The sequence below is a fragment of the Amphiura filiformis genome, chromosome 1 (assembly GCF_039555335.1).
Source record: "Amphiura filiformis chromosome 1, Afil_fr2py, whole genome shotgun sequence".
NCBI classification, from domain to species: domain Eukaryota; kingdom Metazoa; phylum Echinodermata; class Ophiuroidea; order Amphilepidida; family Amphiuridae; genus Amphiura; species Amphiura filiformis.
The window spans coordinates 4,139,063-4,211,151 of record NC_092628.1 but is presented as its reverse complement, the minus strand read 5'-3'; the positions used below and the strand labels follow the sequence as shown (position 1 = coordinate 4,211,151).

At 37.2% G+C, this 72,089-nt stretch overlaps 4 protein-coding genes across 4 annotated transcripts in view; 2 read left to right on the top strand and 2 right to left on the bottom strand.

The window, feature by feature from the left end:
- The window catches only part of LOC140135403 (beta-1,4-glucuronyltransferase 1-like), a 233,411-nt gene extending 229,481 nt beyond the window's left edge, over positions 1-3,930 (bottom strand). Inside the window, exon 1 of the mRNA XM_072169692.1 lies at positions 2,688-3,930. Coding sequence (XP_072025793.1) covers positions 2,688-3,914 — 1,227 coding nt within the window. The 5' untranslated portion in view covers positions 3,915-3,930. The remainder of the gene's footprint in view (positions 1-2,687) is intronic.
- Positions 3,931-7,173: 3,243 nt separating this feature from the next.
- Positions 7,174-10,734, top strand: LOC140165390 (N-alpha-acetyltransferase 80-like). Its single transcript, XM_072188707.1, has 4 exons — positions 7,174-7,360; positions 7,980-8,131; positions 9,616-9,800; positions 10,364-10,734. The coding sequence occupies exons 1-4, from the start codon at positions 7,245-7,247 to the stop codon at positions 10,622-10,624; spliced, it is 714 nt and encodes a 237-aa protein (XP_072044808.1). The 5' UTR covers positions 7,174-7,244; the 3' UTR covers positions 10,625-10,734.
- A 2,009-nt stretch (positions 10,735-12,743) lies between these two features.
- On the top strand, positions 12,744-17,957 carry LOC140169687 (uncharacterized). The gene is made up of 2 exons (XM_072192987.1): positions 12,744-12,982; positions 14,510-17,957. The coding sequence occupies exons 1-2, from the start codon at positions 12,975-12,977 to the stop codon at positions 15,150-15,152; spliced, it is 651 nt and encodes a 216-aa protein (XP_072049088.1). The 5' UTR covers positions 12,744-12,974; the 3' UTR covers positions 15,153-17,957.
- Positions 17,958-20,214: 2,257 nt separating this feature from the next.
- On the bottom strand, positions 20,215-66,232 carry LOC140169678 (RNA polymerase II-associated factor 1 homolog). The gene is made up of 14 exons (XM_072192975.1): positions 66,046-66,232; positions 45,135-45,158; positions 44,504-44,718; positions 34,985-35,051; positions 33,675-33,776; positions 32,559-32,607; positions 30,124-30,180; positions 28,817-28,885; positions 28,118-28,221; positions 25,661-25,777; positions 24,602-24,730; positions 23,356-23,461; positions 22,545-22,793; positions 20,215-21,983 (listed from the first exon to the last, which is right to left on the bottom strand). The coding sequence occupies exons 1-14, from the start codon at positions 66,096-66,098 to the stop codon at positions 21,345-21,347; spliced, it is 1,980 nt and encodes a 659-aa protein (XP_072049076.1). The 5' UTR covers positions 66,099-66,232; the 3' UTR covers positions 20,215-21,344.
- Positions 66,233-72,089: the final 5,857 nt, after the last annotated feature.

Genomic DNA, 72,089 nt, shown 5'->3' with positions numbered 1-72,089 from the left:
TGATGCCAATACAATATAATGGCAACTTTCATATAATTTTCAAAAGTTTTTTTATGTGTTACAGAAACATCATAAGAGCACAAATTTATCTTTAGGATTCACCAATCCTCTCACCCCCACCCCCCAAATGTTACCAACTTGAGTGTCATACCCTGGGGTCAAGCCATGGTCAAACTGATTTGGGATTACCTCCTTTAATACAATGTAGCTCTGTGCTGCACATAAGATGATCTTTTAGACTTTTATTATCAATAATGCAATCACAAGAACCAATATAATTGGTATGTGGGTTATGCCTCTAATCTGGCTTGAATAAACTTGTGCAATATTATTGGCTCTTGTATTTTGGGTTTTTTATCCAGGACAGTTGCAACAACCCATTGCAACAACTCTTGGAAATAATCCTGTAAGTTCTACAACATATTCAAAAAGGCGAATTTATTAAATGTTTTTATCTGTCGACATAAATGTGTCTGCAATTGATGAACATTGTGTAATAATTTCTAAGTGAAATCAAATGCACATTGCACACCATCCACATTTATGAGGTCGGTGTCATGTATCATGTCAAGCTGTAGGCCCCTATTGGCCGTATAAAATTAATGTTTTGGTTCTGACAGGTCCTCGTCCACAGGATTTTCATGAATTGATGGGGGAGGTTTTTTGTTTGTTTTTTTTTCTTCAATGTAAAATAGTTTTTACAGTCAAATTAAGTATTTCTTGGCCAAACTGGAACATGCGTGTTGCATCCATAGCATACTACATGTAAGCGTGTACCGTACGCAATGTATTAGGCGAGTGTATGCTTTCTTTTGTACCGCGCTATGTGCGTGTGTGTTTATCACAGAGCCACTACATGTACATGTAGCGTTTATAGTGTTCCAGTTTGGCCAAGAAATACTTCATTTACCTGTACGGAGTAGTTTTCTGTGTTTTCCAACAGTGCTCGAGGCACAGAGGAGAGAGAAAACAGAGCCCGTACCACCAGTCACAAGTCTCCGCATCATCCGATAATGAGGGCCGATTGTGCGACAGGCGAGACTGCTACGCAATTACCGCGTATTTTCATGGTCTATCGCGTAATCACGCAACGCTCGACGCGAAGGCACGCAGCGCTGGCGTGATTGTTTGACACAGCACGATCGAACAATCGGCCCTCATGAATATGCGAGAACTCACCGTATACATGTACAATACACGAGGACTTTGACTGGTGGTACGCTCTCTGTTTTCTCTCTCCTCTGTGGCTCGAGGAAAAGAGGAGGCCCTTTTTCTTTTCTTTTTTCGAATGTGAGATTCTGAGGGATAAACCACCTACATAACATACACGCATGTACAATTTACCACAAAAAGACTTGGAAGTGATTCTTGTTCTCTATACATTGTATACGAAGATTTCCTATTGAAACATTCCAAATTTAAAAAAAATTCAATTAAAAAAAATCCTAGAAATTGAGGAGGGAGGGGATGAGAACCAAAATATTTTTTTTTTTGGCCTATAGAATATGTTACATTTCACAATCAATTGGCAGTACACAGTAATGAACAGACAAAACATGTACAGAGATGCTAAAAAATTACCCACAGCTAAATCACAGGTTTTAAAGAGGTACATTGTATAGAGTACAGACCGTACCTCTACCATACAGATAATCTTCAATAATAGAAAAATGTAGGTGAACTACACACACTAGTTACAATATTTCAGAAAATAACTTTTGCCCGATAAAATCGCTTTGTAGACTGAGCTTGGTACCGATACATGTACCCTGAGTAAAGATAGTCAGTCACTTGTGCTGAGCATCAAATTGGTCACTTATCGCTCACTGTTCCAAATGTGACATCTACACCAATTACAGTCCCGAAACTGTCTACTTTTTAGCCGACCTCAATTCCGAAACATTTAGTGATAGTTAAAAATGCGATCCCCAACCCTTTGGTTACCTTTTTGGACGAATTTGTCGAAATCTCCGCGGAGTCTCCGTGTCTGAAATTCCCGGTACAAACATCGAAAATGTCGCAATTCTCAGTTCCGTGATGATACTATATCCGCATCGCTGTTTTCATACATGAATATGCATATCTCTGACCCCTGTAAGGTCAAAAACATGGCGTTGATTTCAACCAATCCGAGCCACCGTTTAATAAGCAGCTTGATACTGACGTCATATCTGAGGTGACCAGGAGGCAGGAGCTACCATTTTGGTAAACTGAACTCGACTCGCATGCGTTCTTTTGGTTGACATAAATCGAACAAAATTTTCAATAACGGGTAATAGTATGATTTCAATTTTTATTAATGAAGTTACTTGTAGTTTTGAGGAATGACAAAGTTGTTTTTGGAAACTTAGATGTTTGTTTCAACTGATGATGTAGGATCGCAAGGTGAGTGAATTCGTGAAGAGATTTGCTTGTACATGTATGGTACAGGTTGTAACTAATATGTTTAATACACAATTGTATACACATGCACACTTGCACAGTAGCAGACAGTGTTCGATTTACCTGGTCCCCATTTTGGACAACCTGCTACACAAATTTCAGCTTGCAGTGTAGCAATTTTTAACAATGTAAACATAAGAACATGATCACCTAAATATTACCAGTAATGTTTTCGCTGAAAATTGCTACACAAGTTTTTCAGAGTAAATCGAACCCTGGTAGCAGACCTACAGTCAGTCACCTACCTGTATATTTTCCCACTTTTGATAGTCCGTATGATTCTGACAGTAAGAACACGCTTTCTTATAAAACTGCCGTGCATTCTCCTGTCTCACACTCTCCAAAAGATCCGCTTTATCTGCGGGCATTGGTATCCCATCTCTTAACTCATACGCAGGCACAACAAATGATGTTTTACGAGAATATTCAGTCTCCTCTTGTAAAATTATACTACTGTGAGCAAGATGTAAAAACCCTGTTCTCATGTTAGCACTTGGTAGCATGTCAATATCGATTACCAATAAGAATTTTGATGATGTTCCTGCTCTCGCTACATTGCGAAGCAAATTATTAGGGTATGGAATGCCTTCTTGAGCATAATTTTGTGTTAATAATTTCCTCTCCCATAAATCAGGAAGAATAGATTCACACGGAAGTTTAGTTAGAGTTGTTTCTTTCGCATCACTATTCCCATCAACTATTTCAGTTATAGGATGTACAAGATGAAATGACACATTTTGTTTTATACCAGGGTAACATTCACGTAAAGTTAACATTACAGTACTAATTGTATCTACTTCCGATGCTAGACCAAAAATCGCTACGGACAAAGGACCTCTCCATCGGTCAACTAAATCCACTATGTGTGCTAAATGGTGCAACGAGCATTGCGTTACTAAGGTTACATCCTTGTATTCTTTGTGCACATCACGAGTATCCATGGTGGCACTTTTCATGTAATAAGGATAAATTTTGTACGATCCACTGGTGTCTAGCTTCGCATCTGGTATCCGAAACTGAGCTGGATTCTTTAATGTTTTTCCCATTGATTCTGGTCGAAAGATCAAGCCTGCACCACCTGCCCCGGCATGACCAAGCGAAGCACCTCCTCCTCCATCTCTTCTTGGAAATATTGCAGAAGTTCTTCGCTTTGCAGTTCTGTTTTCTAGCCATGATATCATGGATAAATGTATTAACTGTAGAACAACTAACACAACAACAAGACTGCTGATTGTGAACCGTAGTACATTGCAGCGCATGGTGAGGAATTGTGCAGTCGTACCGCCCCGATACAGACGGGGCAAGCACTGAGCGAAAACTAGTCCAAATATATCGGTACTGAGCTTCGAATTCGATCCGCATGGCCGTCCAGTATCTGCTATAATATCCTGGGATTCCCTTCCATAGCTGTGTTGTCCCTGTATTTCTACAGAAACATCTGAAGCCGTCGTTTTGTTATCACTCGAATGCATGTGTCTGCCGATGCAATTCAACAACAACAACCAGACTGAAGAAACGTCAATTTATTTAGGTCAAAGGTCAATGACCTGAATTGTAAGGACAAATTTTGCGGCAGGTGGATTAGCGCCCTCGTTCACTTTGAGAAGTAAAATGAAATTTGAACAACTTTTTTAATAGGCAGGCCGCGATTGAAATTAATTAAATTTGTAAAATTAAAATTCAGTAGAGCAAAGCAATATGCTAAATTTATTTAATCAAGGAGAAAAGACATTAAAAAAAAGGGGCGACAAAGAAATGAAATATGAAAAACGGGGAACGTTTATTATCATAAATAAATTTTAATAAAACTTGGGAAGGAAGCAAAGGACGAAATGAACTTAGGAAGGAAGGAACTTGGGAAGGAAGGAACTTACGAAAGAAAGAACATGGGAAGGAAGGAAGGCAAGAACTTAGGAAGGATGGAAGGAAGGGAAGGAAGGAAAGAAGGAAGGAAAGAAGGAAGGAAGGAAGGAAGGAAGGAAGGAAGGTAGGAAGGAATGAACTTAGCAAGGAAGGAACTTAGCAAGGATAGGAACTTACCGTACATGTAGTTTTAGGAAGGAATGAACTTAGGAAGAAAGGAACTTAAGAAGGAGGAAACTTATGAAGGAAGGAACTATAGGAAGGAACTTACCTATAGGGAGGAGGAAACTTAGCAAGGATTGAACTTTATAGGAAGGATGGAACTTGAGAAGGAATGAACTTATAGGAAGGAACTTAGGAAGGAAGGAACTTAGATATAGGAAGGAACTTGAAGGATAGAACTTTAGCAAGGAACTTAGGACGGAATGAACTTAAGAAGGAAGGAACTTAGATAGGAAAGAACTTAGCAAGGAGGGAACTTAGGAAGGAAGGAAGGAAGGTAGGAGGGAGGGAAGGAAAGAATGGAGGAAGGAAGGAAGAAAGGAAGAAAGGAAGGAAGGAAGGAAGGGAGGGAGGGAGGGAGGGAGGAGGGAGGGAGGGAGGGAGGGAGGGAGGGAGGGAGGGAGGGAGGGAGGGAGGGAGGGAGGGAGGGAGGGAGGAGGGGAGAGAGGAGGAGGGGGAGGAGGAGATACAAAAAGGATGGAGGAAGAAAGCGGAAAAACAATTTAGAATGAGACCCAGGGAGGTAAATAACAGGGAACTTATTATTTTGCCCACCCAGTAAATTCATCTTGCCCATTGACCTTTAGAATTTGAAAAGTATAAATCACGTTAGGTCTAAAGCTGTGCTAACACTTTTCTTTGATAACTTTGACCACAATTATTTATTTTTTCAAATATCTAAAAAATTCAAGAATCTAAGCTAATTGAACAGACAGTAATTTACTGCTCCAAGAAAGTATCCTTACACTTGGAAAAATAATCACAATTTCAAAACTGAACCATATTGGGGTAACTTTTTTTTTAATAGATGCACTATCTAATCCGGCACATTTTGACACCCCACTGAATCCAATGTGACTTCAAGAAGCAAAGTTATATATACAAGCATTTGATTATAGACGAAGGTCCAGTTTTAAAAGTGACACACTGGCCTATTCAAAACTCGACGGACTAGACATCTGGTTTGAGAGTGATAAATGGGTAATATACCTTTATGCGCCTTTATTTTAAAACAAAAAGAACACAAGAAAACTGAAACAAAAGAGCTGACAAATAAAATGCAAGTTATGAAAAGTACAGAGAAGTAAAAACTTAAATAAATACTGCTTTAAATAAGGCTTCTTTGAAGAAACTGTGTAGTCTCGAATTTGTTGCGCTTGTTGGGATCTTTTTGCGCCTTGTATAGGCCAATTTGTCACTTTTAAAACGGAACCTTCGTCTATTCAATTGCTTGTAACTTTACTTCTTGAGATCACATTGGATTCAGCGGGGTGTCAAAATATGCAAGATTAGATAGTGCATCTATTACAAAAACAAATTTACCCCAATATGGTTCAGTTTTGAAATTGTGATTATTTTTCCAAGTGTAAGGATACTTTCTTGGCGCAGTATACATGGAGCGGTCACTGCATTTTTACGTTTATTCAATATAGACGAATCCAATTTCACGCAATCCTACACTGACCTCAGTGGCAGTCATATTCGGGTCCCCGTCGGCTCCATCTCACCTAAAATGTGAAATGATGCGGCCTTGAAGGGTATTTTAAGCTGCATTCTATCACCCACCCGTGTTACACGTAGACAAAAGAATGATGACAGTTTACAACACAAAAGAATCTAACATCGAATTTTAAGCGGCTTTAATCCAACCAATTGGCTGTCACAACACCAGTTTGGTGCTGCGGGGACCCAGTAATGGCCGACCAAATCCTGATCATGGCTCGTTGGATTCGTCTATAGGAGGTGTAATCAGTGGTGGCATTGATTTGTGGAGAAAATTGCAATGGGTTTTTTGGCGCTGAGTATTTAGAAGCGGGTTTTCATGATTGTGGAGAAAACTGGGGTGGGGGTGGGGGTGAGTTTGAGGGGGTGACTTCCAAAAATGAAAAACTGCATGCCTGCAAAACGTTAAAGTTTGGGAAAAACCACAAAATTTTGATAACAAAAGACCTCGAAAGTCCATTTAGGGGTAAAGTCTACATTTTACACCAAGTCAATTTCTTCGCAAAACTAGATCTACGTTTTGGAAAATCCATGCGTCTGGTTGCCATTAATTTACAGATGCCCACCCAGTAAATTATTGTCCCTGATTTGAGGGCAAAAAATAATTAAATTGCTCACCCAGTATATTATCCTTACCTACCTGACCAGATGACCTTTCTGCTATTTTCGGAAGATAGCCCGGCAAAGTTAAAATTACTTTTGTTACACCCTGTAAAGTAAGTTAGACTTTAAACCCCTGGACTTCAACCCTGATGTCATGACATACACGTGTCAATTTGCCAGTAATGTATGAAGTTTCTGCCCACAGCCATAAGCTATGAGCCTTTGTCAAACTTCTCTTTGGAAGTTTGCACGGAGACTTTCATATGCAAACAATGTCCACACAATGACACAGCAACGGGCAGTATTCGCTACTTGCACGGTTCCGCCATTATGCACTATGTGCGGGAGAGCCTCGAACTGGCAGCATACATGAATGGGAATTGAACTAGTCATAACGTTCTGTGTAAGGTTACATAATTCTTCCTTTCATGTATGCTGCCAGTTCGAGGCTCTCCCGCACATAGTGCATAATGGCGGAACCGTGCAAGTAGCGAATAGACCATTCGGAAGAAAACAAAAATATTACACAATCCACGCAGGTCAGCCAACGCAAACGTTCTGTATAATTCATAGAGCTATATACATTTGTATAACCCTTGATCAAGAAGAGCATGTTTCGTCTTACCAGGGACCGTGTATTACATGGTCTTACTGAACTAACACCAGCTTTGGTACCATCTTGTGCGAGAATACTACGGGAGGAATGGCCTAAGATCACACTGGAAAGGTACGGTTACAGAAAAGTCCAAATTCAATAATAAAAATAGGCCTAGATATGCGGTAAGAAAACCAGTTGTGGTCCTATCATAAGTTGTGGATGAATGTAAGCCACGAGGTCAAACTACTGTCTTTTGTGTTTCTGTTTAAGTTGTTGTTATAGGCTATTGAAGTTGGTTACCCGGTTGATTGATTTTTATTCGGAAAATATTTCAACATAAATTATAAAGTATATATATCAGATAAAATGACAATATTCGAACGGTGTTGGCTCCATCCTTTAGGAATCTTGCGGGGATGTTGTCAAGACCTTTGCTTTTTGCTTGCATTTAGACTAAAACCCCTTGTATTAAACCTGAGCAAGTACATGTACCAAACCAATCGGTTGAACACCCCTATAGTAGGCCTATACTCATAGTAGTTTGATTGAATCAACACTATCCATCAACACCCATCAACATCAAGAACTACTCAGCAGTTGATTCAGCACTATAACCAAGAGATTTCAATTATTGTTTCCACAATTTATGATCAATATGATGGTCAGACTATGGTGATATATCAACTTTCAGTTAATTTCCATGCTTTCAGTTAATTTCCATGCTTTTCATGTTGCTTATCTTTTCCAGGTTATATCAAGTAGTCGACAATGGTGACGATGGCTCTGGGTTTCCATGCTCGCTGGTGATGATTCAAGACCAACAACACTCTACTGAAGTTCTTGCTCATTGCAGAATTACAAAAGTTCTCAATTATGCAAACAGTACCTATATAGAATCAAGTAAGACAGAGCTTATCCTTGAATGTCAATTCCGGTATATTATTTAAATATCAAAAAACATTGTAACAATTTACTACGCAAGGCCTAAATAATGTACTCGTATAATGTATAGCATATGCTCTTTCTATGATAAGAGATTCACTAAAAATCTTATTTCCAAAGGTTCGGTTAATCGAGACGTTAAATTTACGAGTTATACGCATATTTGCATGAACAGAGTGTCCTTACATGTAGAAAATAAGGCGACAACTCTCTAGTCCCAAGGTTGTCTAGTCCGAAGGCTCCTTAGCCCGAAGGTTCGCTAGTCCGAACACGTAATTTACCATTCGCTAATCCGAATTCTGGAAAAGGTTCGCTAGTCCGAATATCGGGTTGTCTAGTCCGAGGGTTCGCTAGTCCGAATAATAAATGTGACCGTACAGCACGAATGAGCCGTAAATGTCCTCAATTGTATTCCGAGTTACAGTGTAAAATGGGCATGAAGGTCGTATTCATTGGTACCTCAATTTGGTGCTACGTGTACCTCATTTAATGAGATACACGTAGCACCAAATTGAAATACCTATGAATATGACCTTCATGCCCACTTTACACTGTAACTCGGAATACAATTGAGGACATTTACGGCTCATTCGTGCTGTACGGTCACAAATAAGGTTCTCTAGTCTGAATATAGAATAAGGCTCACCCTAAACCCTAACACTAACCCTTATTCTATACCGGTACTACTCGGACTAGAGAGCCTTCGGATTAGCGACCCTTCGGACTAGAGGGCCTTCGGACTAGCGACCCTTCGGACTAGAGAGAAGTCACGGAAAATGACACGCATTTGGCGATGTCATATTTTCCGATAAGTATTTAATCCTTCAGTATCTTATAGGCCTACTTATCTTAACTTTTGAGCACAAGACAACAATAGTGTCAAGAGTGCCAGGTGCACCTTTCCCCGGACACAATTTTCTTAATTTATTAGTTTTACTTGTCTCTTGTTTTTCTATGAATGAACTTACCATGTCTGCCATGCTATGACAGAGTCTACTGAAATGAAAATGGAGATATGTACACAAACATGATGTAGCACTAATTTATGATTCTGATGATGGTATATAAGAATCTTGTAACCATTTGGAGCAAGTTGGGGGGATGAGGCTATGGACCCAGACTGGGGATCACGAAGTGCCCCTTTAACAGAGTCGGGAATAGCACTAGCAGTCCGAAAGTACTTGCATTTAAGGGACGTACCATTAGACTTCAAGGGAGGGGGGTTAGGTAGTTGGGGTAGGGGGATTTTTTTTCGCCGCCGAATTTCATGCATTTATACACAGTTAGGTGGGGGAAGTTTTTTTTTTTTTAGTGTTGGTGGGGAATTTTTTATTTTTTTTGCCCATGTAGTGGGGGAAGTTTTTTTCAAAACTTCCTACCCCCCCCCCCTGAAGTCTAATGGTGCGTCCCTAAGTTAGTTCACTGTCTTTCTTTTCACATAGTTGTTGTGGACAAATCACATCGAGGACACGGATTGGGACGTCAAATTATAAATTTAGCTGAAGAGTATGTCAAATCACGTGGTATCACACACATGTTTTTATCCTGTCTGATGGAGAATGCCGCTATTTTTATTCACCATGGATACCGGTATTGTGAACCAAAAGTTGCCACGCTCGGGTCTGCTGTAAGATTTATGAATCATCTTTAAAAATTGTATATAACCCTTTGTTCGTTTGTGGTAAATTATAAATTCGACATAAGGTTTTAAATTGGTAGGTCTACCATTATTATATTCATATAAAGTCTCCGATAGAAGATTCGAGAGGTCATTGGTACGTACCTGTATGGGACACACAGCAGTGTTACACATGTTGGTCATTTTTTGAGAGTTATTAACAAGTAAAACAAAAAAAACCAAAACACCATGGCCGCAGAGCCGACAAGCCTGTGGCCGAAGACTCCCATGTAGTTGAGTTCATTAATAATGGAGCTCCAATATAGAAGGGCCCCGCAGGGCAAGAAAGCAAGAATAACCTTAATGTAACATTGACTAACAGTAACCTTAACGTAACTTTGACCAACGGTAACCTTAATGTAACATTGACCAACGGAGGGTTAGAAGGGGCCTTTGGCACCGATTGTGAGCAGCCATTTTTATAGTGCTTCAAATAATGTAAGACAACGGCCTGTTTTGTTTTGTTTTTGTTTTTTGATTCTGACCATTTTTTTGTTTGCTTAATTTTACAGATGCTTGGGTCATCTGGCCCGCCCCCATACGCCGTCGCTTTGCCAGGATGGGAACATATTTACGATGGTTTTCAGTCGGTATCGGACTTGATAAAGGAAGAGAACCGGGAAGGAAAAGGAGGTTCTCTGGAAGAAAATACTTCAAGCTTAGAAGATAATTCTGAAAGACTAAAGCTGAAAACAAGAACTATCAAATATTATGATTCTATGACTCCAGAATTGTCAGATTATGGATATGCATGGCTTGCAAAGGAATTGTAGAAATATTAACATATAAAACTGATGGTCGCTAGAGATCACACGAAGTCACACTATGATAGAGGGGTGAAATGCTCTAATTGACAGATATACCAAATCAAGTAGGCCTAATATTCATCTGATCACAATGATTTAAAAAAATGCATATTACCGCCTTATCGTCTATGGAGTTATTATACAAAAACCTATAATTTTCAGGTCAAATATCACGTTTACTTATTGGTTGTATGTTTGTCAAATATGCTCCTGGAGCATTCTAAATCAAACATGCTCGTGGAACATGTACTTAAATTGAAAATATTTATAAGAAATCAAATACGCTCCTGGAGCATGTACTTAAATTGAAAATATTTATATATATCAAACATGCTTCTGTACCATATGGTGCATGGACCATATTATCGCGTATCGGGCCAAAATCGCACAAAAGCGGGCGGAGAGGTTGAAAATTATCCTTGACTTTCATTGCACATAACAAGTAAAGTATAAACAGTTTAGAAATGTCATGAATGCTAGGCCCAATATACTTTTTCTTGATTCTCATGTCATAATGTTTGCTAAAATCAGAGACATTTGAAATGTTTCTTCGATTTTTGCAATAATAGATTCTTTTTGGTAAGAAGTTGAAATGGGATAGCGTGTGGCAGAAACATGCGAAATAAAGGAAGCAACATAATTGAGGCTTTAAGAAGCTATCTCTGATGATTTATGCCAACAATTTGTAACATAATAAACTGATGTTAGCCCAGATAAGTTGGTTGAAAATTAAGACTCAAGAACCTGTTCCAGAAAAAGCTGCAGATACTTGAAATTTGAAAAACAAAATGAGGCCCCCGGCTCCATGGGACCCATTCCTGAAATGAAAACAGTTTTAGCATACTTATAAACTCTTATTAGTCCCTTACTAATACACTACAGCATGTGAAATCACCATTTTATACACTAAAAAGGACAAGTTCATCACTGGTTGTACCAGTAGATATATCTGTGTGCAAGTCTACCGAACTTTCAGAGGCTATGTAGGGAGGGGGGTTAAAATATTTTTGTTTCAACCAATTTTTTTTTCATATAAGTGGTTCTCATATTTTGAGGGGGGTATCTTTTTTGAGTTGTACACCTACTTATAAGAAATGAATCAAGAAAACCAGTTGATATCAAAACGTAAGGACACTTTCCCCCACCTGAGATCATGCGAACGGGACTGATTTCATCAAGCCTTGGGATCGCCTTTATAGAACACATACCATTCCTCTCGTATATCAGCTTTATAGAACCATCGAATTTTAAAACTTCAAAGGAATCATACGATCACCTCAATTAAACGTGATCAATCCAGTCTGATGTTGTGCGGGTACCAGATCCAGATCCAGATCTAAGATACCAGATCCAAAGTTGCTAAAAGCACAGGACACAAATTCCAAATACACCAACGCGTAAAAATCCTTAGTATTTTTTTACCAAATACACGAAAGTATAAAAGTGTCACCCCTTTCTTTGCAAAATCTAATGCAGCTATTTGTGTAAAATTCTTTCTATCTTCCAGTAAATTCAAAAGCTTTAAGGATTTGAACCAATTCATTCTTACGTAAAAATATTCAAACTATAGTACATCGAACATGCGTTCAGAGGTACTTAGATCCCAGCAAAAACAAAAATGTTCTTAAAACATGTAAAATGTTTATTCAAAACGTTTTAATATATAATATTTAAATGTCGGGTTGTATAAGAGCATGAACAGTGATGAATACGTTTTAAACATTAAAATATTTTTGAGCAAACACTTGTTGCAAAATATTTATGTCAACAGTTAAATAACATTCTGTTAGAATGTTTTGCGTCACGTTTTCAAAAAAGTTTTATGAATGTTATTAAAACTTTTTATACCCTTTATATAACAAGATATTTATAAACCTTTTCTGTAAAACGTTGCGTGTTTGCTGGGCATGTTCTTAAAATTTGAGATAGTTAGTATAGGTGTCATTGTTAATTCAAGTGAAAGCATAGAAAGAGAGTAACCCGAAAATTGAACTATGAACTTGGACACCTGTAGTTATACAGGTCACTGAACACCTTCACCAAAAAATCAAATAGTTGTGTTATCCATACTTTATACTTTATAGCGATTCGATCCAGATCAATGGTTATATCAGAGCACAGATTTATACCTAAAACTTATGAGTCAGGTATCAAAAGTTATTATTGAAAATGAAACTATATTCTGGTATTAATATTGGTAATTATCAGTAACTGATGTGATACAGCATTTGTCATGTTTGTGGGATAAACCGATTTTAGCAACGTGTTGGTGTTTTTTTCCGTGAGTTCCGGGTTCGTGAAACGTTGAACGGCAACAATGACAAGGTAAGTTATGCATTAATTGTCTATTTATACCGTAATATTTGTAACACGATAATCAACTTGTACTAAATTTATAACCGGTAAGTTTAGTTGTACCACTTAGAAAACATAGCAAGTATTATTTTCAGGAGTATGACATTATCATCGAAAAAACACAATAGTTGGGGCCTATGACTGTATATCATCAATAGATACCAGTCAGCTTATATTCAGACTAGCTGGAAAAAGTTCGCAAGTAATAAGTTTATGTATATAGAATAATAATGCTATCATTTTGTATACAGTCTGTATCAGAACCTATATAATGTAATAATATTGTCATCAGTAATATATATCAATCTATTTAATTATATCACCGGTAGATGGCATCCCTACATGTATATAATAATAATGCTATCATCAGTAGATAAACCCCAACCCAAGTACAATAATAATTCTATCATCAGTAGATAGCAAACCAATCTAAATAATACTATCATCAGTAGATAGCACGTGCACCGCTCTATCTTAATACTATTTACAGAGTGTCCGTCCGTCCGTCCGCGCGCTATCGCGTTCGCGTCCGCGCGTTTCGCGTTCACGCGGTGCACTATCGCGTGCTCGCTGTGCGCTATCGCGGAGTATCAACGGGAGTGTGCGCGGAGTACAGTGCGCGCATCGGAAAAGCATTACAGTGTGACTAAAGGTCCGTTCATACTACCACCGCATTTGCGATGCGTTGCTTTGCGATGCCGATATATCGATTACTTTTTACCGCAACTCAACGCAACTCGTATATAATAATAATGCTATCATCAGTAGACAACACCCCAACTTACGTATAATACTATGTTATCAGGAGTAGAAAGTATAACAACAATATTATTAATAATAATGCTATCATCACTATATAGCATCCCAACCTATTTATAATAATAATGCTATCATCAGTAGAAGGTAGTAGATAACTCCCCAGCCAAAGTACAATAATAATCATCAGTAGATAGCACACTAATCTATATATAATTATAATGCTATCCTCATAAACTAGCATCCCAAACTATTTATAACAACAATGCTACATGCTATCATCAGTATATAGCATCCGACTTATAATTATAATAATAATGCTATCATCAGTAGATAGTTATCATTATGCTGTCACCAATAAATATCACCCGACCTATAATAATGCTATCATCAGTAGATAGCATATATACCAACTTATGTAAACTATAATGATGCTATCATCAGTAGATCATCATCAGTCGGCTGCGGAGCAAGCGACTATCAACCGTTCTCCAACTATTGCGATACCAACTAAACTAATAATGCTATCATCAGTAGATAGCAGTAGGTCTAAAGCCTTTGTTTAATGTTAATTTATATGATATCAGTACAGTAGCAGCACAACATAATTATGTAGGCCTACGGCAGTCATGCTATAGGTAGAAAGCAACACATCCAATGATCAACAATATTGCTATGTATGGTTACAGCATCTTTTTTTATTTTTGAAGTAGACCCTATTATTGTTTTTTGTTTTTTCAGGCACGTGGAACTTCAGTTTCTTCTTCTCCTGTGTGTGTCCATGCATGGGGCATATAGCGACAATACCACCACGACTGAAGAACCAAATGAACCGATCAATTCGCCTCAAAAACAAGGACAAACATCCCTCGCACCTTACGTCAATTTCACCTTCTCCGAAATCACAACCTCCTCAGCAGTCATTTCTTGGGAAATTGATGCAGAAATAGCGAAAAACATAACCCGTATGTCTGTCAATGTGACTCAGTTAGATACAACCATCGCCCCCAATAGAAACATTTCCAAGACTGATGTGTTACGAATTGACAATTTATACTATCTGACAAAATATAAAGTCTGCTTGGTCGCATTTAATGAGAATGATCGCCTCCTTTTTGATGAGCCCGCTTGTGAGAAATTCCTGACCCGGTATGAGCCGCTAAATATGAAAGCTATTGGTGCCATCGTGTGTGTCGTTGTAATCGCCTTTCTGTTTTTCTTCTTCATGGGACTAGACCTTGTATTAGACCCAGGTCAGGCTAGTAGCATGGCACTCAAGAAGCGTATGCTAGATGTGAAGGAAAAGGAACGTGCTGAACGCAAACTCATTGGAAGATCTACGGCAGGGGAGAGTTTGTATGAAAAGCAAAAAGATCCATCGTAATGTTTTGGAGACATTTCATATAGGCCATTAAAGGCACTATCAGAGATTAGTTATCTGTTAATGTGCTAACATACTCCGCAAGACCAAAAGTGACCTAATAAATGAACATATTGAGGTTTCAATCGATGTTGGAGGAGTCCTTGAACATATAAACGCTATTGAACGGAGCTTAACATTTTGTTCTTTTAAGGGCTCTGTAAACCAACTTTTACCCATAATGTTTTGTGGGACCTGCTGAGAGCACATCTGACACACCAAATTGCATTCTGTACACAAAGAATGTCTTGATGATATCGATATTTGTTTTTGAAATCCAAGATATGATATATATTTCATGCCAAATTATTAAAAATTTAATTTTTGCCATTTAACAGTCCTCTAAATAAACTTTATAAATCTAATACTTAAAGTGTATGCAGCTGGGAGGAAAAGTGGACAATCATATGACAAGTTTGACCTTTTCGTATATTCACTGGTATTGAAGATCTTCCTCGTATTCATAATGCAATATGTCCGATGTACTCTCAGGTCCCATAAACAATTCTGTGCGAAGGTGGGTGACCGAGCCCTACAGGAAATGTGCACAAATTAAATTCTTGTATATAGCAGGAGCTGCAGCAGAGAGAAAATACTGCTTTTCCAGCAGATCTCACATCACCAAATCAGACTCCCATAGAGATATGGGCTAAATTTGCCCTAAGAAAACGTCCTATTACTTCACAGGAGCGACTCAGTTTTAAGCGACAGCTATAATGGTTGAAATCAGCCTTTGCCTGATCTCTCTGGCTGGAAAAAATATAGATTGACGTCATTATTTTTTACGACTGGCCCTCGAAGTCTACGATGTCCGGGAATTGCCTAAAAGGCTGCTTAAAATTATTAAAAAATGATTCAATCTCTCCCATCTGTGGTACACTTGAGTATTTAACGTTACTAATCATGACCAATCCATTTTTTGCCAAAATTATGCAAATTTCTGCTCATTTTAATGCTTATTTTAGCTGTCTATGGGTTTTTCTGAGAATTAAATTAAGGGCACACAACCATATAATTCTATTTGGTGGTGTGAAATCAGCAATATGCTATTCCAGTTGAAATCCATACAGCCCCTATGAAGACATGGCCTAAATCTTGAAAACAGGGAGTGTGAATTCCAAGTTGGGGTTAACTGAAATCTACACCCGTTGTGTGGGAGATTAAGGTCACATCTTCCATAATTTATAGGTGTGTGGTCAAATTGAACAGCCCAATAATTACAAAGCTCAAAGGTGAAAAGTTTCAATATTCTCCATTCTCTTTCTATCTAGAATGAGTTTTGTTTCCAAGCTTTTTAATATTTTTGTACGACATTGTTGCTAGGTATTGTCATCTAGGTCTTTTTATTCGCTGTCGTAGTGCACGTTACAATATGACCGTTGCCAGGTCAACTGGATCACGCTTTCTTTGTTACGAACCACTGATTAAAATGATCACAACACAAAGCCTATGGCATATCAAAATTCGGAACAGGTGTATGAGACCAGGCTTGGAGCAGTAACCAATGGTTACTAACGTGCACTACGACAGCGAATTATCATCCTCTAATCCAGTGGAGGAGGAGGGGTGGGGGTGGCTGGGCTTTGAATGAGTTTCATGCTGTCTGTTAAAATGTGGTAAATAACAAAATAAAGTATATACACTCTGAAGAAATGACAATTAGGTATCAAAGTCAGTTTTATTAGACAATTCTTGCCTTCTTGTAATATATACAACACTGTCCAGTTATACATCACAATACATGTATAGAGATGCTTACTCAATACATTCCTATCCTTTCAGACATTACCATTCCCAGCAAATACAAGATAAACACATCACATGAAGTAATTACACCCCTCTTCATTATGTGATAATAACTCATAATCTATGGATAAAATTTCAAAACTGAGATAGCAAAACAAAAAAACCAAAACCCAAACCACCCATTTTGTTCTGCAAAAGAGTCAACATGGCTACAAATTTTGATCTATTCAGACAAATGAGGTACTACAATTTGCCAAACTAAAATAAGTTCCTTTTTGCTACTTAAATTTTATAATTTGATGCAAAGATTTTGAGTTGTTTTGAAATAAAGGGGTAATTACTTTTTGTGATGTGTGTATCTAAAATGTTTTTAAAACATTTTTCAAACGTTTCAATTACTAAATGGTCAGGGTAACTAAAGATTAGGAAAACATTTAAAAACATTCTATATCAAAAGGATGTTTTTAAAATGTCAAAATATTTTCTTTGCAAATATGAAAAATATTGTCAACACTTGAATAATATGTTACAATGTTGTGTGTCTACTTTAAAAGCAGTTTGAAATGTTTTATAACCTTTATATAACCAAAGTTTTTAATGCTAAGAAAACGTTTTGTGTTTGTTGGGTTTTATGTGGTCATAGCATTTTGTGTATCTGAAAAGGCTTTTAGGATGAGAATTCTTGTTACATGTTAGCCTCTTCCAATTGAAATTCATAGACCCCTATGGAAAACATGAGCTTAATCTGCCACACAGGGACTGCAGATTTTCAAATGGAGTCACCCATTCAGGTAACCCCATTTGAAATTCACACTCCCTATGTGGACTATTCAGGTAATGTATTCCATAGAGGGTGTATGGATTCCAACAGGATTAGCGCAATTTAACCACTTGTATGTGACACAACCAAGTAAATTGAACCTAATGGCTGAAATGGATTTTTTAAAATTTCTAATTTCAATGAGCTTATCAGCACAATGCTTTGCACAATAGGGTGCAGAATAAACTTGACATAACAATTCAGATCACTTGGTAAAATAATTGTCTTTGATTGTATGGCATCAATTAAATGTGAGATCTTGATACCACACCTTCATTGTACAATGTAATGACATTTTGAGTACAAAATAAAGAAGGTAGTTCTTTAGCGTACTTATAGCTCATTTGGCTTCCTCGACAGAGTGACATCAGTACCTGGTCGGAGTTACATTGGTGGTATTCAGATGTACCGCCTTTGATCCTGCATGTAAAAACTCCAGTTCTTAATAGTCACTGTGCATTATTTAATATTATATCCTTCATTCATAGATTCTTGTTCATTGATTGGTTAAAAGTGTGTCACGTGATCAAAAATAAACACACAATTCTGCGAGGAAGTGCAAAAAAGTACTATTTACGTCCGTAAATAGTACCTTCAAGCCGTAAATAGTATTTCTGGATATTTACTATTTACGGATAGCAGCATACCTACGCCGTGCAGTCCATAAAGCATAACAATAACATTGAACGTCGACATTGACTATGAGAGTATTTTGTCACTGCCGAGAAACGACAACACAAAAATGGCGAAATATAAATCAAGCTGGAGTGGGCTGCTACTGCTGAAGAAGATTCACGATTTCAGCTGTTTAATTTGAATTGTTACCAGTTCTAGCGCAGGAATGTGTTTTAGACCAACACAGTCAGATTCAGAGTAATACTGACATGGTAAGCTTAAAAACAAACACTGACAGTGCGAGTAGTCTTGGACCGCCGGCCGCCTAGCTGGCCTAGTGCCGTGCGTACGGAGGCCTATCCCGATGCATGATGGCCTTCGAGTTTAGGCCTACATGTAAATCTGTTTACATGTACATCTTTTCACTAATCTTTGCACAAATAATCTATGAATGACATGAATGAAGGCAAAGTGGAATGAAGATACAACTTGAACAAATATACACTGACAATGACTCAAATGAGTAAGCTTAAAAAACTATGAACACATGAACATGCATGACGACATTACAGTGGGAATCCTTGGACCGCCTAAACCGGCCTACCGTGCATAGGTCCTACTTAGGCCTTTCTCGCAACATGGTGGAGTTTTCATGTAATCTTTTAACCAATCAATGAACAAAAAATCTATGAATGAAGGATATAAAACAAATATCGTCGTCCGTATTCCATAGTGGCGTATAGTGGGGCGCCGGGAATAAACAACTTTTCGAGAAAATCGGGTTTGAAGAAATGCCAATTTAAAATCGAGTTGTGTAAATCAGACATTCATTATATTTTGTAAATGATGTGAAATTTCTGTAGTAAACTAAATAGATTTTATTGTTATATATTTTTCAAAAGAAATAAATACATACTATTGCTGGCAAACTGAAAATAAAACTATACGTCACTATGGAAAACGAACAAAACGCAATACCCTAACCTAACGTTAACGTGACGCCACCTCGGTCGCCGTGTAATTCCTATGGCGTTACTTTTTCGTCGTTCAGTATTCCATAGTGGCGCGATAGGTCCGATACGCAGACGTCACGCCACTATGACATACGATGTTTTTCATTTTTGCCGATATTTCATAATTATAAAATGTGTATAAAAAGTGGCGTATGGTCGATACGCCACTATGGAATACAAAAATGTCACTTTGTAGCTATCGCCACATTTAATTAATTAATTACTAATTAATTAGCTAATTATGACTGATGAGACTTAGAAAAATGAAAGAGAACATCATTAAAAACATATGTGCCAATTTTCAAAAAATGACCAAAAATCACTATACGCCACTATGGAATACAGCCGACGATATATACTGCCTTCATTCGAGGTACTGGTTAAAACTATGGTCCCTCGCTGAGATCAATAGTACTATTGATCTCACCTCGGGCCCATAGTTTTAACCAGAACCTCTCATGGCAGTATATATTTGTATACTATGCACACTGGAGCATGCACAGAGGTAACTCTCTTAGGAAGTCAATATATATCCTTGTGATTTCCACATAAATGAAAAATAGCACAATACTATCAACCCTTCGTCCGTATATAATTTGTGAAGCACTAAGCAATTTGCAGAGCGCGGGCAAAAACAATGGTAACAAGGATTTGCATTTAGCTTAATCTCCATAGTCATTCTAATACAAAAGGACTGGTCTCTAGTTATCTGGGATTTGTCAATATGCAGTAATCACAATGATGTCAACAAATATTCTATGGAGATAATGTCAAGAAAAACAGGTTTGTCCCGGCTAGCGGTACTCTGTACAAATTGCCTATACCGATTCCGAGCTTTGTACGCGTCGACCCAGGTCACGGTCTGTCTACGTGACAAACAGTGCAGGTCAGTCAGCTGCAATCTGTCTGCTGCCATCCACGTAATAGATCTGACAATCACCTTTTTGTGCCTTTCGCAGAGCGTGACGTCTGCATAACAACAGCCTAATATGGGCATAATGGCTCCGCCCAATGAACCACATACATCCAATAACACCGCCTTTTCTTAGTTACATCACATTATAGCTCATTCATATCATTACATATTCACAATCACCTTTCGGCATTTGCGGCATGTCGAACAGGCGCTTACACAGGTACCGAGCTCACACTGTCCTCACTTTTGCGATCAAATTAAAGTAGCGCCTCTCTTAATACTCTCAGGTTTGTCTCTCAAAATATTGGGCAAAAGCTATGTGCTATCTTTTTATTTTTTGGTAAAAAAAGTTATGCAAAATGCTGGATTTTTTGTTGTGTTTTTTAGCCTACTTTTTTATTTGTTGAAGTCTTGCTGCAATTTTTTCATTCCTTTTTTGTACAAATAAAAAAAAAGCCCAATATGGACTGGTCGCGTAGATCTATACAGCAAACCTGATTTCACATAGCTTTTCACACGCTTTGCGCACATTTATCACTGTAAGGAGCCATTTAGCAGGACGAATTGGAAATTGGTGCCTGGTATTTCGCTGATAAGTTTAGTTACAGCATTTGTGGATCACGCTATATTTTTTTATGAATTTTGGGAAGCCCTGGCCTAAATGCAAGATAACAAGCATCCAAACGTACAAATAAAATTAAATTTCTACAGATAATGTAGCAGTGAGGTGTGATGTATTTGTTCACCTTGGATTCTACCTCCACTACATCATTTTCAATCATGGCATATTCTCTATGTTACACAGACCAGTTCTAATTTATCACTCAACATCCACATGCATGGGTGAAGTTTGCAATTGCCTATGTTATTTCCACCATAACACAATCACTAGGATCCACAACATGAACACAATCACTAGGATCCACAACATGTTCATCTATCAGGGCACAGTTCTTTAACCCCAATACATTTGTATATTCATTGAATGACCTTAGACAAGTTGGGTTCAAAAACTCATACTCTGCAACTTGATGTCCAATTTTGCACTATGAGTGTTTAATTGAGGTTATTGAACTATGCCATTGGGATGAGGCCATTGCGGTCCATAGTGAATGGAAAATGTGTGATGGAAGGAATTGAGAACATACAGTCCACACATGTACTTTGCATGTGCCAGTTCCACCTGTGGAATAGTATGCAAAACATTTCCACTTTGTGGACAATTTCCATCTCAACTTCAAGATAAAATTCACTGTAAAAATAACATTATTGGATGATAGTAATCTAATCACTGTCATCTGCATCACTTCCAAAGATTTCTTCCTCTTCCCTCCTTTCTCTTTCTTCTGCTCCTTCTTCCTCCTCCTCTCCGCCTTCCTCATTCTCACTCCCTGCTTCTTCCTTCTCACTTCCACTTTCCGCTTGCTCATTCTGTTCCTCGTCTTCCTCCATTTCTTGTTCCTCCTCTTCGCCACCGGATTGTTCTTGTGTTTCTTCAGCACCACTCTCTTGACCACTTTCCTGACCGCTTTCTCGTCCGCTTTCCTGGCCGCTTTCTCGTCCGCTTTCCTGACCGCTTTCTCGTCCACTTTCCTGACCACTTTCTTGTCCACTTCCCTGCGCTTGTTCTTCCTCGCCTCCACTTTCTTGGCCACTTGCAGCTTTCTCACTTCCACTCTCACGATCTGAAAAAGAATATATGCATAAAATAATTTATCGATCTCCTTCCTTTTGCATGTTTTGTGGTAAAGATACGTACTTTAATTCTCAAAACAAACTTAGTTGTAACTTAAATGCTTAACAAATTTGGATTAAGGGCCAAAAATCATTTCTTTCCAAGATGGCAGACACTAAGGTCATCATAGTTTATACAGGGGTCACATTCAAAACTTGCTCATGTCTTGTTGAAAACCACACCAAACTAATACATCTGTACCAATTTCTGTGCTTTCCAGAAAATGCACAATAGGTTTGATATGCTGCAGCCAATAGCACTAATCCGACGGGGAGGGGGGAAATCGACCTGAATTGTCAAAAAGTGGCTGAAAAAAGGGCCATTTTGCCAAAAGGTGGGGGACACGGGATTGACGCCCATGGCTGCACCATTCTGCACCACTACTAAACATTATTCAAAAGTGATAACATTTTGCATGGGGTATTTCTTCAATAAAATATAAGGGTAACCTTTTTGTTAATATATCGCCCAAGAAAGCATATTGTAAACAAGAACTTAAAAATACACTTACCAGAACCTTGGGTTTCCTCCTGTTCATCTCCACTTCCTTCTTCCCTTTCTCCTTCCTCCTCCTGGTCACTCCCTCCTCTTTTCCACTGCCTTCTTCTTGTCCACTTCCTTCTCCCTTCTCTTCATCTGAGTCTCCTTCCTTCTCTTCACCTTCTCCTTCAGCTTTGGTCTCCTCCTCCTCTTCCTCTTCTTCTTCTTCCTCATCCTCTTCCTCTGGAGGTGCATTGTCAAGTTGTGATAATCTGGCTTCCTGTTACGAAAAATTGTCAAGTTTGCAAATTTGTTACAAATAGGCAAGAAAAGAATTAAAGAAAAGCGGACGAGAAAGCGGTAGAAAAAAAATGAAATAGTAATATACAAAAACTACGTTTCAAACAGTGTTAACTTGCAAAGTTACACTTACTCCAAGAGAGATAAATTGTAAAACATGGTGACAACAAATAACACCTTAGGTCAGCAATTAAAAGGATTAAGCATTTATTTATAAGAGAATGAGCATATTGCATATTTATGATCGCTGATAGCGATAATGACAATGAATGTTAGGCATAACAAACAGGAGGCTCACTATTTGAATCGCATCACACCATTTTTTTTAAAAATCACATGATAAATTGGGATTATTTCTGCATGGGGAATATCATATTCTGCTCAAACGAATAAAACCATAATTTTTAATACCCTTGTTAAAAACAAACACAAAAATACTAAACCTAAGTCAGCAATCCTTTTGTTTTAAACTCAACTATCATTGGCATCAAACTTAAAGATATATTTCTGAATATTGAGAAATGAATAACAACCAAACTTACCTGTAATGATAATTCTACTTCATTAAGTTGTCTATTCTTTACTACTAGCAATGAGTTACTGCTAACACCCTCTTTGTTCAAAGCCCTTCTCTTACTCAACCGTACTCTGCAAGAAAAGAAAACATAGATTTGAAAAAAATAACAATGAATGAAACTTTTAATCAATCTGTTACTTTATATTATTAATGGTACCTGGTGACATGTTTGTAACCTTCTGACACTCAGATTATCTTGGGCACCTTCTACTTCACTGTCCTTCACAATTTTATTGATATCATTTAGCACATGACACTTATCAAAAGATCAAGGGTTTAAATCCCGGCAGTGCCATTGTGTGGTGCACTTAGACCTGACACTTAACCTATATGTGCCCATCCACCACAAACTGGTCGTAAAGTCGGCATTTTCCATTTTGAGATACAATCAAAACCAGTATGTAAAATATATCAGGAATTTGACCTTTGATGAACCATAACTTTACTTCCAGATGTCCGATGAAGCTTGTTGAGGTGTCATTTTAAAGCTGAAAATGCATTCTTTCAAAATCTGCAATAAACAGAAAATGACCTAGAGCTGACTTTACTACCACTTTGTGGTGGATGGTCACATATGTGACACAATCAAGGGAAATGAGTCGGATGTCGCTAATATTGATTTTGAGATATTGGCAAAGAAAGTGTTTAAATTCTTTTGTTTTATATGTTTTCAGCGATTGATAAATTGACATAACTTCACAAAGAAAAGTCGTATCAACATGGGGTTTTCAGTTTCTGAAAGCTCTAAATGTCCTCTTTAGAAAAATGTGTAAAACTCATTTTCAACCAGGGCCGACATGTGACTCATTCCCCTTGATCATGTCACATATTGTCTTTCTCAACCCAGATGTATTAATGGGTACTCGTAGTGGTACATTTAGTACTGGAAAAGTAAAATAGACTTGTGGGGAGGTGTAGCAAACCCCCTAATCCCCCGGGTTTTGTTAATGCGCACATCAATAAACTTACAACTTACGCTCACATAAATTCACATAAGTGAGCACCAGTTAAGCATTACGAAACACACATTACGAAAGTGCTGCATCCAACTGCATGCAATCCATTCTAGATCAATACACGATGTTATGAGTCTCATGTTTTTGCCAATTCTAAGCCGTATAAACTATACGGACATGAACTGGACAGTATAAGGCAGAAAGTTATTTCTCAATAATTGAAATACTTTTATCGTTATCAAGTGATTGACTTACCTTGTTTCTAATTCGTTATAGAATACACCTTCTCCTTTCCTGAATACCATGAAGTAATTCTCCTCATAGCCTCTGCTGGCTTTGTTCTTAACATTCCAGTTATATTCTTTACATAATTTGTATTCATACCTACAAAACAAAAGGAGAACATTAATATTACAAATATTCATACAACACTGGATTTAAAAAAATGTTTTATAGAGGTTTGGTCCAATTTCTTATGTTCTGTTTTCTACAATGTATCTTGCATTGAGGCTTACCATTAAAGGATCTGGAATGAGCGTTTTGACAGTATTTTTTGTTGGACATGAGAACACATCAGACATATCGAATTGCATTCTAAATACAAAGAATGTCTTTCTGACATCAAATAATTTTCATTTTTGAAATTCACGATATAATACAAATTTTATGACAAATGATTAAAATTTGATATTTTTCACATTTTGGACATATAACAGTCCTCGAAGTAAATTTTATAAATGTAATGATATATTTTTAAAGTGTATGTGGCTGGGAGGAAAAGCCGACGATCAATTGAAAATTTTGACCTTTCATATTGAAGATATGGATTTTTTTCCCAAAAAGACCTAATTCTTTTTGGTGTTTTGGGAAAAAAATCCATATCTTCAATACGAAAGGTCAAAATTTTCAATTGATCATCGGCTTTTCATCCCACCTACATACACTTTAAGTATAAATCATCAGATTTATAAAGTTTACTTGAGTACTGTAAAATATCAAAATATCAATTTTTAATCATTTGCCATAAAATGTGTATTACATTGCTAATTTCAAAAATCAAAATTATTTGATATCAGAAGGACATTCTTCGTATTCAGAATGCAATTCGATATGTCTGATGTGCTCTAATGTCCCACAATAAATACTGTCTAAACGTTCATACCCATCCCTTAACTTTAAGACAAATTTTGAGTTGTTTCAGTTTACAGGAATCTCTGCGAGATTGGGCTCCCGGATTCTCATCAAATTTCAATGGGAATAACTGCTTGCCACTTTGCATAACCATGCTATCATGACAGTAACCATCAGACTTACTCTTCATCTTCTGTATACTGGATGCCTTCCTCTGTGTCTCTCTTCCTTTTCCTTGTTGTCTCCTCTGTTGGTAAGAAGTAACCTACAAACTGTTCCCCACTCTCGTCCACCATACCTCTGTAATATCACATAGATATGTTTAAGTATAACACATTAACATGAATTACGGCATTTCATGATCCACAGCCTCATCCCCCACTTTTCTCAAAAAAAGTTGAGATTTTTATACCACTGGAAACCTCTGGCTACAATGTTTATGTACCAAAAATTTCTTGCAGATTAATTCGTTTACCAAAAATATCGTCGTAGCAATGAAATACACATATTAATCATGCATAACTCGCAAACGCAAAATCAAAATCAACTGAAATTTGTGCCCATCCACCACAAACTGGTCGTAAAGTCGGCATTTTCCATTTTGAGATACAATCAAAAACAGTATATGGATTTCTATGTAAAATATATTAGGAATTTGACCTTTGATGAACCATAACTTCACTTCCAGATGTCAGATGAAGCTGGTTGAGGTGTCATTTTAAAGCTGAAAGTGCATTCTTTCAAAATCTGCAATAAACAGAAAATGATCTAGAGCCGACTTTACTACCACTTCGTGGTGGATGGTCACATTTTGGTAATAAGCTTTTTTTGTGGATATCTACTGAAAAATGTCATAAAAAGCGGATGCTAGGATCACGAAATCCTCCTTTAAGTATTTTCAAAAATAACAAGAAAAGTTGGCGAAATATTACGAGTGAAAATGATTTGTGAACAGTTGTTTTCGTTTCCTGTATGAAAAGTTCTGTTGCAAAAACCTGATACATCAATTTTTCTCAATTTGAGATATAGGCAAGCCTGGAAACAAGCAGGCGCCGAGCAATTTTACCCTACAGTTACCGAGTTTTGACGCCTGGATCCAACCAGAATTACACGCCCAGGCGCCAGAGAAAATCTGTATTTTGCGCCCGGTATATATGACCAGTAGTTCAGTGCTCAGGAAATGGCCCAGTAAAACTTCCAAGCTCATTTCCACTCAAAATATTGGCCATTTCCAATGTATTTTCAACAAAATGCAGTGCCAAATCTTATCTTTTACCTAATATTTCGCCAATTTTCCTTGATGTTTGCCTTCAGGGCTCATAATTTTGGCAGTATTTTGCCTTGTTTTCTGGTTTAGGTGATCACTAAACTAAACTAAACTAAACTAAACTAAAATAAATAATAATAAATAAAATAAGACTCGATGATTTTTTAACTGGTCTGTTCAGATATATTGACATTGTTATAACTTGTTATTTGTTAACTTGTTGTGACAATAATTAATAATATAATAAGTTTAAAACAAATAACATGGATCTAAACGTTTCAGGTGAGCATCGAAAGCTGTAGAAATAACAAAAATAAGCATTTTGATACTTTCAGAAAAATGACTCCTGGCTCTTTAAAAATTGCTCCTGGTTCACTAGAAAATTACAGGACCAGGAGCCGCTTTTCCAAATGTTTGGCTCTTGGTTCAGACCGACTCATTTCCAGGCCTGGATATAGGCAAATATAGTTCATGAAATATAAAGAATGTAATACAAAAATACATGCAGTTTTTGATCATAGTTTAAAAATATATATTGGATTCTATAAAGTAAGGTGTCAATTAAAAGCTATACTTTGGTTTGCCTCAAGTATGGTAGTGATGTAGGTGTGTATTTTGCTAGTCGCAGTATCCAATCGCACATATAAAGTTAATCGTGCAGAGTGTACATGTGTGCGTACAAAAACAGTTTGTCAGCACGCTTGAAGCTCAAGAACAATAAGCATTGATGTTACTACCGACCTTGAAGTGAACCAAAGATTAGCATTATGCAGATGTCGGTGGCCTTAACGCAATAAGTTTCAAAATGGCGTTCAACTGAACTCTTCATAGGGACTTTAATCTATTGTCCTGTAGCAATTACCATCACAATATTGTTGGTACCCTAAAATACTAAGTATATTTGGGGCGATTGAATTACGCAAATCAAAGTCACAAACTTCCTAATATTTGTGTACCATCAAAGCTGTATGCCTTGTTATTGACCATTTACCCAGAGGAGGCTTAAAGGCATTCCTACAATGAACTATGATTGGGAAATTTGATCAATATAACCTAATTTTAAAGGCAAAGTCCCCATTGTCACACACACAAAATTGTAATTTTAAAACTGCAGCCAACGAGCTAATAGTTGAGACTTATAACTTACATTTGACTTGCTTACATGAAACATTCATATTGTCCCACAGCATTAATTTTATTCTTAAGTCTCAATGTTTTGAATGTTAAATAAAAGGATGAAAACACCAGATATTTGCACACAATCCCAAAGCAAGGTATGGTCAACTGTGCCAAATGTGTACAAAAGCCAGACATACAAGGTCAGAAACCCCATTGGGTTATGGGAATGTCTCTAAACATCCTCTGTCATTTACCTGATCATAGCTTGAGACATTTCTTCAATAGCTTCCTGTGTAGACTTGTCTTTAGGTTGTGGATTATCATCAAATATGACTTGCGCACATGGATGAATCCACATCTGAAAAAAACACCACAATTTGATAATAATATCTCTTCATACACTCTTAAATAGCGAGAACCAATCACAGCAAACGTTAGAAAAATGTGAACCATGCATTAATGGTGTATAACTGCATGGCGTGCACTCCGCGTCGTATGCTCAGTGCTGTCTGAAGCATTCATTTTTCTTGCTGGTTGATGCATTTACATTTGCTTGCATTTTCCAACAATTTTTAGTGACAATTTTGTTATAAAAATAGCAAAAATCATGGTATTTTTTCTTGTGTATTGGGCTCGTGCATTAGGCGCATTAACATCTCAATTCAACAATGATAGTGACTTTATGTATGTTCATTCTCATAATAAGAAAGGTATATTTTCGTCATCTATCGCTACCAGATGAAAATATCAGGTTTCTCTTTATCTAATCATTGAATGTATAAATGCATATGTTTTTAAGATTTTGTACAAGTTGGACTTTTCAGTTCTATAGAAAAGAATCATAACATTTAAAACCAGTCCAATAAGACATCATTTCAGCTTGATTTTAGAGCACTTCAAACCAATTATTCCTTGGCATTACTGAGGCCATATTTGGTTGTTATTCAACCTACCGCATAATCTGGTAGTACTGGTAATACTTCAACTGGTGTGACATGAGGCTTGCTATAATGCTCCTCAATCTGAAAGATGATGAGAATCAAATTTACCAAATGGTTAACAATGTGATGTCATGGACTTAGACCAAATCCTTCCAAGCAAGCAGCACATCCATATATGTGACACGATCTGGTCCACAGGGGCCAAAGGAGGCATTTTTGAAAATTGAGTTACTATAATTATTACATTATACATACAATAGGCTATCATTTAATGAAAACACCAAAGGTCTAGCATACTTTGTTCTAAAGTTATGAATCTTTGTGATGCCTACTTTCTTATGTATTTTATTGTGTTTTTACTCCACATTTTTACCTTTATCTCAATTTCAAATTTGCCGCCTTTGGCCCCCATGGACCAGATCGTGTCACATATTTGTTTTCTGGTAGTTTAGCTCACTGTGAAGCAACTCTGAGCAGCAGTGAATTGATTGATTTGCGCACTATAACTAGAGTTTGAATCCATATCATTCTGTTTATTGACTATATTAATATCTGTTGGGCTATTGTCCACCATTGCACTTTATATTACAACAAATGGAATCGCCCATTTATTTGTCATCTATCCAGAATAGGGGTCACTGCAGGCAGGGGGTGAAGAAAATTATACACAAACACAACTGCACCACTGATGACCAAATATTAAATTGCGATCATACAGGGCCGTTCCTAGGGATTTTGCCGCCCTAGGCAAAGCCTTTTCCTGTCGCTCCACTAAAGCATACCAAAAAAAAAATGTTAAGGGGGTTACCCCTTGAAAACTCATCTTGTCTTCTTTCCTTTTCTCTGCCCCGTTTCTTTTCTTTTTCTCAGGTCCCCCTTTTCCGCCCTGTTTTCTGTTTCTCTTTTCGCCCCCTTTTTATTTTTCCTCCCACTTTTTCTTTTTATCTGCCCTCATTTTTTATCCCCTTTTCTTTCTCCATTCCCGATTTTTTCTTTTTTTGCTCCTCTGCGTTTGCCGCCCTAGGCCACCGCCTTACCTGGCCTAATGGTCGGAACGGCCCTGCATCCTGCGATCATATCTAGTTCCTCCTATCACTACCAAGTGATTTTCAAATAAATAAGTTGTCACTCTGAAAATACTACTACTACTATTTTCCTAAAGATCAGATATTTTTTTAAAAACTGAACCATACCTTTTGTCATCAAAATATTGAAACATGTTTAATTAGGCACTCTTTCTTACCAGAACAAAATTCACATTAATTTCCTCATCCCAATGATCCTGTAAATCGAAATTTGAGTTATATGACTTCACTTACCGGTATCTTTGCATCGTCAAATGTCTTCTCAATGGCTGCAATCTGGTTATCTCGATCCTGTTAACATACAAAAGCAACACAATGGATATGTTTTAGAGAATGATGCAGTTTCAGGTACTAGGAAATTAACTAACCCACTTAGGCAATGGAGCCAAATTTGTTGTGAATTTTTGATCGATCATTGATGCTTGGTCGATCCTTATTATTTATGAAATATCATTGAATTGGCTATTGCTCATTGTTATAACATTTAATCTTTGTGTGCAATTTATTGTTCAATACCATTTAATACCTTTAATTCTGATTATTTAGCTGCTAGTTCATTAATAAGGCCAATGAAAGTCGATTTTGAGTTTCCCGTCACCCGACCTCACTTCATTTTCTGACCCTCACTTGAATTCATTATAAAATTGTGATTTTCCAAAAAATACCGATAAAAACTGGTTATATTTGCAAAAAAAATGATAAATATCCATTCATTTTTTGTGGAAAAATCAAAATCAAAACATACATTTTGCTGTCAAACTTGATTTGCTGACTCTTTTTAATGTTCTTTTGAATCTCATTTGGGTTAAACATCCATCTTTAAGTGAGTGAGCGGTAAATAACAACACATTTTACATGCGTGTTGGTCATATAATGAAAGGCAGAAAAATAATGAATAATGAAAAAGTGACCTCACTTGTTTTCAGAAATTAGGTGACGGGAAACTCAAAATTGACTGTTAGTGGCCTAATAAGTTTCAAAGCAGCATCGGCAGTTGAGCCCAAGATCAAACAAATATGGGTGCAGTGCCTTATTTATAGCAGAGCCCTTTAATATTAACTTTCTCCCTGCATGCCCTTGCCTTACTTCTGCATAGTCTAGGATACTTTGCAATTTAGAAAATGACAAAATGAGGTCCATGTGCAAACACAAGGTGGATCAAAGGTGAATGAAAACTTGGGACTTAAAATTAGCTTATACATAATAACATCAACTTGTAATCATTATACTTGGTACATCATTTTCATAATTAACATGGTTATATTTTTAGGGCCTTTGGTTCTGTAGTAATCATGCTTGATAACCAACATCATAATAACTGTCCTTGACCCATTTGCAAAGGCCTCAAAACATTTAAATGGGTCACAAAATGTATATAAATTGAAATATTATTGGTTGCTGCTGTCTTCATTATCATGATTGGAAGCAATCATGCTTCATAACCCACATAATAAAAGCTGACCTTGATCCATTTGAAAAGAATTCAAAACCTTTAAATATGTCACAAAATGTATATGAAATATTATTGGGGTTGCTTTTTTCTTCTGAATTTCTAATATTATGATGTTTTATTCTCATCCTATATTCTGTACTGCTGAGGCAAAAAAAAAAAAAAGATGTTTGCTTGCCCTCAACCGACCGACCCTAATTTTGGAAATCAGAAAAGCTGTTTTTTTTTTATTTACTGTACAAAAGAATACCGACCCTATTTTTGGAAATTCCTGAAGATGTAAAAAAAATGTAGTTTAGAGCTTGTGTTCATCATTTTAGTTGTTTTGTAATGTTATTTGATTCTTTTTGACACCAAAATTGTCTCATTTTTCCGATGTTGAGCCTTAATTAACCTTCCTAATTAAAAAAAAAAAAAAAAATCCCGACCGACCGACCCAATTGTTAAAATTCATTTGAGGGCAAGCAAACAATTTTTTTTTCTTGGCCCGAGTTTTCAGCAAGGTTAAAGCAGTTTGCCGATTTGGCACTGTTTATGGCGTACAGCTGTACATGTGCACATGGAAGTAGGGTTCTGATTGGCTGATTAAATCACATCATCATCATATCGGCACCTCATTCGCTGGTCAAGCTGCGTAGCATTGTGTGACCTATTTCTTTTTACGCGATAATCAGAAAGAGCAGACGGACACCACTGAAGGAATTTGCTGAATACTGCTAATAACAATTACAGTTTCGTTTTCATTATAGTGTCTATATGCTGCACATCGACTTTCAGTACAAGTTCTCATGACATCATATGAAACAAGTCATGTGATGCTGCAGCTGTTATGGCATTTAAACTCTGTTGGAGTTGATAATTGACAACGGTCACAGCTGTTTTGAAATAAGTTTGTTGAAATAGTGCCTCTCTGGCCAATCCAAAAGCTCACAAGTAATTAGAATTACGTGGTTCAAAATGAAGGTGGCCCCTACACAAAGGTGTGTAAATAACAAAGGTTTGTAAATACAAATAATATGCAGTATGCAAATAAGCTCATTAATATTCAATATGCAAATAACATGACAAAACTATGCAGAAGTAAAAATATCAATGTACTGTATGCATGCAACATATTAAAACCAATACTAATTACCTACAGAAAACATGCCCTTAAATTTTCCACCTGTTAGGGAAATAAGCTCTGATGGTGGGTAAGTCTGATGAGCTGTATACTCACTCTGTATAGGTCCTCTTCATTGAACTGCTTCTTCAAGCTGTATGCAACTCTGAAAAATAAACAAATATCATTGGTCACATAAACTGATCTATAATATAGATTCCAAATGATCTTGGAGGTTTGGCAAAAGGACGTTGGATTTTAAACAAAATGCACAGGCAAATTCCAACAAAATCAATATAATATATTTAAAAATATATTTAAAAATACTATTTCAATTATTATACTTTGCATTAGAATTAGAAATGAAATATTTTGCTTGTTTTAACTGACCCATGTGTAAAGAACAACAATCATTTTGATGCAGCCTGTAGTACCAGGCTTCAAAATTTAACTAATACAGGCACAAAAATAAAGCTAAGTTTTGGCTTGTTTTGTCACTTTTCGCTGAGAAAATGTAGTCAAAACAGTCCCTAGCCGTACAATACTGGTTTAGTTTGGCTTTACCTCGGTGTGGTCGTCAGTAAAATACACGCAAATAGGAACAACAAAAGCACACGTCTGGTATCGACAGAGACCAAAGTGGATAAGGGATGATGATTAGGGTGATGTGAGGGGGGTATTTGTTATTTATTCATTTATGTGAGACAAAACGACTATTGGTTTTTTCCGCATCTCGGGATCAATGCAAGAAGTATCTTAATCAAAATCGGAAACGGTAAATCGTCCGGTGTACAGATTCTTTAATATTTCACCATATTTCAAGAAATGCAGCATTATAATGGGATATACCAGTTGAAATCCTTACACTCTCATGGAAGACATCAGGGGCAGATTTTTTGCAAAGCGGCGCCTGACTTTATGTATTTTTGCAGAGCGGCGCCCGACTTTGTGTGGGTGCCCCCTCTATTGCCTGGATCCGCCCCCGGACATGACCTTAATCTCCCACAGAGGGAGCGGGAATTTCAAATGGGGTTACCTGAACCTCCATTTGAAACCTACACCCCCTGTGTGGGAGATTATTGTCATATCTTCCATAGGAGGTACAAGGATTTCAGCTGGAATAGCCCAATGTGGTTATACCAGGATGTTGGGGCTGTTGCTGATTTTTTGACCCCTGGGACACACCCAAAAGCAAGAATTATTTTGAATTTGATATGATCTATGACAACTTACTTAGTTTCTGCTTTGGCGCTACTATGTACAGATCTATTGTATTCACTGGATATATATTCTGTCTTCCTCAGCCATGATACACTCTTTGTGTGTTGCCTTGATCTGAAGGAACAACGTAATAATAAAATATCATTATTCTTTGTTAAGGGTAAGGAAGGAAATAATACTATAGGGGAGATTGGGGTTAGTTGAAACATTTTTCACAAAATCGGCTTTTTAACACAAACCGATTACTTTCAAGAAACACTAACCATATCAGTATAAACATATACATGTATGCTACAAATACAGCCTTAAACTTTATTGGACCTGCTTATGATTATTCATATAATCCAATTTGAAAATTTGAAAAAAAGTGTTTCAACTAACCCCACCCCTGGGGTAAGTTGAAACATAGGGTGGGGTTAGTTGAAACACCGCTTGTAAAAATTTCAAAATAATTATTATTGTGTTGCTAGGGTTATACTTCCCTTGAAGGCACCCTTTAACATACAATCAGTGTGAAAAAATGAATAAATAAATATGTGTGAGTGCGGGTCAATACTTAGGACACAAGGTGACGAGTGTGACCATGGACCAAAATATGAGAAGCCTAAAATATTATAAAATGTACTTTCTGTGTGCACTTTTTGCTTGTATTATTGCTTTTTAACCATATTAAAGCAATATTGAAGAAATGGTAAACATGTTACACATTTTTAAAAAGTCAAGTTTTTAACCATATTTTTCTATGCGATTTTCGCGTGTCAACTAACCCCACCTCAAAAGTTTCAACTAACCCCGATGCCTATTTTTACATTTCAAAGTTCATTACACAAAATAAGAAATACAATAAAACTTTTATTTAACATTATTCTGGGACTTACTACTAGTGCTTATGATACTCAAAAATAATCCCCTGAATCTTCAAACAACATGGAGATAACGCATCTTTTCTGAGGGGTATTCTGCGAGGTAGATTTAATTAAACCATCATCAGAGATTGGGCACTCCATCCTACCAGGAACAGCTGGTATGAGTGGCGTAAACCAGCGTGCCAAGTCAATGTCCCCTATATTACCCAGCAGACCCTTGAGCTAGAGTCAGCTGAGCAGAGCTTGCACTGCTGGAACTGGGATGTGCAATGTCATTAAGGACAATGACTGGTCACAGGAACATAGTCTTACTGTCAGTTGGAGTGTCACTTGGCATATTTAGGTCTGAGTGTCTTGTGTTGGTAACTGGGCCCATCATTTTGGACCTAGCAGGAACCCTGATCCCAATATTTCCATTTTTCAAGTCAGAAAGAGTTGACTTGTTCAAGTACTTGCCTTTTAGAATCCCCCGGTGTAGCGATTTCTTCTTCTAACAACTTCTCATCTGCTGGATCTAACATGGCTAGTAATTGAAATAAGGGAATAAAAATATAGAGCAAATCATCTTTTATAATAAAAATGTTCTGAACACCATGGCTCCATATTGATTTAAGAAGAGTAAAATCTGTGCCTCAATGCAGGTAAACAGGTGTGGGAAAGGGTGAAATTGAGACATTTATATCACATTGCAGTGTTATATGAATTAATTAAGGGGACAAAAAAACAGCAGCCCTCTTTTGGCAAGAGTGGATTAATTTTTACTGAAAACTTTAACAATGTGACTTTTTTTCAGGGCCAATTTATTTAGCCCCTTCCAGAAAAACAAAACAAAACATACAACAAGGTTTCTTGCTTCATTCACTGGCGTTGGGTCGCATTTCATTATTCATTATTTTTTATAGACTTTCATTATTACACAGACTTACTAAAAATAATACTGGGTTTTTACCTAGCTGGGGGGTTTACACCCCCCAGCTAGGTATTGTAATCGTTTGGTTCTTCCGCTGGCAACAAACCACTGTAATCTTCCCGCTTTTCTTCCGCTGGCAACAAAGTTAGTACGAGGAACCCATACCGTAGTAGCTCTGCACAATAGGTAGATAGATAGGGCATACCGATAAATGATGTGTCTGTTTTGCCCGTTATTTAAGTTTGTGTTGCGAACTACAACAAAGTGAAATTGCACATGTTCTTTTGCTCATCTATCAGGGCACAGTTCTTGAACCCCAATATATTTGTATATTCATTGAATAACCTTTGACAATAATGGGTACAAAAAACTCATACCCTGTTCTCAAAATGCAATTATCATCTGTTCGTCATCCAAGCCCAGGGAATGTGTGTATGAGAGGATTGATGGCTAATATGATTTTGGAAGGGCTCAGTGGGAATTGAAAGGTTATTGCAAAAAACTTGAATAATAGTGACAGTGATTGGTGTACACTCTAAATTGGAAAGACTTGAAATATTAGTTGAGACTTGTAAATTTTTAAGTCTTTAAGATTTATTTTACGTGGGTTGGATTTAAATTTTACTTTTGGGATCGGGAAATGAAAATCTATTTTTAAATCTTTCGAAAGACTTAAACATTAAACCAATCACAACGCGATGGCAAGGGTGAAAATAAGAACGTGTGAACCAGGGGCCACTTTGGCAAAAAAAGTGGCCCCTGGTTCATCAAGATTTGGAGTGAACCAGGGGCCACTTTGGATGAACCAGGGGCCACTTTTTTTTTTAAAATTATTATTTCAAGTTTGGGGATTTAAAATAAAAGCACTGCAGTATAATGTTATTAAAAAAATAAATTAATTAAAAAATTACACCGTGCAGTACGCTCACATTAGACAGTTGCCTTTTGTATCTCTTTCCTTGTTGGAAAGGTATAACGTTGTGGAGATAGGAACATGTACGACCATCCGGGACCTACTCTGCCATGTTTGGCTGAGTAACGCTTCGTTGAACACGGTCTTTTGTGCCTATGTAAATTATCCTCTGACAGGTATTGTGTTGAGAAATGACCTAACGACTTTCACGTGCTTGGAATTGTACCATTGACATTTATCAAATTTTGACGTTCGGACAACGATCGGATCTTTCTATATATGCAGATCATATTCGTTAGCCTGATATCTGGCCTTTAAACTTACCAATATTCTTCAGAAACTTGGTCATACTTCTTTACGGTATGAAATAGACGACATTTGTGTGATATTGGCAATGTCAAAGGTTACGATAATTTGGACTATTCTACTTTACGAGGGAGTCCGAAAATGAACTTTGGCAGGGGCTGAAATGCATTTTTTACTAGCGCAATCTCTGTTTGTAACTAAAGCATTTGGAGTTCCAAGACAATCCAGCGTGTATTTTTTATTCCAACGGGCGGCCGGCCGGTCGGACATGCGTGAGTTATTCTCGTTTTATACAGGTGTTTTACGTTTCATGTTAATTTACTATTCCTAGTCCACTACTCTGTCATTTATCCACCCCACAAGTAAAATGGACATGACGACCCCGAGATGTGGCGAGGTCAGATGCGGTTGCATGATGGTATAAATTGAAGACCGAATTAAAAAGACTAGTTTGCGTCTGGCGTCAGGGCAAAGGCGCGACGTGATTGGTTACTGACCTGCGCAGGACGGCATTTTTGGTCTGGTTGACAGGACGTCATACGCAAACTAGTCTTTTCAATTCGGTCTTCAATTTATAGGAAGATTTCGCATCAGGTCAAGAGGTCAAATGATGCCAATGATGTAAATAACGGAAGAACTGAACAATTCCTCCAAGTAAATGCAAGCGTTTTCACGGCAAATCAACAGGGATCGTCGAATTGAAGGTAACACAAATGGGTACAATATGTTGGTCAATATTGAGGTTCATTTAAATAGGTAGGGAAAGTGCATAAATATGAAAAATATGTTTTTTCAAATGGAATTTTACAGCTCTTGCGGTGACCCACGAACACAATGAAAAGGTCAATTTTCATCATTTATTTGTTCTGTTGCGTTCAACCATCTCCAACAATTTTTTCAATGTAAGTGCCTCTGGCCCTAGTGGAAGTAAAAACGGATACTATGGCCAGAGTTCTAGGGCTAGCTCACATCGTGCTCTCTGCAGTGCACCTCCCCCACTACACAGTGCACTGACTGTGCGGTGTTGTACAAACTTTATTGCTCAAATAAAACGTTAAAGTGCATTTCCAGCCGTGATATTCCATCACTAGTCGCTATGATAAATTTTCTCATTTCCATGTCAGTTTTGTTCAAAGCGTGGTCAGAAAAAGGTGCAAAAACTTGGCGAAAACTCAATCAATTTCCATAGTTTTTTCTGTATGTGACGGCCATTTTAATATTTAATGGGGTCATGGTTCATGTTCATGACGTCATCCCCACCGGAAATAGTCGCTAGTTTACCGAAAATCTTCGGGGGTAACTCCATGAATGAAATCTTTTCCCCGAGTCCAACTCGTGCACGATCGGAAAGCTGCCGATAACTAAATTACAATAATTTATGCAGACTGACCTGGGCACTGAATTCTACGTGCGTCACGCAGTTCATGATTTAAAACGATGTTTTCATCAACAAAACTTGTTAAGCTTACAGGTAATTTCTACTTAAATTTTAGAGTCAGGTAGTGTTGGAGACATACGAGCGCCACTCGGGAGAAAATGGGTGTCGCCCGTCTATATTATTTTGCCTTGTCACGCAGCGCAGTTGCCTGGTTTCTGGGGGCCAAGCGGCGCCCGTCGCTCGCTTAAAATCACCCTTGCGCGATGGTGCGTGCACGTGATCAAATCGAAACGTTTTCCTGGACTGCTCAGCCGCCATCTTTCTTTTGCGATTTTGTGTGGTGGCGAGCGAATGAATGAAGTGATATGGACGAATTTGTTTTGCAGAATGGCATTACATCCCAAATGCTGTAATTGCCAATGTCAGTGACTATATCTTCCATGAAAAAGCTTACATTGTTGTGCACGAAGGGCCAATGTGAACATTATCTTCAATCGCCAAGGTAGTAGTCTGTGCTTCTGCTGTATAAGCTTACCTATACACATATATAATCTATAAATGGGTAAGCTTATTTCCATGAAGGATAACACTCGGCCACTGCAGTGACACTGGAATTATCATGGCACTGCAGACTATTGCTTGAACTTTATGAAAGAAGTAGTCCTGACTTGGTATTACTTCTGTGAATAGACGTATTACTTGATAAGAAGTCACACAGACTTGTAATTAATATCGATATTTAAATCCCCATAAAGATTTATATTATTTTGAAATAAATCCCAGATATGCTTAAAAGTAAATCTTAAAGGACTTGAATATTAAATCCAATGGACTCGCTGTTACTTGCATTTTTAATCTTTCAAGGATTTGACATTTTAAGTCTAAGGATAGTCTTATTTTTTAATCCAAAGGTTTTGTCACTGATTACAGTCCGCCTTGGATTTAAAAATTCAATCTTTTAAACTTGAAAATAAGTCTTTGAAGTATTAACATTTGCTCTTTGTAAATTTAAACTTTTAATCTGAAAGTTTTATTTTTAAATCCTGTGGGACTGAAATTGATAAAACTTTGTAAAGACTCATTTTAATCCTATATTGATTGGTCCTAACTACAGTCTTTGAAAGTTTTGTAAGTAAGTCTTTTGGATTTGAATTCAAATCCCTGTAATTTAGAGTGTATAGTAAGCAATAGTTAAAATAATGGCAGGTGAAAGCAAAGCTACCAGAGTGCCCTATTTTACATCTCTGTACAGAAAATATGTCAGTTTACAACCATTATTATAATAAATTATACCAGATATAGTACACTCTTAGGGGCATATACCAGTTCATCGACCCATTATGCATTTAGTGGGTCACTACTGCTCTGAGCGAAGACAATAAATAAAAAAGGAACATTTCTGACCAAATTTATGGTCCCCAAGAATTGTCTGGTCAATTATCCTTTTTATGATTGAAAGAAAAACACCACATTTTATAAACTCTTGTGATAAGAACGGGGTCACCAGTGAAATTGGTTTTGAAATAGAAACCAGATTTTGAACCATATAAGAGAGTGAGATTATTGGGATCACATATCCATTTTCAACTACACCAACACTCTTGTTTCAGTACCATACCATCTGCACAAGGACATTACTTTGTGAAATTTTTGTAACCAGTTTTAGTTCTGCTGTATTCTGTTCAAGTATCAGTATAGATGTAATCCCAATTCTGAAATGTTTTGAGTCAAGCAGTATACAGACTTTTTATTGTACGTACAATATTGTATGTGGTCCTGTGTCACAACCTGGGGTACCTTTGTGTTACATAGTAAAAAAATGAAATGGTTCAAACATTTTACCTACACATCTCATTTGAAGTGGTTCATCCTTCTGAGCATTTTGACACCTTTTTATGGAAATCGGGTAAAAAACGAGAGAGTGCGGGCAAAACAATCACAAAGTAGGGAGGATGTAACCCCACCTCTTTTTTTTCACATTTACAATCATTCTGAGCAAGTATTGGTCTTTTAAATGAACTTCTGTATTTATTTACTTGGTTTAGATGTCTGGGAGTTCATTTAGACATTTTTTTACTAGATTCAAATATTTAAAGGGGGTTTTAAATCAAATTTACAATATGAATCCCTCCCCCTAATCCTCCTCCCCCTAATCCTCAGCCACCCTTGGCACATTTCATGCCAAACGTCATAAGAAAATAATTGAAAAATATTTTAAAACAGGATAAAAACATGAGTAATAAAGAATAAATTATCCTCAATTTAAGACCTAATTGAATCTTCTAAGTGAAGGAATACTCAAGAGACAGTGTTTTGAAATCCAAACTGCACATCAAAATGTAACAAAGCCACCTTTTTGGGTACCCCAGTATATGGCACAGAATCATGTACAATATGTACGTTATTTAATCTATTGCCATTCTATATATCCACTAATGTTAAGTTCTAACGAATGTTTGATGACGTAAAATCAATAATATATTTCTGCTAGATATTGTATGTAACATATTATCGATTTTTCGTCATCAAACATTCGTTAGAACTTTAACATTACTGGAAATAGAATGGCAATAGATTAAATAACGTACATATTGTGTATACAATATTGTACGTACAATACTCGGAGTCTGAAGCGCGCTTAAGGGATTCACGATCTTTGAGCATTTGCTATTATAACTGTTTACATATTTAGTTGATGTCAACGTATTTGTATTTTCTGTGTTTTGTCATCTTGAATGAGCAACAAACAAGGTAAGAAAATTATATCGATTTCATTGTATTAATTTTGTAATTCTAATATTGGGTGGATGACTTAAATTTAGATTAGATCAATACGTGTCGATATTCATAAATATGTCAATTCAACAATTTAAAATGAGTGCTGTAAGTCCAACCATCATAATGTGTGCATCTTTTTACATTTTGTGGTTTAGATATAAAAAATGTTTTAATTAATGCAGCTCCATTTCATATTCTGCTGTATGTATTGTACTGTAATTATTTCAACATTGCTCTGTACACTTAGGTTTTTACCACTGTGGGTTTTTACCTAGCTGGGGGTTTACAACCCCCAAGCTACAATGCTAGACAAAATAGGTTGGAATGAAAAATAGAATGTGCACCTTGTAATGGCCATATTTTCGTTATTTCTAGAGTGATGAAATGGCACTTTCTTGAGTGTCAAGTCTAAACATTACCCTCACCCCAATACCTTCCCCTGCCCCACCAATCAATGCTGGGTACTACTGAGCGCACATGAACAAAATGTCAGGATTCAACATTGATCGGGGGAACGGGGCTCATTTGCAATACCGTACTAATTTCATTCCAACCCTTTTGTCCAGGGTTGTCTCTAAGGCTACCGAAATTACATAATGACACGTGTTTTATAGCTATAGTTTTTTTATTTTTTTTTCGATTTACATGAAAATTTACATCAAAATAAAAAATTTATTGTCTTTTCCTCAATGACAAAACCAAAATTGTTTTAGTGTCACTAGTGTAAGGGAGCGATCAATTTATGTACATGCAGCCTTTAATTTGAAGTTCATGCAATTCAACTAAAGTAGCTCATATAACGTCATATATTGCATTATAAGTGTTGTACGTCCAAGAAATGTTCATTTTACCCTTTACATGTAAATGAAATATCATAAATGTAATTCATGAAAGTATAATCTTAGAAACAGAACATGAAAAACTGAAATAAATGTTTTTTTATGTTAAAAAATATACAAAACACATAGAAAATCATTATTTCGTCTTCAGTAGATAGTCAACATGTGTAGTATATTTTGCAGGTTTTATAGCTATATTGTTCTTATTGTAAGTCTGTAGAAAGGAAAAATAAAATCAAATGTTCAGTACAAAAACGAAGCATTTAATTTAATTTTTATTCATTGGCAAAAGCAAATTAAAACAAAAGAAATTTTAAAAAAGGCCGGGAATTGAACCCAAGCCCTTCCGTTAACTGCCAGTCGCCTTATCCACTGAGCTATTGAGGCGTTGTAATTCAACGTGCACTTTTGTACTAGAGATTCTTTATAAATGAATAAAAAGTGTTTTAAACTAATCCACTTGTTTTATGCAACAATAATTGGCTTATTGAATAGAGAACCACGGTATTCAGACCTTTTCTTCACAAATTAGATTCCAAAACTTGACATAAATAGAAAAAATGCACGGTATGCAAACCTGTAAACAGTATAGGGACATAGTATTAAAATCTTTATTGTGTCTGCATACCGTAAAACTCATACATTGATATGGTCTAAATTATCGCAAACAAATCGAGTAACATTAAATAGCTCCATTGATAGAGTGCGTACCAGTTAAACGAGCAGATTTGACAGCGTGGGTTCGAATCCTGCATGGTAGCTTTTTTATTTTGATCCCGATATTTTATTTTTCCTTAGTATTTATTTATACAGAATAGATTTCAGATTTTTGTTGATCTAAATAATGTTTTACAAGTTTGTAGACTTATTTTTTGGCATTTAAAGTGATCAATTGTGTTTCTAAACAGGGCCAAAAATAGGATATTAGGAATTTTAGTGACCAGTCCCTAAATATGACGGATTAGCTATTGTCACTTTTTGTGGTAAAGGATAATGATAAGAGCTGCTTAGCCTCCAAATTGCAGGTCCATATCTTATTTACTTTTTATTTTATGGCCAAAAAACCAAAATTAGATGATTTTTTTTCAACTTTTCAAATACAATGCTAGACAAAATAGGTTGGAATGAAAAATAGAATGTGCACCTTGTAATGGCCATATTTTCGTTATTTCTAGAGTGATGAAATGGCACTTTCTTGAGTGTCAAGTCTAAACATTACCCTCACCCCAATACCTCCCCTGCCCCACCAATCAATGTTGGGTACTACTGAGCCTTATTATGAACAAAATGTCAGGATTCAACATTGATCGGGGAACGGGGCTCATTTGCAATACCGTATTAATTTCATTCCAACCCTTTTGTCCAGGGTTGTAGGTCCTGTTTTTCTATCCGATCCTTTCTTTCTTTCTTTCTTTCTTTAGGGGTGGTGCAATAATTATGTGTACCGGGGTGAATTCTCAAAATGGTCTGCCAAAATCGCTTGCCCCCCCCTTTGGCCATGCCAAAAACCTTTGCCCCCCCTTCGACGTGCCAAAAACCTTTGCCCCCCCTTTGATGTGCCAAACAAATATTTTCCCCCCTCCTTAAACATGCAAGATTTTGGGGAACCCGAATTTAAAACCTTAAATTGTCTTAACATCTAATGCAGCGCAGCGAAAGCAGGAAATTTTGCATATTTGAACGTGTTCAGTAACATTTTCCTACGCCTTTTGTAGGGCGTAATATAGAAACGGTGCCCAAAATATCTGTGCCAAAAATTGCTTGCCCCCCCTTCGACCTGCCAAAAATCGCTTGACGCCCTTTCGACCTGCCAAAAATGCTTGCCCCCCCTTTTGGCCTGCCAAAAATCTTTGCCCCCCCTATTATTCAGCCCCGGGGAAATTTCAAAATGCTTCTCCTCCAGGTTACACCCTACAATTACGTATCTTGCACATATGTATCAGCTATATCCAGTGCCCATAAGGTGCAAACAGAATTGGGGTCAAAAGGTCATTAAGGGGCATTTCGTATATAACCAAATACCTTGAAATGCTCCTTCTGCCACATATTACATAGCACAATGACGTCACTTACACATGTGCATCGGCTTTACCCAGTGTCCATAACTTGCACACGGAATTGGGGTCAAAGGTCATTAAAGACCCATTCATGGATCCCAGCGAAAGTGTAAAAATTAAAATTGTTCATAAATTGCTTAAAAGGGAAGGATAAGTTATTCAAATTCAGGGTCAGGTCAAAGGTCATACAGAGGTCAAATTTTAGAAATGCTTTTCCTGGACAACTTTAAGGGGTACGGGCTCAAACTTGGTGACAACAAACTTAATGATCAAAGGAACATTTGAAACACTTTGCAGGGGTCAGGTCAAAGGTTAACTGGGGTCAAATCTTATAATTTCATTTTCTGGATATCTGTAAGGGTACGGGCTCAAACTCAGTGACAACAAATCTCATGACCATGGGGAACATTTTGCAATGGTCAGGTCAAAGGTCATGCAGAGGTCAAATTTATTTTTGAAATGCATTTTCTTGACATCTGTAAGGGGTACGGGCTCAAACTATGTGAAAACAAACTTACTGACCAGGGGAACACTTTGGAACACTGTGCAGGGATCAGGTCAAAGGTTATCTGGGGTCAAATCTTAGAATTATATTTTCTGGACATTTGTAAGGAGTACAAGACTCAAACTCGTGACAACAAACCTCATGACCAGGGGAACATTTTGGAACATCTTTCAGGGTCAGATACCTCCAAAATACTAACATGCCCCAGCTAGGTTTGTGGTCTATGACCACCATTTGCCTCTAGTTAATGCTTGCTTTTAAGTATAAAATAATGCAAATAGTTTCTCACCCATAGGATCAATCCTGTAGGTGTCTGGGTTGATGAGGTCAATAGTGACTCCCAAGTCATGCTCTGCCAGCAGCTCATGCTTGTAGTTCCTCTCCAGTGATGTCGCATTGTACTGTACAAATCGGTTAGCTTCAAATGGATAGGTGATGAACTTGGGGTCAAAGGGTATGTCAGGAAGGGCATTGCCATACTTCACTCTGGATACAATATCGGACCTATTATAAAAAGAAGGTTAATGTTTTACAATTGAGAAGGATATTCAAGGGCTTGATTTTTTAATGAAAATCCATACCAAGCTACTTGGTTGCAATGGGTTTTAGGTCTGATAGGAATAAGTTGTCATTTATGTCATAAATTCAACAATGCACCGTGGGCAATATACATGTACCACAGTAGGGCCTATGTTATTGCTTGATATTGATAATATTCTGACATAAACCCCAATTTGATCAATTTCAAATTTGCCACCTTTGGCCTCCACGGACCAGATCATATTACATATGATTTTATGAGTCATGCCATGCATGGCTAGAAAAACACATCAAATTTTTACATCAAGGTATTAAAGATATAGCGGAATAAATATTTGTATCTATTCAGTTTAAAATAGAAAATATACCCTAGTACTTACTTGCCAGGACCTGTTCCTCTTGACCTGCAGACATAAGCATAAAAATAATCAAAATTAATTAAGTGAGTTACATATTATAGGATTCATAAGTTCTGTAAGTTGTTCTCTGGGTTGTTAAATATTTTGCTTGTACAGACCAATGACTAAACTGTTTCGTAGTTGAGGTACGCTAAAAGTAGGCCATTTCGGGGGCTGTATTTGGTGTACATGTCACGTTTTGAATAGAGTAAAAAACAACCATTACCGTAACCACCCGGGTATAAGCCCACCTTCGGCTATAAGCCCACTCCCTATTTTTCAAAACATTCTGGGAACAAGGGTGCACTCAGGTATAAAGCCCAGTACTAAATTTTGGCTAAGTTCTTAAATCAATGCTTTGCTCTCATATTTAAGAACAAAATTTAAAAAAATATCAGTTGATAATTAACATTCCACACTTATAATTTTAAGAAATTGACATAGATTCATGATAGAAATTACTGGTACATTGGGGATATATACAAATGGGGGATGATTGTTCTTATTGATTGATTTCACTGATCCTACCGTCCTACGCACACGATTCGTCAGTTCTGTGCATGTGATGTCATGCAGTCAGTGCGTGGAGAAGTGCTAGGAAATTTATTCTTCTTCCTTCCTTCTTCCTATACATGCATACCTCAAATTCAGTATTGTCGCACAGGCTTAACGTGCAGTTTTTTACCTATGCACGATCCTGGAACCTAGGATTGATTGCAGATATCAGTACCGGGGATGGTCCCCTTCTCTTTTCGAATAGCCCTGACTAGTTCACCACGTAAACTTGTACGGCTAAAAATGCGGACCGCTCGCCAATAAGTTTACTGTCACTGCGTATTTGGAAATGGAAAATCAGGGATCATTAAAACGTCAACAAATTTCGAAACACGGAAGTCAGTAAACTTAATGGCGAGCGATGGGTCCGAATTTTGAGCCATACAAGTTTACGTGGAGAAGCAGGGTCTTATCTAGCCACCCGTCTGGCCGTCATTCTAGACGGCCAGTTTGCTCCTGGGACGGGCAAAATTAATGCCTTTGACAGATGCTATATCATAAATTGTATGTTTTGAAAAGCTAATTGCCCTTTTTAGTAGACCCAAATTGTAGAACAAGGCCATATCAGCACATATTTGAACTCTTTGAACCCCCAATGGGCTAAATAGATGTCTGGTAAATATTTTAAAGGTCAAATTAGGACAGGCAAATTTATTCAAATGATGGGCAACCCTCAATTTCTAGCTAAGACCCTGGTAAGAAGTTTGCTTGGTAAGAAGTTTTATTGTGATGAGTATAAGTTGGGACTTTATGCGCGCAGACTAGACTCGCTCGCCAGTCCTACGATACATACCGTACCTAAAGGACTGGCTCACGCCATTTTGTCTGTCTTAATGGAAAATACACACTTAACGGTTTGCGCAAGTCAGATATTCGAATTTCATCAAAGGTAGCGAGTCCGGTGGATTTTGGATTTCTTCAACTAACCCTAACAAATTTGGCATCCCTGGAAAGAGCATCAAAAAAGAAAGAGAATTGTGAAAACCCGAGCTCAATAGTCCTGAAAGTATAAGGAAGTTAGCCCATTTTCCCTTTTGACGATGACACATTTCTGTCTGTCAACTTCTGGACGTTCTGGTAGATATGGGCATATGAAATGTTGAAACATGCAGCATCCAATCACAGTAAAATGGCATGTCATAATGCGGCTACTGGCTACCGCACGAATCCGCGGATGAAACTGCCAGTAAGCTTTACAAAACTGTCTTAAAAACACACCAAAGTTTCATTTAAAAATCACCTGAACAAAAATGCAATCGTAATTTACATGATTTTGATGTTAAAAAATGTAGTAAAAATGTACCGAAATTCACGCTACAAGAAACAGGAATTTTCACCATTTTTTTGTGATCAAATGATGTCTTGTGTGGTATGACTGGAAAGATCGCAAAATTTTGCTTCAGTTGATGACGTAAAATAATAAATATTCATGAGTTGGGCGAGAATATAGAAGTTAAAACGAGAACCCATCATGCCATGCTATAGCAGACGAAAAAATGGCATCGTCCAAGTCACTTGAACAGCGGAAAATTGCTCCGTGGAGCACCAACTTTGGATCATAATTTCACACTTTTCAGCATTTTATTCTTTCCCAAATTGGACAAGTATGTTGAGATTATTATAAATTCCTCTTAGGAAATGAATCCAATCTGTATTTAGAGTTGCAGAAGGTTCATAAACGGTAAGATTTTGGGAGGTAGTTTCTACACAGTAACAGATACAAATTACAAAATCGCCATTTCACCGGACTCGCTATCAAAGCGGCTTTGTCAAAGGTATATAACATTGGTACCCACCTTATTGTGCTTGCTAAATCAAGACTCGGTTGAAAGAAAATTAAGGATAGAATGCATTTTAGTGTCCAAAAAGGCAAAATTATCGTCTAAGTTCTGCCGAATTCTCCACCCTTGCGAAGAGTGCAGAATTGGAATCGGAAATAGAAATATCCGATCTTTGCGATCAAAATCACAAAATTACAATTTTCGACGTACTTGGCAAAAGACATTAATTGCCAAACAATATAGAACAGAACATTTGATAACTTCTCAAAATATTGAATAAATGTGCTCCCTAAACTTGTGGTGAGTAGGCAAAATAATTCCCATTCAAACGCAGCCATGGTGGGAAACTGAATTGATAATTTGATTTGAAAGTGCATATTATACATGAATAACGTCGGCCGTCGCCGACTATTATAATACTTTGACTTTGACTTTGACTGGATACTGGCCAACGTTCCCTGCGGGAATCACACGGTCAGGAAAGGTGTGCGCTTGATGTTATGCTTATTAGTCTTGCTTATAGATGTGGCTTGCTATGGCTGCTTTGAAGGTATTTGGTTCTTGTAGCTTAGCTATTGAGTCTGGAATAGAATTCCAGTCTCTGATTGTTCTGGGCAGGTAAGAGTTCTTGTAGCAGTCTTTCGTGGCTGCTAGTGTTCTAAGGCTTGTGAGTTAGTATGCCGTGACGCACGTGGGGCGGGCTGAAGGAGTTTTCCGACAGGTAGGGATAGGTGACCAGTGATGGCTTTTTGAAGTATGGTCAGTCTTCTACACTTCCTTCTGGACTGTAGCGACTCCCAATCTAGCTGTCGAAGTAGCTCAGTCATGCAACCCTGTGATTTTGACTTGTAATCCCCACTTACAAAACGGGCCGCTCTCCTTTGAACCATTTCAAGCTTGTTGTTAAGCACTTGTGTATACGGATCCCATGTAGAGGATGAATATTCCACCAAAGGACGAACCAGTGTCTTATAGGCCGACTCTTTCACATGTTGGGGACATGAATATAGATTTCTACGTATAAAGCCCAAGGTGCGGTTTGCGGATGCTGTTATGTTATCGATGTGTTTATTCCAAGTGAGTTTATCAGTGATTGTTACGCCGAGGTATGGGTGGCTATTTGTTGTCTGCAAGATAGAATTACCCAGTGTGTAGTCAAAATGGAACACAGATCTTTTATGTGTGAGTCTCATTATAAAACACTTATCTGGATTGAAATGCATTTGCCAGTCCTTTTCCCATTTTATGAGTGTGTTCAGGTCTTGTTGTAGTGCATCTGCATCAAACTGATTTTGTATTTCACGATATAACACACAGTCGTCTGCAAAGAGACGGACTGTGGAATCTATGTTGTCAGGGAGATCATTTATGTATACAAGGAACAGTAGCGGTCCAAGCACCGTGCCCTGAGGGACGCCCGAAGCAACGTTGGTCCATGTCGAGTGTTCACCACCGACTACGACCCTCTGGACACGATGCCTGAGAAAGCTACTGATCCATGTATGTGTTTTGTTGTGAATACCATATCTGTTTAATTTGTTTAAAAGCCTATTATGGGGAACTACATCAAAAGCCTTTGAAAAGTCCATGATTACCATATCCACTTGAGATTTGTTATTTAATGAGTGAGCTAAATCATGAGTCGTGAGGATTAGTTGAGATTATGTTGAGTGTTTACTTCTAAATCCGTGTTGTTTTTCAGTTAAAACTGAAAATTGGTCAAAATGCCTCATAATATTGGAATGCAAGATATGCTCTAAGGTTTTACAGCATATTGATGTTAATGAAACAGGGCGATAATTTGACGCCAATGTCCTATCTCCCTTTTTAAAGATAGGTGAAATGTTTGCTTGCAACCATGAATTTGGAAGTACCCCAGTGTCATAGGATTTTTGAAAAATAACACAAAGGGCAGGAGCTAATTCCTCCCAGCCAATTGGAGGATCTGGCGCTGAGATCCCATCTGGGCCACTGGCCTTTTGGGGTCAAGCTCCTTAAGTAATTTGGCTACACCTTCAGGCGAAATGGTGATGTCTGGCATGGTTGGAATTTTAGGAATTTGCTCTTTGGGTGGATTATTATCTTCCTTTGTGAAGACTGATCTAAACTGGTCATTCAGAATTTCAGCTTTACAAACATTTTCAGACTCAAGCTTACCATCTTTCTTAAGTGTTGGGATTCCCATAGCATCAACCTTGAGGCTTTTTATAAACGACCAAAAGCTCTTAGGCGAATCAGAACAAACATCAGCAATATGTCTCCTGTATGAGTTCCTGGTTTCTTTAAATACAGTTTTTCTTATTTCAGTGAAATTCTCATGACTACTTGGGTTTGGTGATTTTTGTATGCATTAAACGCTCTCTGCTTACGCTTGTGAAGGCGTTTGATTTTCTTATTTATCCAGGGGGTTTGGCTTCTCTTGGTAGACATTTTGGATGGTATGTGTGTGTCCATTGCGTCTTCTATAGCACACTGAAAATCACTGTACAGCTCATTAACTGTGCTGTTGGAGACATTTTTTCTCACAAATAAATCTGACCAATTTTTTAGGTCACTTTTAAGAGCCTGTAAATCAGCTTTGTGGTACAAGAATATCTTATGAGCTTTCTGCTTATTGATTTTAGGTCTACAATTGACTATGATCAATGGAATGCTATCATGGTCACTTATACCTGGGACCACAATAGATTTTTCAACCAAGGTGGGGTTGGTGGTAAAAAATAAGTCAAGTGTGTTGTTCCCACGTGTGGGCTCACGCACAACCTGCTCCAAACCAAACTCAGCTGTGATCTCAAGTAATTTCTTGGAAAGAGAGGATATTGCCCCCTGTTTTGAATGAGTTATTTTCCCATTCAATGTCTGGGAGATTAAAATCTCCTGCCAAAAATATTAGACCGTTGCTTGTAGCTCTAAGCTTGGTCAATGAGTCATGAAGCTCATTCATGTACTCAATTGAGTTCCCAAAAATATGGGATCGGTAAAAGGCACCTATGGTGGTGTCTCTAGCTCCCTGGATCTTAATAGTAACCCAAACCACCTCACATTTTGTATCTAAATCAACTCTGTGGGTCCCTATTTTAAAAGTCACTTTTCAGGGCAATCAAGACCCCACCACGCTTGGCACCTACCCTATCTTTACGCACAATGGTGTAATTTGGTGGTAAGAGCTCACTGCTGTTGATATTGCTATCAAGGTGAGTTTCAGTTCCAATAATTATGTCTGGTTCATAATTCTCAATACAAACTGCAAGGTCTGCAACTTTGCTACGGATACTGCAAAAATTGATGACAAGTGATTTGAGAGACTGTCTTGTAACTCTAGGAGCTTTGGGCTTTGATTTGTTTGCTCCTGCCTTACCATTTTTAGATCTACTTGGTTTTGACCCAATTTGTGAGTCACTTAACTTACATGGTGATGAAGCTGCCAATGGTGGACTGAGTGGCCCGCTGTGATCACTAGCAAGACTAGAGAAACTGTTACTGAGCTCAAAGGTTGAATTGGAAAAAGACTACTGGCAAAATTTGGTATGCCGCACTGGCAGCAAATCCAAGAAATCTGACTGCTCTGAAGAGCTTCATAAATTGGTGTTGACATGCCCATACACTCAACGTGGTACCATGAATCACAACCATCACAGCAAGTGGCACGCTGGTTCCACTTGGCAGCTTTCCCACATATTCCACAGGGAAATTTGGGTGTATAGGGCCCAGGGTTAGGGTGAAGATCACCCGCTTGCATCAAAATCATGATGTAATACAACAATGAACATGGTGAAATACACTTGGCATTAGTAACACTAGAACATTTTGAAATAAATGATGTGTGTAGAAAATTGTTAAGTTTGAGTCCTGCAGTGATGCTGTTTGTTGCAGGAAGATATTTGTACTCAAAAGATGATGACATGAGTAATGTTTGGTTAGGTTTAACACTGGCAAATGCACCCAGAAACTTGTCATGCACGTTTTCAGATTCAACATTGTTGGTTGTCTTCACATGTATGAGTCCTATTAACGATAAGATGGTGAATAATATACTACACAAATTCATCTTGCAAGACAATATAATACACTGTCACTGGAAAAGGGCCACCTATCACAAACCTATGGTACTAACTCACGACAGCTACCCCGTTGTACGCCACGGCAATGTTGAAATTATCCTTCCATTACGATGTCAGGAGACGCCATCTTGGAAATAAAATCCCCGGCTTAACGTATACCTGATTCGGCGGACTTCATCAGCAATAGCGAATAAGTGGTCGTTTTTTACTCTGTTCAAAACGTCACATGTACACCAAATACAGCCCCCGAAATGGTCTACTTTTAGCGTGCCTTAACTCGAAACAGTTTAGTCAAAGTTAAAATGCGATCCCCAACCCTTTGCTTACCTTGGACGAATTTGCAGTATTTTCCGCTAGCTCCGTGTTGAAAAATGGCCGGTACATGCCCGGTACAAACATAGAAATGGCCACATTTGCTTCAGTCCTGGTATGAATATTTCTTCCGTAATCCAGACCAATGGTTGCAACGTGGGCATCACGATGATAGTCTCCTACACAACCAGCTTGTGTCGGCCTGACGCTCGTCGATCCTAAAAGTGAGGACAGCGTGAGCTCTTACCTGCGTAAAAGTCTGTTCGACAAAGGCAATAAGGATGATTGACAGCGCCGTTCATTGGGCGGAGCCATTATATTACAGCAGACAGGTTGCGCTGTTCTCTGACCTTGACTGTTCGTCACGTAGACATACCGTGACCTGGGTACACGCACAAAGCTGGGGGATGCGACTGCGGCCGCCATTTTGACACGCGGTATCTACTCTTCAGAAAAATTACTTTTGGTGACGTTTTATATCAAACAATTTTCGATAACGGATTTCTACTAGGATTTCAATTTTTTATTAATGAAGGTGCATGTAGTTTTGAGGAATAACACGGGATGTTTCGAGTTTTATTTCAACTGGTGGTGTAGGAAGGTGAGTGAATTCGTTGAGGCCGGGGATTGAGGTTTTGTTGTTTCAACGATCCGGTAGTAGGATACTAAACGTAGGCTAAAATGTTTAATGACGCCATGTTTACATGAAAACATTAGCTGCTGCGAGGTCAGTGTCGTTGAATTCTTTACCTAAATTCCTTTCAGGATATTCTGATTTCACTTATTTATGATGTGTACGAAAATTCACCATATAAACTCAAAAGTGTGAATGCAAGCTGTTATTGCTGACAATAGAAACATTGTTGCAAAGTCATTAAAAACAGGTATGTATTACAGACGTTCTTTGGCCGAAACGAGCTACAGGCTAGTTAGGCAGTCTAGGCTTAACGCACACAGACAGTAACAAAAGGCGACTAATTTCCAATTTCTGACTTATAGCCGAACCAGTTGTACTTGTAGTAACTACAAATTTCGAACGTTTGAGGACTTGTTCTCAAGTTGTAGAAGGTGCCATAGGGTGTCTTCAGTGTTAATTATTTTCATTTTAAATGTCGCAAAATATTAATATTGACAATAATTAACAACCTGTTTCACCTCTCCATATATTCATACATTGCTCACCTGTGTTTTCATATCATATTTTGTGGTGAAAAATGATTAATACAAATGTGTAATTTGCAATCATTTTTGGAGCAACGATTTCTTCGTACCGACGGCTATAGCCAAAATAACAATTTCTCGATCATGAGAGGATGTACCTTCTGTGTCAGCGTACTTTTCATAGAATAACACGATCGCGTGACCTGCATGACCGAATCTTGACCTTGCCTAGCAACGATCGTGTGATTGGTCAATTCTCAAAAGCTGTGTTTGCGCCGTAAGCAGGGCTTCAACCCAACTCTTGCAAAAAATATAGGGATAATATAGGACCATTTTGGGAAAAAATATAGGGATAATATAGGGATATTTCGGGGAAAATATAGTTAAAATATAGGGCAAATGATGGATATATATGGGCAATTCCACGGTAACTCGTGCTACACTTTATGGCGTCCTTTTACATACTTTGTGCTCCAGCTTTTAAATTGATTTGATTGGAATCTGTATTTTTTGTATTTTAATACCCAACATTCAAGGCTAGATCCTCATAGTATTGCTAATTCAGGATATCAACTTTTGTATGTATGGGACAGCTGTAAAAATCGGTAACTCGTGCTACGAGCAGAGGACATGCTTAACAGCCACTGTCGGTAAGATTCAGACTCTTGTGATTCAAGTGCGTCATGGATTTTCTTAAAAAAAAAAGGATGATGCAACATTGGTCCGAGAAACTATACCCAAAGTTTTAGCTTCCTCGCTCATTTCGTTTATCCGAAAAAAAAATAATGAAAATTTGGCCCCCAAAACATCGTTAAATGGTTTATCAATTAGCAGCGACTACAAAATTGTGCGCCAATGTTGACCCAGTAAATAGAAAACAGTTTTTGAATCCTTCTATGGGTGTCATTAAAATAAAACAAAAAAATGGTTGGGTCACCATTGGCGCATCGTAATAAACTAGTTTAAAATATTAGTGAAAAGCGCCCTCGTGTTGATGTCTATGACTTGAAACTCGTTGCGCCATTAAGCACCCATATAAAAAGCAAGCTGAAATGGATAAATTAATTACCTAGAAGCAATTGCAAATGCGAAATTGATGGGCGCTCGCTGGCGCTAGAAGAAAATTGGGGTCAAAGGTCAAATTTTCCAATTTTGTGCCATTTTCACGCCTCATTAATTTTTTTGTGCGCCAAGGTCAAAGAACATTAAAAGTGGTGTTCAGTGGTAAAGAAATAATAACTCTAATTAAAGAAACAGAAACAAGCTTGGGTCCTGTTGGTTCACTATTTTTAATGATTTTCTAAATATCATCCTAAAGCCTAGTAAATAGCATATAATAGGCCAAATAGGGTTTTCATCAATCTTCAAGCATCCACAACAGGACGTGCCAACAGATACCCATGGTGTTTTTACTTCATCCACCATATTTAAGTGTTGTTATTTGCATTTATGTAGAAATTAGTTTGGGCACATGTTGGCGCAAGGATATATTAGGGGTCAAAGGTTAATCCAAAACCATAAAGTGCTATTTTATATAGTTCATGCAACAATTATGCAATCTTCAAGCATCCACTACTAGATGTGCCAAAAAGTACCCATAATGTTTTTACTTCAATCAGTTCATCTAAGTGCTGTTACTTGCATTTATGTAGAAATTAATATGGGTTCATGTTGGCCCAAGGATATTTTTAAGGTCAAAGGTTAATCCAAAACCATAAAATGCTACTTTTTGATAGTTCCTGCAACTATATGCAATCTTCAAGCGTCCACTACTAGATGTGCCAAAAAGTACCCATAATGTTTATTACTTCAATAAGTTTATCTAAGTGCTGTTACTTGCATTTATGTAGAAATTTGTTTGGGTTCATGTTGGCGCAAGGATATTATAAGGGTCAAAGGTCAATCCTAAAGCACAAAGTGCAACTCTTTTGCGAGTTTGTGCAACTCTGAAAATGTGCAAACATTGTCCCAATATCTACCTCAAATGGAGTGTATATTTGCTTGTTAAGTCTTATGGATGCTCATGGCACAGTGATATTTAAGAATAACACTTTAATACTGTTGAATGCAGAATGTGTATAAATCAAAACTTACCCTGCATTTTCAGATCATTTGACAATCCACAACAAACCAAGTGGAAGGTACACATTTTAAGTTTTCATGGTTTACAAAAATGTTCTCCAAAAGATTATAAGCCTGCACATGTTATAAGTATAAGTATATTGATTCATTGCAGTTGGCATTGAAATTACCAACACTCAAAGAATGCACTTTGTCATATTTTGAGTTTTTTGTATTGACCTTTTGACCCTCAAAATATCATTGCGCCAACATGAGCCCAAACATATTCCTACAGATACACAAGTAATAGCACTTGGATAAACTAAATGAAGTTATAACACCATGGGTACTTGTTGGCGCATCGAGAAATGGACACTCGAAGATTGCATATTGGTCGCACAAACTAACATAAAAGTAGCATTTTGTGATTTTGAATTGACCTTTTACCCTTAAAATATCCTTGCGCCAACATGAGCCCACACTTATTTCCACAGAAATGCAAGCAACAGCACTTAAATAAACTAACTGAAGTTAAAACACCATGGGTACTTGTTGGCATATCTAGTGGAGGATACTTAAAGTTCGCACATAGTACGGCATGACATATTATTTACTATTTACTTGCTTTAAGATGATATTTAGAAAATCATAAAAAATACTAAACCAACAGGACCCAAGCTTTTTACTGCTTCTTTTAGTAGAGTTACAGTATGTTTACCACTGAACACAAATTTTTCTGTTCTTCGACCTTGGCGCATAAAATTAATGAGGCGTGAAAATGGCTCAAAATTTGAAAATTTGACCTTTGACCTCCATTTTCTTCTTGCGCTAACGAGCACCCATCAATTTTGCATTTGCATTTGATTCTAAATAATTAGTTTATTCATTTCAACTTGCTTTTTTTGTGGGTGCTTAATGGCGCAATGAGTTTAAAGCCACAGAAAACAGCACGAGGGCGCTTTTCACTAATATTTTAAACTTGATTATTAGGATGCGCCAACGGTAACCCAACCCTTTTTTTGTTTAATTCTCATGATACCCATAGAAGGATTCAAAAACTGTTTTCTTTTTACTGAGCCAACGTTGGCGCACAATTTTCTAGTGGCTACTAATTGGTAAACCATTTAACGATGTTTATGGAGCCAAAATTTCAATAATTTTTTTCGGACAAACGAAATGAGCGAGGAAGCTAAAATTTTGGGGGTAGTTTCTTGGACTGATGATGTATCATCTTATTTTTTTTAAAGAAAATCCATGACGCACTTGAATCACAAAGTCCCATTTCGGTCCCATTCTTACTGACAATGGCTGTTAAAAATCACTCATTTTTATTTTGATGGTGTGCTAAAACAAAAAACACTAAAGCCTTATTGATTATATGATAAGTAATTGCTATAATAAGGTTTGTTTTGGTATACCTTAAAAAGTTGTGCCCCTCATAGTTTTACATTGACTGGCAAAAAACATGGTAACTCGTGCTACGGTAACTCGTGCTACAGTTTGTCCGGCCATATATAAAATAGTATTGTTCATCTAAATGTCAATTTTTTTTGATAACAATTCCTCAACAACTGGTGTAATGATCAAATAACTCAATCTATGTACAAATAACCCCCCAAATAACCCATCTATGTACAAATAACACTATTCAGTGTATGTACTAGCATACAATGTACCACACACATTACATACAAACATCCCAGCCTTACATACGCCTTGCTTGATCCTGTTTGGATATTTTATTCTAGGGCTTAAATTTAAACAGTTAAATTGAACAGTCAACAATTGATAAAACTTTTACTTCCATGTTATTTGACTCTAAATTCCCTCACAAAACTTGTAATGTTCATGGTTATTTGCTCTGTAAGTTTTTTAAAATTGCTTTCTGAGTTATAGAATGTTTGGTCATCTTTTGGTTGAGACCATTTCCTGCTTGGTGCAAATACTCTAGTTTGCCCGATTTCAATCACTTCACTAAGCTGGAAAATGAGCCTCATTACACTCAACAACAAACCAATTTCCAATACAATCAATCAATCAATCAGTCTTTATTTCATTCAAAATACAACAATACAATAACAGCAAGACAACACATTTGAATGAGGAGATGCTCAAAAAAAAAAAAAGGCCTGAACAAGCACCCCTTAACCTTAGCCTAAGTTTCTTAATTTGTCTAATAAAATACAAATACATACATACAAACACCCCCCCACCCTCTTTTCATACATTCATGTAGAACGAACTAAGCAGGAAAAAAATGACGAATAAAGAACATGCATAATATAAGTGTACGACAAATTAGGATTTCATAACATATGCTCACGTATATCGCAAAAGAAAGCTGAACATTTTGTGAATATAATATAAATGCTAAGAGATCAGTTAATTTTAATCGATTTTTTGTTTTAAAAGGGATAAAAATAAAAATAAGTAAATCAAAGTAAATCAAAGAGATATTAAGTGTACATTTCCATAAGGTTTGTTTTAATTTGGGATCTAAAGAGTTTTACTGATGTAGCCGCGTTTTGGCGCATCTGTCAATCGAATGCCATTTTCTTGGCCCAAGCGGTTCTTATTGTTTTGTTAGCAAACTCTGTTTTTGTAAGACAGATCTTGTAATCTTCAGCGTTTCTTGTGTGATACCTGAGGTGATTCCTCTGCTCAACGAAATAACTATTGAAGGCCTTTGGTAACAGATTGGTATTATACTTGTACATGAAAGTGCTTAGTTCGAGATCATAACTATCATAAACATTAAGCAAATTGTAATTCTTGAAAATAGGGGCTGAGTGACTTAAAAAGTGACTATTCGATATCATTCTAAGGGCTTTTTTTGAAGTTTGAAAATCTTTTTCCAAATATTTTTGACAAGTATTTCCCCATGCTAAGATACCGTAGTTTATGTAAGGAAGTATTAAAGTACAATATAGTGAATACATTATTCGTTCGGGAACAAAATGTTTCAGTTGGTTTATTACACCAACACCTCTAGATATATTCTTTGAGATGTTGGTAATATGAAATTTCCAAGTTAGATTCTCATCAATTGTCACTCCAAGAAATTTGGTCTTATTCAACCTTTCCAGGATTACATTATCTAATATAATATTATTAGTAGCATTGTACAATACGCGTGATGTTTTGTGATTTGTACCAAGCACCATATAATTAGTCTTGCTTGCATTCACTGATAGCTTATTAGCCTTAAACCAATTATTAACTTCTTTTAATTCATTGTTGATAAGATCGTATTTGGACACAATGTCCTTATGTGAATAAGTTATAGTAGTATCATCGGCAAACAAGACAAATTTTAGAATGGTGGAAGTATTTATGATATCATTAACATACAAAATGAACAATAATGGGCCTAGGATGGAGCCTTGAGGTACTCCACATATTATATCTTTATATTCAGATTTACAAGAATTGTAATACACATACTGTTTTCTATTATGTAAGTAATCTTTAAACCATTTTAAAACGTTTCCTCTAAAACCATAATGTTCCAGTTTATGTAATAAAATACTATGGTCGATAGTGTCAAAGGCTTTTGACAAATCTAAGAAAATCCCAACAGTTGTCTCATTGTTTTCGACAGCATTACTAATTTTGTCAATAAATTCCAAGATAGCCATATAGGTAGAATGTTTAGATCTAAAGCCAAATTGCTTATCATTTAGAATTTCATATTTATCAATGTAATGTATGCATCTGTTGAATACAAGCCTTTCAAGTATTTTTGAAAAGCATGGCAGGACAGAAACTGGACGATAGTTGGAGAAAACTTCTGGATTTTCTTTCTTATAAATGGGAATTACCTTTGCGATCTTTAACTCATTTGGTACTACACCAGCAGTAATAGACAGGTTGAATATGATAGTTAACGGAATCGATATTTCCTTTGCAATCTTTTTACCACGTAATTACCAATAGTATCGTGACCAGCACTCTTGTTTTGATTAAATTTATGTATTATTTTTATAACGTCTTCATTAACAATTGGTTTCATGTACATGCTACTGCTTAATGGGCTCTTTAAATAATCATAGTACTTCTTGCCATTTGTTGTAATCTTGGAAGCTAATTTAGGTCCGATGTTAACAAAATATTCATTAAATTCATTTGAAATTTTCTGGGGATCTGACACCGTTTCGCCTTCATCATTTTTGAATTTAGCTTGCATATTTCTTTTGTTGTTACGTCCAATAATACTATTTATTGTTTTCCAAGTTTTTGTAGATTGTGTTTAACAGATTCAAATTTCTTTTTATAATTCTCTCTTGTTGATTTTCGTATTAACGTGTTTAACTTATTTCTATATGTTTTGAATGACTCAAGCGTTTCATCACATGGCTTTTGTATATACCTCTTATACATCTTATTCTTAGTTTTTATACTTTTGAGAAGACCTCTACTTATCCAAGGAAATTTTGGTTCTTTTTATTATTACTCTTGCATTTTGTCAAAGGCACACATTCATCATATACATTATTGAAAATATGTATAAACTTATTGTAACTATCATTTACATCTTCATTATCCAGTTCAGCATGCCAATTCACATTGGAAAGTTTTTGCTTCAAATTATTTATATTACAAGTATTATGATTCCTCTTATAGAAGTAATTTCTTTCATCAGGCGATGTTTTTCTTACTGCCCGATTTTTGAGTACTATAGTTAATAGATGATCACTGACATCAGTAACTATTATTTCTGAGTTTACATCGTTGTGATTATTTGTAAGTATATTATCAATAATGGTTGCACTATGTTCAGTTATTCTAGTTGGTTTGTAAATTGTTGGCATGAACGAATATGAATAAACAAGATTAAGATACTCATGAGTTTGTTTGTGACAGTCATCCTTTAACAAGTCTATATTAAAATCCCCCATTAGATAGCATTCCTTATTTTCTTTAGTTATTTGATCAAAATAGGACCAATATCTTTGATGAAATGTTTCGATTTTCGTATGTGCACGATAAATGGCACCTACTAACATATTTCGTGTATTTTCTCTTTCTATTTCTACAAAACAAGATTCAAAATTAGAGTTTGAAATACAAAGATCAGATCTCAGTTTATATTTGATTGAAGTGGAAATATATAAACAAACACCCCTTTTTCTCTTTCTGTTCTGTTTGTATATTCCATATTATAACCATTTAAGTTGAAGTATTCGGATGGCGATTCTTTTAAGTGAGTTTCAGATAGGCCAATGATGTTAAATTCATGATTTAAGGTCTTAATGTTTTCTTTCAATTTTTCAAAATTTTTCTTGATACTTCTAATGTTAACATTCAGTATGGAGAGTTCACTATTGGTATCAATATATTTTTGGCTGAATTCTTCCGGTGTTAAATAATTGCATTCTGGTATTTTGTTCATTTCAATAAATTCGTCATTTTTGTTATTATTTTGAAATCTAATTGGATTAAACATCATTTTATCATATTTGTCTATATTAATATCTGATACGTGGATTGTTTCTCCAGATTCATTCATAAGGTCATTATCGCCATCAGAATCCTCATCATTTTCTATATTCTCATCATTGATTTTGGAACATTTATTACATACATATTCATCTATTTTAAGTAACTGAAATTTCCTTTCGACTGAGGTTCATACATTTCTTATGCACATAGTTTTTACATATTTTACATGAGAAAATTTGATGTTTCTTTTGCATGTTCTTTTTACAAACGATACATTTTTCTTTACCTGCCATTTACGTCTACACACATACAATCTTATAAAACAAATATAAATAATAAAAACAACAACAACAGTATAGCCTATATACTGTATATCTTAATTTTGTACGATCAAATTATAGAGTGCTCAATAGGACGTGATGTACAAACAATTTGGTGAAAACCCTGCATCTACAAATCTCAGAACTATACCAATCTCAGTATCAACAATGTCACTGTGGCTGTTAATCTCGGGATTTGCAGTATCTATTTTGTTTGTTTTATTTCTTCTTTTGCCTTGGTTACTCATTCAGTGGATGTTTTAAGGTATCCTCTGTTCTTCCATGAGGCCCATATTAATTGATTGGTTCTTAGGCTAGATCCTAGGGGGTGGAGGGCTAAAAAATTTGGTTGCATCATTTTGACCAGGTATTGATAGTGGGATATATGCTAAATAGCATGTTTTTTTAGTGAGACTGTACAATGTAAAGTCTTTGAGCTTAAAAAAAAGGATTTTATTGGTGTGTGCATAAAAATTTGGTATAAATAAATTTACACTATTTTGGCACATGATCGGGGTGGAAACTGGCTCCTTGAATCTTATCTCTATCTTTGCCTTCCATATTTTTACTTTAATTTTCCTTTCGACAGGAGGTCACTTTTCTCTTTAATTTTTGGCCCCCACACATGTGTGGTTGCCTGGTTGTTGTTTGTTTCTTTCTTTGTTTGGCTGTCCGGGCGGAAGCAAATTCATTAATCCACTGTACAGCTCCAACACAATAACTACAAACTTGGTACCGGTATGGTGATAGAATAATGGTGGCTTGATGTGCTGTGTAGTTTTGTGTTATGTTATTTGCATATTTATGAATATTAATGAGCTTATTTACAAATTTTGCCTACATTTTCATTAATCCACTTTGCAGCATTATAAACACAATAACCAATCAACTTCAAACTTGGTTTGGTTGGATATGGTGGCCTGATGTGCTGTATAATTTTGTGTCATGTTATTTGCATATTTATGAATATTAATGAGCTTATTTGCATATTGCATATTATTTTTTATTTACAAACCTTTGTTATTTACACACTTTTGTGTGTGTGTGTATGGGCACTTAATTACGAACTGCATAATTCTAGTTTGTCATGGGGCAGGCTTCCCCCTTCCCCCCCCCCCCACACTGGCTACACTGCTGCTAGAAAGCTGTTACCAATATCATGGTCACATATAAATGCATATTCATGTAGTTGGGAGATCCTCTATTGCTGCCAAGTGGTAGATTTTGCATTACCTTTGCTGGTACAGGTGGAAGTGGGCTATGGTAACTCGTGCTACATCGGTAACTCGTGCTACTGGTAACTCGTGCTACAGTTTTTAATGGGTCATTATTATGTGATGGATAGTGTTTTGTATATTAATTTCTTATTTTTACTCAAGGCACTACTAGTAGAAGGAAAATAATAAGTGGCATCAATTACATTGCCAACATTTTGAAAATACATAAAAAATGCATCTTTCGGTAACTCGTGCTACGCCATATTTAGTGCTATGAAAGCATAATGAAAGAAAAAAAAAATTAGTGGGGATTATTTAAAATGTGTTGGATGTTTCTTGAAGACCATATTTCAGAGATATAAAATGTATCAAATTTAAAAGAAAAGTGCCCATGTTTAATAAAATAGGCCCACTTGGAAAATATCCAAGTTGAACAGGAGTTTTTCACTTAAAATACACTCTCCAAAGAAACTTTTAAAAAAAACCCAAAATGTTAGAAAAATAAAAAAAAAGTTTATAACTTGAACCTTACATCTGTTTGGAATAATATAAAAGTTAAAAGAAATATATATTGGCAATTTCATTTTTTTGAGTCATGTCCACTTTTGCTTGGAATTGCCCATACATGTAGAATAAAGGATTTTTATCGACATATTTCACACAAAATGTACAATATTTTATTTTATTTAATAGGTTCCTCTAGCACAGGTAATGGCCTCATCCATTTCCCCTCACAGCCATTCCTATCCACCACTCAAGAAAACCTACATGTATGACCAAGTGCAATGAATTCGGATAAATGTGTCACTTGCTCAGATTTTGATAAAATTGTTTTTGTTTCACACGAAAGTGTCAGTAATGCATCACATTTGTCTAAAACATACACATCATTCAGTTTTATTTGACGTGTATGTAAGACCTTGCACTTGTACATGTAAAACAGACAACAGGACAAAAATGTAGAAGAAACATGATTTCAGTTAAATTTGATGTCTGGAATGACAAATAAATTTGCTGTATCTTCAAATTATACCGTAATGTATAATGGAAGTGCAGTGGACCTTTTGGTTTGATCACATAGTAAATTACACTAATTGGGGCATTTGCTGTTTTGATCTACATTAATGATCTGCCTGACAACCTGTCTTTGAGAGTGAGATTATCCACCAATGACATGACTGACTGCATTGTGTATCAAGAAATCAAATCTGCTGAAGATTCCAGGATTCTTCAAAATGACCTAAACCAGGCCTTCTCAACTGGCAACTGTTCTCAAACAAACTTATCCTCTTGTAACATGTCAACAAATTAGGTAGTGTAAAAAGCACTTGTCTGACCACTGTTGTCATATTGTCAGACAATATGGGATTCTCACCAGAGAAACAATAATGACACACTAGACAAGATTCAGAAGTGTGCAGCCCAGTTTGTCCATGACTATTCAAGACACTCAAGTGTTTCTGACATGTTGAGATGCCTTGACTGGGAGTCACTGGAATAAATATGCACCAAAACCCACTTATGTCCCATTTACAAGGAGACTCATGATATCATCTTATACCCAGTAACGTATCACATCTCATCCAAACCAAGACTCCGAAAATTACATGTACTAGGCAGTCCTCAGGTCATGTTATCTACACCCACAGCCTTATAAAATATCCTTGCACTACTCCAAAGTTGAACATGCTTCCTGACACTACCAAAAACACACACAACAACCATGTCACCTTTCAAGACACAGCTGGACAATGTGGACATGAACTATTTCACCAAATCTGCCAACATCAAAATTTAATTGCCTGCAACCAGTGGCCATGCTAGCCTAACCTGTATGAGATAACCAGCTGTTGGCATTTGTGCAGTAGCAAGCAGATGCAGATACACCCACAGTAACAGAGCATTATTCCCTACTTTCCTATTATTATCTGTTCCAATTCCAGTAACACCTCATGCATATTGTCCTGGGTAAGATTAGACCAGGGTTCACTGAGGTTCAGGGCATAATAACTAAACTCTTCACTTTCAAAAATGACTGCATATCAGATATTTTTTTAATCTATTTTCATGTTGTTTCATATCAGTGAAACATTGTTCTTTCCTGTCAACAATGACACCTCATTTGTGGCAATAACTTAATATTCTATGGCTGAGTAACTTTCTTTGAAAGACAGAGAGGTCTCAACAAACAAAAATGTGCCAAACTGACCATTATCTGCACTCATTTCATTGATTTGAATGAATGATTGTGTGGATTAATGCTTGAATAAAAGAATAGATGAAAAGTCATTTGCAAAATATCATTTCTGCAAAACCTTGGACCGAACGCTGTTCTACATGATGATAATGCTCAACCACACAAGGCTTGTAAATGACTTCCTGCAAGAAGAAGCAATTGGAGTGGCCAGCCAATATCCCGGACTTAAATCCTAAAGAACAATTAAATAAAAATAAATAAATGTAGATATTTATATAGCGCTTTATGCCGTATAAAACAGCCTCAAAGCGCTTTACATTTATTCCGCCGTTATTAGAATATGTCGGAACCACGTATGCAGCCTACAAGTGGCGCAGGGTCCATCAGTACAACGACTGTGACTACCCCTAACAGCTTCCCATTGCACCTGGGTGGGGTGAGGCAAGCGAGGCAATCTCAGAACATCTCTGGGACCAACTTTGGTTCGGGCTGTGTGCATGAGTGACAGATCAAACCACATCAGTTTGTTTAAGACAGATCTTGCTTGAAGAGTGGAATGCCATCCCTCAGGAGCGTGTGACCAGGTTGATAAGAAGCATGAGAAGAAGATGTAAAGATATAATGCTGTTGTGAGCGCATATGGGTTCTCTACTCGTTACTGACTTTTGTTTTAATGAAACAGTGTGATATTACTTATTCTTGTTTACTGATACAAATGGCGCAAACAATAGCAGATTTGGCACATTTTGTTTGGAACCTCATTGTCTTTCAAAGACAGTTACTCAGCCATGGAATAAGTTATGGTTACAAATTTGGTGTCACTTTTGACAGGAAAGAACAATGTTTGTATTGATATGAAACAATATGGAATTACATCTCAAATATTTCTGATATATAGCAGTTTTGGAAAGTTTCCAAACTGTTTTTGAGGAGTTTATCATTACAGAGCTATAAATATTGATTTTTCAAAGTAAAATGCTACAATACATCCAAAGATTCAGGGAAATTAGTAAATAGATAATAGTAAAATGTCACTAATTGAAACATGTTGGAAAATGTATCAACTCCCACTTTCTCTATGCCTCAATTAATTACACATGACCATAATTAATATGACCTTATTAATAATATGTTTGTTTAAACACATTGACCCTCCTAACTCAAATCAATGAAGCAAATGTGTGGTATCTATATGTATAACATAACAAATCTGTATGTTGCTCTTCTTGAGAGATGTACAGCTTTCTGTTCTTGGCACATGTATCTGCCAGTGCATGTCAAAACAAATACGTACATTTTGAGAAAAAAATATAGGAATTATAGGGCATTTTACAACTATATAGGGAAATATAGGAAAAGTTCAAAAATATAGGAAATATAGGAAATATAGGGCCAGTTGAAGCCCTGCGTAAGCGCCGGTATTTGCGTAGTACGCTCGGCGCAAATAACTGTGCGTACCCAAGTTGGCTCTCATGATCGAGAATTTAATATTTTGGCTATAAGTGTGTATGTGAATGCACATTAAACACATACAAACACATACACAGCACCTAGCTGTTGGAACTCCCCGTCGGAGCAAGGAGTTTCAATTAATGGAACTGAAGCCGAACAAACTTTAGAAATTACCTCACACAACATATATCACACAGCTAGCAACGCAGCTCACGTCGTACTCATTTGATAACATTATTAACATACACATGCATTATACTAGTACATGAGTAGTAATAGTATGTCTTCCGAATTCAACAACTTTCGTCATACAAATTCATTATAACACACTTACTTTCGCCGACTATCCCTGTCGTTTCGCTCACCACTCTGGATCGTTGGAGGCATGATTCGTTGCTTAATTAACTTAACATCTCAGGAATACTATTTATGACAAATATATGTATTCAAGATCTTTAAAATAGTTGTTTTTCTACATCTCATCAATCGCCGCTGATCAAACACTCGGAGTCATCCATGTTGGAAATGAATACTACACAATGACAGCGTTGCCATAATGCAAACCCAAAACCATCGGTCAAAACACCCAAAATCTGTTCACAGCGTTTGAATGGAACCTCTGAATCCACAGTGTGCTCTGAATCTGAAGCTAGCTGATCAATCAATCAGTCGATCAATCAATCAATCAATCAATCAATCAATCGATCGAAACGATCGATCGATCGATCGATCGATCAATCAATCAATCATTCAATCAGTCATTCAATAATCAATCAATCAATCTGGGGCTGTGCAATGGGGAGGGGAAAATTGGGGGGAGGGCAAGAAATTTTGGGCGCGCGAGGCAAAAGGGGGGAAGCAATTTTCGGTCAGCCGGGGGAAGGGTGGCATGCGATTTTTGGTACACATTCATGATTCATGGGGCGCCTTTGAATGAAACGCTCTAAAAAGGCTTAGGAAAACGCTTAAATATCCCTGCTCACTGCGCTCACAACATATAGGCCTAGACCTATCTAGACCATTTGCAATTGGGTTTGCAAATTGGGCTCCAAAAATTTGGCATGTAGGGCCTATTTTTAAAAGGAGGGGGGAGATTTTTTGGCAGGCCGAGGGTGGGGGCAAGCGATTTTTGGCAGGCCGTTTGGAAATTTTACCCCCTAATGCCCCTATTCATAATTATTGCACAACCCCTCAATCAATCAATCATCCACACAATCAATCAATCAATCGATTATAAATCAATTGATCAAACAAGCAAACAATCATCAACATATCAATCAACATAGGTATAGGCCTACATATCCCCACCTACCGGTCAAAAAGGGGCAGGTCTTTTGGTTGAAAATCATCTGGGAAAATCTGAAAAAACCCAGAATGTGTGAGAAATGCGCAATTTTAATACTGAGGTGTCTTTAAAGCCTCCAGCATACTTTCCTGCCGCTTGCCGCTGCGGCAAGCGCCAGGGCGTTTCAACCAATGACAAGCCTTTATTGTGTCCGTTTGTCTGCAATGCGCGTGCGCCACGCCGCTCAGCGGCAAGCGGCAGGGTAGTATGAAACCAGCATTAAAGCTAATATTATCAAAATCAGAGGTCTTTCAGCACTCTGTTTTGGTAAAAAAAAATCATAAACAAACTTGAATCAGCCTAAACCAAACTGGTGTCAACAAAACAAACAACAACACTAACAAAAGCATTTTGTTTTTTGCTCCCCTTTTTGTTTTTGTTTTTTGTTTTTAAGTTTTCCTCAATAGTCAAGCAGCAAACTAAATTCCGTGGCCTTTTTTTGAAGACAATGTGCCACCTATCCTAACATGTTGTTTGGGTCCCAAGTAACATATTTATACATGTTTACAAAAATCCAGATGCAGCAGATGGCGGCCATCTTGTTTTTCAAAATGGCTGCCATTTTTTCAAGAATTTTCCAATATATTTCAAACTGACCCTTCCCATTGTGAATTTTTTGATACAATAGCAATTGTTTTAGGCCTAGGATGTTATTTATGACATGTATGCACTAATATTGACGATTTTGATATTCAAAATGGCCGCCAAAAATTCAAAATGGCCGCCAAATTCAACTTATTTCCTCTATACATACAATGGGCATTATAAAATATAAGTTTAAGCAAGTAACATGTTAATTAATATACCAACAGATACACAAACTCCATACTACACTGCAAATACACACCACACCACACCTCCCCACACACCCACCCCCAAATTCCAATGCTTACCTATAATTTAATATGAAGTCACTCTCTATCAGATAACATTTTATTTAAAATAGTTCCTGAATTTAAAATCTGTAACTTCCACCTTAAATGTCTTCATGCCTTCTCATCTGGATATGATAATAATAATTATGTTCCCGCTAAGTTTTATCCATACTCATACCCCAACCCGTAATCCTAATCTTTACCCCGATCACCCCTAACTTGGTACCTAACTCATAACCCTGTACCTGTAGGCCTACCCTGCTAAACGTACATCGTACTCTGATATCTATACCCAATAACATGTATCCCGTACTAGTACCCGAATGTCCTACCCTTATACCCTCCTCGGTTCACATAACCCTGTATTCTTGGTACCCCTAACCCCATCCCTGGCCAGTAGCACTACCCATCCCTCCCTGGGGCCCCTAGACCCATCCAAGGGACCCCTTAACACAACACCGGAACCCATAATCCACTGCCCAGTGGCCCATAACCTGATATGTTCTGGCTAAATTTGATGTACTCGGACCAGCCCATAACCACACCCTTGACACCCCTAAACATATCCCTAGTACCCTAAGTCTCTTACTCTTACACAGTCCTCGGTACCCCTAACCCGGGCCCCTAACGCCATCCCTGGGACTCCTAACGCCAAACCTGGAAACCTGGAACTCCATCCCCAGTACCCCTAACCCTATTCCCGGGACACCTAACACCAACTAGAACCTCTAGTCTAATCCCATCTTTGGTACCGGCAGAGAAGATTCTTCTCATCTTCTCTGGTACGGTAACCCCACATCCGGTACCCCTTACCTAATGCCCGGTACCCTGAACCCCTTTCCTGGTACCCATTACCGCAACGCGGGGACCCCTAACTCCATCTCCATTACCCCTTACCTTATTCCCTGGGACCTCTAACACCAACTTTGGGACTTTTAAACTCCGTTCCTGGAACCTGGAACTCTCGCAAGACCCATACAGACCATCCAACTGTCCCTCATTTTGATGGACTGTCCCTCATTTGGGGTTTTTCAAAGTGAAAAAGAGGGACAGTCCTGCTTTCTGAAAATTTCAGTGATGGCAAATTTAAATGTAAGAACAGCAGAAAATGATGCAAATTTCACTTTAAAATTTTGCTATAGCATTCTCTTTAGTCTATTGTGATAAATTTAGACCTGCAAAACCTTCCCTGAATTCTGAAAATATTGCACACCTCAAGTCTTTGAATTTGTCGGTACCTGGTTTGTGTACATGTACAAAGTTTTGGCCTCAATGTCTCTCTTTCTTACTGGGCTAGGTTGGCAGGTCTGCCCATAACCCGTCCCTGGGATCCTAATCCCACCTTTGGTACGTCCACAACCTGTTTACCCTTAACCAATGCCCGGCACCCCTTACTCTATTCTTGGTACCCATTTAATGGGTTACCCCAACCCTGGGACCCCTAATTATATCACCATTGCCCCTTACCCTATTCCCTGGAACCTCTAACACCAACTATGGGACTTTTAACTCTATTCCTGGAACCCGTAACTCCGTCCCCGAGACCCATGACCCATCCCTGGGACCCTAATCCCATCTTTGGCTCCTGTAACCCCACATCTGGTTCCCCATATTCAATGCTTTACACCCCTTACCCTGTTCCTGGTACTCATATCCCTAACCCTTGGCCTCCATCCCCATTACCCTATTCCCGGGGACCTCAAACTACGTGACCTTTAACTCATTCATGGAACACCAAACTCCGTCCCTGAGACCCGGCCATGAAACATCCCTGGGACCCTAATACCATCTTCGAAACCTGTTAGCCCACATCTGGTTCACCATACCCAATGCCCAGTACCCCTTACTCAGTTCCTGGTACCCATTTCTCCAACCCGGGTACCCCTAACACAATCCCCAGTCACCCATATCCTATCCCTTGGACCTCAAACACGCGTCACGATCATGCGACCTCTAACCCCATTCCTGGACCCATGACCGGTCATCTCTGAAACCCCTAGCCCCTTCACTGGGACCCATAACCCGTTACCCTGTCCTCAGTACCCCTAGCCCTTCCTCAGTGCACATAACGCTGTCCCCGGTACCCATTATCCAAACCCTGGGACTCTTTACTCCATCCCAGTACCCCTCACCCTATCCAATATTTTTCAAATTGACCCTTCCCATTGTGAATTTATTGGTACAGTAGGAATTGTTTTAGGTGCCCTAACACCGACCATGGGACTCTCCCCATTCCTGGAACCCCTAACCTCATCCCCGAACCCCTAACCCTGTCCTTGGTACCCCAAACCCCATTGCTGACACCCCTAATGTCACCCCTGGAACCTAGCACCTTTACCTGGATCCATAAACTGTTGTCCCTGGGACCTTCGGTACCCTTTACTAGTACTCTTTTATACCCCATCCCTGGTATCCCTAACTCCATCCCTAGAAACCATTAAAAATTCCATCCCCCGGGACCCATAAACCATTTATGGGACCACTCGGTACCTTTTACCCTGTTCTCAATACCCCTCAATACCTCTCAATGTCTGGCCAATGCCATGTCCTGGGGGTCTTCCTGTTTAAAGGTGTACAGGATGGTGCCACGGTTTTGGGGTATCTTTTTTAGCGATTTTGGTATATCGATCGGTGGGTTTTCAGTGGAGACCAGTGCAACCAACTGGGCACATCATTGGGCAAAATTGTCCTTAAATGGTTCAATTTGTTTTGAAGAACCACGTACCCTCTGCTGCCATGTGCTTATGGATGTAGTAATACAGCCTGTAGCCCAAACTAGCACCACCAACTGTTCTTGTATAAAGGATACCCGTATGAGCCAAGAAAACGTTTTTGATACATTTTTGTGGCACTTTAATATAATATACGAAATATAAGGGGGGGTAAGGGTGTGGGTGGGGTGTGCATTAAGTATGGGATTTGTGTGTGTTATTATTTTAATATTCATGTCACGTGTCCAATCTCATATGTTACCAGATTAATGTAGGCTTATTGTATGTTTGAAGGAAATAAATTGATTTCGGTGGCCATTTTGAATTTTTGGCGGCCATTTTGAATTTGTAAATCATTAATATTGGTGCTACTGCATGCCAACATGACAAAACTACTATAACAAGCCTAAAACAATCACTACTGTGCCAATAAAATCACATTGGGAAGGGGCAGTTTGACAAATATTGGAAATATTTTGCCAAAATGGGCGCCATTTTGAAAAATAAGATGGCCGCCTTCTGCTGCATCTGGATTTTTGTAAACATGTATAAATATGTTACTTGGGACCCAAACAACATGCTAAGATAGGTGGCACATTGTCTTCATCAAAAGGCCACGGGCCTTAAAAACTGGGTAGTTTGCTGCCCGACTAGTACTTCTTAAGCGATGGATCGGGGTGCTTAGAAGGAGGTCATGAATATTAATAAGTATGACGTCAGTGTGAGCTTCAGTACATGTCGAATGTCATTCACGCATGGAATTGATCTATAGAGCTCTATAGACCCTTTACTTCACAATAATAGTTTACTGTTTAAGATTAAAATAGGCACGAGGTGGACCGTGACTTTTAATTATTAATTATCAATTATTTATTATTTTCTTTCTTTTGAAACGAGTGGTCACAGCCAAACAGCAACAGATTTAATTATTTTGCAATTATGGTTAATTTTATAGGCCTGCATTGCTAATAATAATGCAGGGGTGTTCATTGTTTGTGTCTTTCTTCAGCATCGTCCTGATAAAGTCTAATAGGCCAACTAAATAAAGAGATCAAAGTAAGAAAATAGCAAATTAATGCAATTAAAATGTAATTAAAAGAGAAAACGTCAAATTAATATCAAATAATTAAATATTTTGCAATTTGGATGCAGGAGGGAAACAATAATTAATGGATTCATTAATCTAATTAATTAATGCATTTATTAATTAATTAATTAAATTAATTAATTAATTAATTAAATTAATTAATTAATTAATGCATTAATTAATTAATTCATTCATTCATTAAATTAATTAATTAATGCATTCATATATTAATTTAATTAATTAATGCATATATTAATTTAATTGATTTTGATTACAAACTTGTTTTATATATACAATACCAGAAATAAATAATTGATTGATTGATTAATTGATTGATTGATTGATTGATTGATTGATAGA

Coding starts and splice junctions, on each gene's coding strand:
- LOC140165390 (XM_072188707.1), top strand. CDS start 7,245: ATGTTTCGTCTTACCAGGGACCGTGTATTACATGGTCTTACTGAACTA. Junction 8,132..9,615: donor CAGTACCTATATAGAATCAA/GTAAGACAGAGC, acceptor CTTTTCACATAG/TTGTTGTGGACAAATCACAT. Junction 9,801..10,363: donor TTGCCACGCTCGGGTCTGCT/GTAAGATTTATG, acceptor TTAATTTTACAG/ATGCTTGGGTCATCTGGCCC.
- LOC140169678 (XM_072192975.1), bottom strand. CDS start 66,098: ATGCCTCCAACGATCCAGAGTGGTGAGCGAAACGACAGGGATAGTCGG. Junction 28,886..30,123: donor TTGACGATGCAAAGATACCG/GTAAGTGAAGTC, acceptor ATCATCTTTCAG/ATTGAGGAGCATTATAGCAA. Junction 22,794..23,355: donor AAGTAGAATTATCATTACAG/GTAAGTTTGGTT, acceptor TTTTCGTAACAG/GAAGCCAGATTATCACAACT.